Source organism: Quercus suber, unplaced genomic scaffold (genome assembly GCF_002906115.3).
Source record: "Quercus suber isolate HL8 unplaced genomic scaffold, Cork oak 2.0 scaffold_83, whole genome shotgun sequence".
NCBI lineage: Eukaryota > Viridiplantae > Streptophyta > Magnoliopsida > Fagales > Fagaceae > Quercus > Quercus suber.
The window spans coordinates 611,504-668,973 of NW_027069548.1; the positions used below are offsets into that span (position 1 = coordinate 611,504).

Sequence of the window (57,470 nt, forward strand, 5' to 3'; positions counted from 1 at the left end):
ATTAGGAGCAGACGTCATATGTTGAAACTCTTTTAAAAAATAAAAAAATAAAATTACAACTTTCACAGTAATGCTAAACATCCTAACGTACCCCACTTCTTGATGTCATCAAGTTTGATATGCATGTGGAGAATCTTAAATTGTTGATTGGATTATTTGCTAGCTGAACATTAATAGTGAATATTTTTGTTAATCTGCCAAGTATTGAGGACTAACATCAAGATAGTCATTTAATGAGGTTTTGTTTTAGTAAATTCTTTATGTGATTACTTGTAAAAGGATTGTAACAAATTGAGAATTGATTTCTCCCAAAAAAAAAAAATAATTTGATAATTGGAATGGACTTTCAATTGTAACTACAATAATCTTCTTTAGCGATAATTATCTTGTGGAGCAACTGTACAACTTTCATAACTCACAGTCACAACTTAAAAAGAAAATATTTATAAACTATAAGCATAGCCTAGATTTATAAGCAATTGATTGTTTATGTAAAGACCTGTAGTTTAGTTGGCATCTTCTCATATACAAAATGTTTGGAAGTCTAAGGAGAAAAATGTTCTCGCTATAATAGCATATTATACCCATCTTAAAAATAAAAAAATTATAAGGATAGTCTAATTTAAGTTCATGAATTCCTCAATTATATGGGATTATACTGTCAAAATTAGATTATATATATAATACATATCCAGAATACACTAAAAAGACATGAATCCAAATGAATATTTTGGTATCCAGAATACACTAAAATGACATGAATCCAAGTGACACCACCAACTTCATCCTACTTCATAACCATGCATGAAGGAGTTTTTTTTGGATATGGCATCTGTTTAAGCTGCAGAAAATGCAAGTTTGGATGAGAACAAATTATGAGTCTTGGAGTCCAAGTACTTGACAACATATCACCAGTAAAATTATTGCAGGCTGCTTCAAACTTTTGTTGTTCTGCAATTAGATTTATATATATTTATATATATATATATATAATCATCTGATTAGTTGCTTTAATGATTAAAGCTCCTTTTGTTTGGTGCGAATCTATCTGAGGTTGTTAAATAAAAACATTGTGCCTAACAATGGACTTTTCAAAGAAGATTTGGTGACATATTCGGGATAAATAAAGCTAACAAAGCAATAGTCAGAGGCATATATATATATATATATATCATTATGTGATTGATTCCCGGAGGGGGGGAATGTATTTAGGCATTTTCTACATTTCATAGGCAGTATAGGCATATGTTAAAAGGGATTTAGATATATTTCAACAAGGAAAAGTAGTAATACTACAAATAAAATTTAGTAAGTATGTACATGAGGATACGTAATTCTTGAAAAATTAGTACATGACATATGGTTGAGATAAGATAATTAACAAATTAATTAAAAATCAAATAATTTTTTAAATAAAAAAAATTTTCCCGACCCAATAAGGACATGCATACATGTGTGTCATCGACATGTCCAACACAATCATGACAGGCATACATGAGTGTTATTGACATGTCCGACACAATCCAGTCGAGGATTTGGAGTTTCAGTGCTTCTTAGATTTTGATATTAACTTACAAAACTATTCTTTCAATTTGATTTGTGTACGTAAAAGCAAAATTTCTCAAGATTGTTTTTCTCAAATGGTAATAGAAATTATCTGATTAAAATTTATATATTGCTTAATTATTTTAGTATAACAAATGTTTCTTGATTTTCAAAGATGGGGGCACAAAAGATGCTTCTAAATCATCCTATATATATCAGGTCTCTTAAAGCTAGGCATATTGTTAAATGCTTCTTGAGAGAAATCTAGAAATAATAGAAAAATGAGGGTGATTGCATCTAAGAGCAGGACCTAAGAAACTCAAATTAAATTTTAATAACTTTAAAAGAAAATAAAAAATGGATAAATTAAAACCATTGGAAGTTAATGGTATTGAGATATTCTTGTGCTATTGGAATTATATTCAAAACTGTACATTCATAAGGTTGAAATCTACTTTTCCTCCACAAAAAAAAAAAAAAAGGGTTGAAATCTACTAATTAATTCCCTTGACCATGTAGTTTTATATCATCTAGTTGCTCGAGCAAAGCTACAAGGTAGGTCGGTATAATATTCCCTTGGTCCATTACTAGCACATATATATGGCAAGATCTCTTAAAAAGCTTTCTGATTTATCTTTGATTTTTTTTGCTTTTGCTTATTTGTTTTTACTTTCTAGAGAATATTTACATGGTGGAAACTTAAAATCTTAGGGAAGCTTTAAGAAGCCAAACAAAAGTAGGGAGAGGAAAAATCAACTAAAATCTTTGGGGTGGTCTTTAAGAAGGCAAAGAAAATCAGCAATGTCTTTTCTTGTTGTACATGTTAGCATTGTCTTAGGGCTTGACATTTAATGTCTATTCTTTCTTTTTAACCTTTTTTTATTTTTTTGTTTTTTTTACGTGAGTCTCTCTCCTTCTTATTTTTTTAATTTTAAAGTAAAGTTAAGTTTGGGTTTTGAGATGGTAATTGCTAGGGTTTTTAAGGAGAGAAGAGAGAGTCATACAAGAGTCTTAACAATATAAACAATTCAAAACATGAACATTATCAAATTTATAACACCTAATTCCATTATCTTTTACTTGAATCCAAACAAATAATTAATCAACCAAAAATCAAAACTTTAATTAAGAAAACAAAAAATCACATGAACCAAATAAAAATTCTCAATAAAGAAACATATAAGGTAAAGAATTAAAATCAACCTACTAGATGCAAAATACAAAAACTCCAAACTTAAAGCTTCAAATTTTATAGAATCCCCAAATTCTACTTCAAAACCAAACAAAGCCCTTCAAATTCAAAAAATTCATATATAATATACCAAATAAAATATTACCACACCTTGGGCTGGAAGACATAGGTTGCAGTTTGATTTTTCTTCAAAAAATAAAGATGCTTCATCTGCATATACAATATAAAATAATTATTAGAAATTTCAACTCACAAAACCAAACCCACAAAAACACTATCAAAATATAGAGATTAACCCAATACTTAGAAGAAAATAATTTAAACATATAAAACAATAAGATAGAATGAAAATTTCAGCACATATGAAAGCAAATAAAAAAGACAAAACCTATGTTTTTTTTTTGTTGTTTTTTTTTTTTTACGTGAGTCTCTCTCTCTTCTTATTTTTTTTAATCTTGTAAGTGAAGTTAAGTTTAGGGTTTTGAGATAGTAATTGTTAGAGGTTTTAAGGAGAGAAGAGAGATCCTACCAGAGTCTCTTTTTTTTTTTTCTTAATCCTAAAGATTTTTTTTTTGGTGAGTCCTTTTTTTTTTTTTTTTTTTTTTTAAATTCTAACGTGTTATTTTGAGTTTTTTTTTTTTTTTTTTGAAACCTAAAGTGAGTCATTTTTTTTTTAAATTCTAATGTGAGGTATCTTAAAAAATTATAATTAATTTTTAATCTTCAATTTTATATTATATATAGATAATAATAATGATGTGATAAGTTTTGGAGAGGCCAACAAAATATATCTAATAGAGTTTTACTTAAATTAAACTATTGTAACACTAATAAATATAAGAAGATATAAAACCTAGAATAAAAAGAATTTAAAATAAAAAGAAAAATAAAATAATGGTGACGTGGAAAATTGTGGGAGCTTTAAAAGCTTCGGTTTTATATATATATATATATATATAGAGATTATTATATTATTTATAGATCTAATATGTTCAAATAAATTTATAAAGTATGAGTGTAAATAAATTTCAAATTTCACATGAATTAGTAAAGCAAAATGATTTATATCATTACTTGTATTTGTACATTAAAAATAATGTTCATATGAGAAAGAGAAAAACATTTATTTTCTAGTAAATATATATATTTTTTGTTTTCTTAGTTGTCATTCTATTATACGTTTCTTCCTTCTACTCAAAGTTATTAATATTTTTAAAAATTAAGCATGAAAACTGAAATTTAAAAAAAAAAAAAAATCTATATAGAAGTATGAATGGTACACTGTGAATTTAATTAAAAATCAAGACTAGAGGAAAATAAAAATATTTGGATTATTTGTTTTACTATATTTCAATCTAGTAACATATTTGGTAATAGGAGCACCTATAACTTTAACAAAAGAATTCAAAAAATTAAAAAGTTACAATAAACAATAAAATATTGGATGAAAAATAGTTTTTTTGGGGGTAAAATACGGGATGAAAAATAGTTATACCTTTTAAAGTTTAAACCCATGTGTAAGCCCAATAAGACCACAATGTCTGGAAGTGATATTCCAATGGAATCATAGCTCACGTCATAGCGTGCAATGGGCCGAATCCAACAACAATTTTTTTTTTTTTTTAAGAACACTCAACCTTACAAATTTAGATGGAAGATTTATTTATTTTTATTAATTTAAAGTTGCATATAATATACCATGTTAATTGAAGTCTGTTTTTGATAAATTATTATTTGTAATTTTTGCAAACAATCATAATGCATTTTAATATAATGTTAATTTGGTTATTGAAATGAAATTTAAGTGATAGTTTAGAGGTAATGATATTATTTTATGATGTTCGGTTATTATAATTCAAACTACCTCTCACTATTTACTTATTTAAAAAATAGTTATTAAACTTTTAATTTGGACATTCAATTTCCATAGACAATAGATGTCATGTGCCCATTACAACAATAAATTTTCATTATTTTTAAAAATTGGACGTTTGATCNTTTTTCTTTTTTTTTTTTGAGAAAGTTTTTATATATTATTTAGCTGTGCATGTTAGCATTATTTTCTGTCATGATTGGAGCATATTTCAAATGTTAACCCCTTAAGTCTATGCAAAAGATTCTCTCTATTTGTTTTTGAAATGGAGAAGATCCTTGAGTCAATGTACTAATAACAACATCAAAACCCTAACCAAGCTCTTCATGTAGACCCATGTTTTGCTAAAATGTATTTACAAAAACACATTTTGCTGCCATAGGGGTTTGGAGGGGGGGGGGGATTTTTTTTTATACATCGATAATTGGTGGTGATAGGAATTTAAACCTTGAAGGTATTTGTTAGAAATACCATAAAGTGCTAGCTAGTTGACTACAAAACTCTTGGTGTTTTTTTTTTTTTTTTTTTTTTGGGGTGGGGGTTGGGGGGGGGGGGGGGTGAGGAGAGAGGAACTTATGATTTTACTTAAATTAAACTATTGTAACACTAATAAATATAAGAAGATATAAAACCTAGAATAAAAAGAATTTAAAATAAAAAGAAAAATAAAATAATGGTGACGTGGAAAATTGTGGGAGCTTTAAAAGCTTCGGTTTTATATATATATATATATATATAGAGATTATTATATTATTTATAGATCTAATATGTTCAAATAAATTTATAAAGTATGAGTGTAAATAAATTTCAAATTTCACATGAATTAGTAAAGCAAAATGATTTATATCATTACTTGTATTTGTACATTAAAAATAATGTTCATATGAGAAAGAGAAAAACATTTATTTTCTAGTAAATATATATATTTTTTGTTTTCTTAGTTGTCATTCTATTATACGTTTCTTCCTTCTACTCAAAGTTATTAATATTTTTAAAAATTAAGCATGAAAACTGAAATTAAAAAAAAAAAAAATCTATATAGAAGTATGAATGGTACACTGTGAATTTAATTAAAAATCAAGACTAGAAGAAAATAAAAATATTTGGATTATTTGTTTTACTATATTTCAATCTAGTAACATATTTGGTAATAAGAGCACCTATAACTTAAACAAAAGAATTCAAAAAATTAAAAAGTTACAATAAACAATAAAATATTGGATGAAAAATAGTTTTTTTGGGGTAAAATACGGGATGAAAAATAGTTATACCTTTTAAAGTTTAAACCCATGTGTAAGCCCAATAAGACCACAATGTCTGGAACTGATATTCCACTGGAATCATAGCTCACGTCATAGCGTGCAATGGGCCGAATCCAACAACAATTTTTTTTTTTTTTTTTTTTAAGAACACTCAACCTTACAAATTTAGATTGAAGATTTATTTATTTTTATTAATTTAAAGTTGTATATAATATACCATGTTAATTGAAGTCTGTTTTTGATAAATTATTATTTGGAATTTTTGCAAACAATCATAATGCATTTTAATATAATGTTAATTTGGTTATTGAAATGAAATTTAAGTGATAGTTTAGAGGTAATGATATTATTTTATGGTGTTCGGTTATTATAATTCAAACTACCTCTCACTATTTACTTATTTAAAAAATAGTTATTAAACTTTTAATTTGGACATTCAATTTCCATAGACAATAGATGTCATGTGCCCATTACAACAATAAATTTTCATTATTTTTAAAAATTGGACGTTTAATCATTCACGATGTGACAATAGTCATATAATATTTGCTTTCACCCCTTTTCTTGGCGAGTACCTTGGCTTTCCTCTAAAGCAACTTGGCTTTTCCTCCCAGGACTATAACTTCATTTTAGATAGAGTGAAGCAAAAGCTCTTGGGATGGAAAGCTAATGTGTTATCATTGGCTGGTTGCTCGGTTCTCTTTCAAGCTTCTTCGACTGCAATTCCATCATATGTCATGTATTGCTCTTACCTCCTTGGCAGAATTTTTGGATGGCATAGATAGAGTTAACCAAAATTTTCTTTGGGGGTTAGGATTCAGTCAAGAAAATCCATTGATTTGGATGCGATAAGGTAATTAAATCTAAGGAGGAAAGGGTCCTTGGTTTGCAATCAACTGAGGGAAGGAATATTGCCTTTCTATCCAAGCTTAATTGGAGATTTCACATTGAAAGAGAGGCACTATGGGCCCAAGTCTTAAAGGTGAAATATTGCAACCGAAGAAGAAAAATGCTTCTTATGCAAACAAACTCCCCTGCTCACTTATATGGGTAGCAATGAAGAGGGGCATGGATACTTTCAAGAAGGGCAGTAGGTGGATGGTTGGCAAGGATAGCAATCTGAATATGTGGGTTAGTAATTGGACGAACAAGGGTCCACTTTGACAGCTTATACAAGGGCTCATTACACAGGAAACAAGTCGATCGGAAGTTAAGGATATCATGCTGGTCACAGGTTAGGATTGGGATAAATTTTCTTTTGAGCTTCCTTTAGAAATCAAGTTGATGATTCAAGTAACTCCTACTGCACTCACAAGTAGAGTTCTATTGTTTTAGTAAACTAGCTTGGGTTGGCTCTCCTTAAGGTAACTTTAATTTAAGAAGTGTCTATAGGATTGTTATGGGATTCGAAGATAGCCCCCTTTCTTGGCTAATTGGATTTGGAAGCGCGATACCCTCCCTAGAATTAAAACATTTCTTTGGATGTGTGCCCACAACAGTGTTGGGGTTAAGGTTTGCTTTGAGAAGAGAGGTGTAGTAGAAGAGAATTATGTCCCATCTGCCAGAGAGCTTCAGAGACAGTTTTGTGTGCCCTTCGTGATTGCCTTCANTAGCCCCCTTTCTTGGCTAATTGGATTTGGAAAGCCGATACCCTCCCTAGAATTAAAACATTTCTTTGGATGTGTGCCCACAACAGTGTTGGGGTTAAGGTTTGCTTTGAGAAGAGAGGTGTAGTAGAAGAGAATCTATGTCCCATCTGCCAGAGAGCTTCAGAGACAGTTTTGTGTGCCCTTCGTGATTGCCTTCATATTAAACTGATGTGAACTTAATTAGGGATCGATACTTCAAATTAAACCTTTTGGATAAGTAATCTGTAGTACTGGCTTACATCAAATGGAAGACTGAACTGCAGATTACTTGCTGCGAGCCCTCTATGGAAAATTGTCTTTCCATTTGTAGTGTGGAATATTTGGAAGAGCAAGAACAAATTTGTTTTTAACAGGAAAACTCGAAACCCAAATATGGATGTTGAGATACTAAACCAATCGATTGAATTCATCCATTGTGTTTCTTCCCCAAGGCTACCAACTCATAATGTGGTTAAAAGAATTTGCTAGGAGAGGTTGCCAAAAGGATGGATGAAACTCAATACGGATGGTTCGTCCATTAATGGTTGTGTGAGCGTGATTAGAGATGATCGTGGTCATTGGATATTAGGCTTTACTAGATGAATTGGGATCATAAATAGCTTTGTTGTAGAATTGTGGGGGCTCAGGGATGGGCTTACTATGTGCTGTAATCTAAATATCTTATCTCTTGTAGTTGAAATAGATGCAAAAGCTATTGTGGATGTTTTAGGTAACTCATCTTATGTGAATAATAATATTTCTCCTATTTTGTATGACTGCAAGCTGTTGGCTTCCCACATTCGGCAAATTCAGGTTAAGCACTACTACCGTCAGGCGAACCAATGTACTGATGGCCTTGCTAGGATGAGTATTAGTCAGGATCTTGAATTTTCTTCTTTTGATAGTCTGCCTATGGACATGATTAATGTTTTTGAGAATGACCTCAATGGGATGTACTTTAAAAGGATATGTCCTGGACCTCTTGAAGTTCCTTAGTTTGCTCTATTGAATTGTCTTTCACCCCAAAAAAAAAAAAAAAAAAAATCCATTAAAACAAGCCATAAATATCTCTTTTCTAAATCACTAGTGGTCTAAGAAACTCTAACTCGTTGTGTGCATGTGTACTTGTAAAGTGACCTTGATTCTATTTATAGAACCTAATTTAATTTACCAATTTTCTTTATCTCTTCTTGATTGGCCTTTAGCCTTTTTAGTGTTCCCAATTCTATTACGCTATTACCTCTATTGTCTTCTCCACTTGTATCATCCTCTTTTTGTTAATCCTCCTCACTTGTCTCGTTCTCTTTCCCTCAATATCCTTTTAATGAACCACCACAACAAATACTCTGCTACTAGATGGGATCCACAATTTCATTAAATTTTTTTTTTTTGGTGAATAATAATATATTTTATATTAATGAGAAATAAGAGAATGCCTCAAGCCATCTCCAATTCCAGGGACAAGCATCCAATACGGAAAATAAGAGATGAAGATAAATTCATCCTAATTACAAAAGGCTGCCCAACAGGCCACATTGAGAGCCAACGAATTTATAGTTTTAAGAAAAAAAATGAAATCCCAACAACATAAAGAGGAAAGAGCTACTTTCAAATCATAGAAGAATGGAACAAAGAACCAAGGATTAGAAACAATATAGGTTTATTAGGGCTTCAATGACACCTTTGGAATCTCAATAAAAAATAACACATTAGATCTTGTGTGAGATAGCCAGTTTAATGACTTGGAAGGCTGCTTGGGCTTCTCCTTAAGTTGGGTCTTCATTTTAGAAACATGGATTCACAATTTCGTTAGCTAGTACTTATTGAACACATAAATATCGGACACAGATAAAAGGACTTGTTTCAAAATAATATGTAACATTATGGTTTAAAATCCAAATTGTTCAATTTACCAATATTGTCTACCTCTTCCTGGTTGTCTTTTGGCCTCTCTAGCATCTCAAACTCTACCATCTTTGCAATCTTCCTCATTTGTGTGTTATTTTCCATGATGCTCATTGCTTAGCCCTTCCTCAATCTCCATCAAGAACAAGAATCACCAGAACAAATACTTTGTTAGTAGAAGGATACACAATTTTCTTACATGTCACTTAACAAACAGTACATAAGTATTAGCCCTCCCTTTCTTTATAAAAAAAAAATTGGCTTATATCAAAATGCTACATAAAGTTAGGGTTTCAAATCCATTTTTTTTTTGTTTTAATATTTAAATACAAGGGCACAATATTTAAGTACCAAAAACTTTATTGATGAAAATTACAATATAGTCCATTTAATAATTTGAAGCCTCACATTATCTAATAGTTTATAGGTAGGAATTTAAATTTTAAACCACGTGTCCCATTATATTCCTTTAACTTTATAATAAATTGCTAATAACTCTTATAATTCAATTGATTGATACTTTCTGATGTTTTTAACGAAAACATTTAGAGATCAAATCTCCTTCATCCCAACTATTGAATTATTAAAAAATAAATAATATAGTACATGTGTACATTTAGTTACACGACCTATTTAATGAGTAAAGTGATTTATTTAAATAATACGTGTGGATGATTTTATAAAGCATCATGTAATATGTTGGAGGATATTGTCATATTGCTTCAAACTGGTCTAAAGGAAAACTTGTCCATAATTTTTTCACAACTATTAATATAGCTTAATTCTAGTAATTTTTTTTTTAAATTAAAATTTTTTTTTGTGAAGTTGGGGTATTATGGTGTTTGAACCCTAAAATTTATCCGTTGTAGACATTAGGGTTAGGATGATCCAAACTATAAATAATTAAATATCTCTGTTGACACTAGATTCAAGCTCTTGCCCTTAATCATGTATTTTTTTTCTTTTAATAAAAAACATTCAAGTAAAGTTAATATTATTCTTATTATTACAAACAACTATTATTTATCAAAAAACTTTTTTTTTTTTTTTTTTGAGAAAAGTTGATATAAAAACTATGCCTTTAACTGAATAGAGTTTTTATTCAAACTAATTTGGAGAAAAACTCTTTAAACTTCCCATATATCTATCTTTTAGGTGTGAATTTTGAAATTTAACCATTAAATTTTATATTCCTTATGTTCTTAACATGCAAATTAAATTTTATTAAAATCAGATATTATTTACTATTCAATCAATTAACTTATTTTTTTTATACACAATTTTAGATTATAAAAATTTAAAATTTTAATATTTATTTAATGATCTTCTTGTAATTTTGTAAGTATTAATCATGTAATAAAAATATGCAATCTAACAGTTAGTTTGAAGATATATATATATATTTTTTTAATGAGAAACTTTGTATCCTTTAACTTTTTCCCCCCAAAAAAAAAAAAAAAAAAAAAAAAACTATAGCTTTAATGGAAAAATGAAACTTGGATATGAATCGGACCTTCATTGGAAACCGATATCCGAGTTCCGAAACTTTGACGCACACTCTCACTCTACAATTTAGAGAGAGAAAATGGAGCAGAGTTCTACCCACCGTGGGACCCGCCCGACCCGGCCCCAATCGGAGCCGCTTTACTCCACCGTCGTCATCCACGGCGGCGACTCCGACTCCGACTCCGATCACGACCGAACCTACCGCAAATCACAACCACACCCACAAAAGCAAGACCTTTACGCTACAATGGTGTACAAAGATAGCGAAGAAAACGAAGATGAAGACGAAGACGACGATTCGTCTCTGCCTCCACTCCTTAAGCGACTCCCTAAAGACTTCGGCGGCGGAGCTTCGATCGACTACGACAACGACTACGGTGAGTCTAGCAAGACTGAAGATTTCGGCACAATGATCGTGAAGACCGATCGTAGTCTTAACGACCGGTCCTCTTCGTCGTCGTATTACTACTCGTACACTTCCTCGAAGCCTCAGAGCTCGCCGATCTCTGATTACGAGTCCGCGAAGAGAGCGATGGGTCGTCACGACGATGTTGATGATGAGGATGGGGATGAGGATGAGGAAGAGGAAGATGAAGGCGATGGAGAGAGAAACTCGACTTTTGTGGTGAAGAAGAGCGAGAGAGGTAAGAGTGTAAAAGGTTTGGGGGATTCGACGATGGGACGCGCGGTGGCGAGTATGCAAGCGGCTGGAGAATTAGAGTTTGTGAAGCAGAGGAAGGCAAGCGCGGCGTCGGAGCAGGGCGGCGAGGAGGGGCGGAACCTCGCGATGAGAAACATTTCGACGAGTTCGATTCCGGAGAGTGTTGTTATGAGGGAAGATCCTTCTACTAAGTATGAATTGCTCAATGAGCTTGGTAAGAGTTCAATTTTGATCCTTCAATTGCGTAGTGGATATGATGTTTGTGGTATTCAATTGTGTTGTTTTGATGCATAATTGGTGAATCATTGGATTGGATTGTAGAATCATGTTCATTTTGGGGTGTTTTGGAGTTAAAAATCTGTTTTTCTTGCTCGAGATCACTACTGATTTCGTGTCGTTTTGGAGTTAAAAATCTGTTTTTGCTTGAGGTCACTACTGGTTTAGGCAGTGTGCGTTTCAATTCTTTTGTGAAATTTGTTGATTTTTTGAACTTTAGAATGTATTTCGCGGAGGAATTCTATACAAATGCTATTGCGCGATGAACGGTGAGTTGATTTAAGTCAAGAGAATGAAAAAAAAGGTGGAATAAGACTTCAAATGACATGCCATTTATGGAGGTGGAATAGAGTATGATCCGTGATTTTCTCCCTAGGGGTGGATCCAGAGGGCCCTCTGCCTTGGTGAGGTTCCACGTCATTTAAAAAAAAAAGGAGGCTGCATAGAGTATGAATTTGGATAGGATGAAATGGTGAAAAAGAAGTAAAGAATACATGTGGTTGACTCTAATTAGTGTGTTGAGGATCCATAGCCAACTCCATTTTTTTGGTTCTAAAGCTTGGTTGTTGTTGTTGTACTTTGTCATGCAATAAGATTGTTATTTGTGTATTACAAGAAAAAGTTGATATAGGTGAGTTTTGTGCGACTATGTTATTGTGCTGAACAAAGTTGGTTTTTGGTTATGGCAGGGAAGGGGTCATATGGGGTTGTTTACAAAGCTAGGGATATAAGAACTTTGGAGCTGGTTGCCGTCAAAGTCATATCATTAAGTGAAGGGGTGTGTTTTTTCTTGCTTGTTCTTGTTTCTAGTGTTGCATTTGGTTTAAGTTTGAACTTTTCAAAATGAATTACAATATTTTCCATGTTTAGGATGAGGGATATGATGAAATCTGTGGTGAGATTGAGACGTTGCAGCGGTGTAGTCATCCAAATGTTGTGCGCTACCTGGGGAGCTACCAAGGGGAAGAGTATCTTTGGGTAGTTAACAGAGAATTTGATTATGTACTTGTGAAATGAATTGCATCAGAAGTTTAAAGTTTGGGACTACTTATTTTAATATCTTGGCAGATAGTTATGGAATACTGTGGAGGTGGAAGTGTTGTTGACTTGATGAACGTTACTGAAGAGCCTTTGGAGGAGAATCAAATAGCATATATCTGTAGGGAAGCATTGAAGGTATGGTTGACGCTGGTTGGTTTGAAATTGTAAATTATTGACAATAAGCAATTTTAAATATTATGCCTATTTTATAAAAAAAATTCTAATTTTTGTGCAATAAAACTTAAGTCAGACTACTTTTTGCCATTTTTTATGTGACGTAATTCTTCCTTGCCTTCTATCTGCTTTATACTTAATATGTTGTTTATTTTTATATGTAGGGTCTTGCTTATTTGCACTCGATTTCCAAGGTCCATAGAGATATTAAGGGTGGAAATATTTTGTTAACGGAACAAGGTGATGTCAAATTGGGTGAGTAGACTTCATATAGTATTGCCAACTTCATGTCTATTTATATCTAAATAATGTCTTGTTATGGTGATTTATGAATCCAACCTCTTATTTCTGTTTAATGTTGTTGATACTTGTTTTGTTATATATGACCTATTATTTGGATGATGGAATTGGTTTAGGAAGCACTATTTGGATGTTTGGAATCTTACTCCATTATGTTTGATGTGGATAGTGTGGAAGGAATGGAATAGTAATACTTTTGCGGATATTGAGAGACCTCTCGACCAACTCCTTGTTGATTTGTACTTTGTTTGATTGGTCTTGCTAATGGGATTTTACACATTGTAATTCCATTTGAGTTTTGAGACTCACTTTAATTTCTTGTATTATTTTTTGTAATTTTTTGTGTTACTTTGTGCTCATCATTGTGAGCATGAAGTAATTTTATTTTTCAATAAAATATTATTACTTATATAAATTTTTTTTTTTTGAGTGGTACTCTGTTTAAAGTTACATTAAGTATAGCTTGAACTCAACTATGTATATTTTTGTATGTATGTATGAAGTAAAAATCCATTAATGAATTTTAAAGGGTGCCACCCATGCGCGGTTGTTTTTTGGGACTTCCTTGTTTGATTGGCTGCCATCGTTGGGTTCCTTTTCTTTTTTGTCACTTTGAGATTTTATTGATCATTGTGCTATACAAATATGATGATGGTGGTCTCTAGTATACTCCCTGTATACATTGTTTCTTTTCTTCAATAAGATATGCTATTTATCAAAAAAATAAAAAAAAAGTGTGTCACCTATTCATCTCCTGTCAAATGCCCTGCATGAGACAACGGAAGATCATACTCCAAAATTTCAGCATTACTATAACTGTTGAACTTGACTTGTTAACTGGCTAAGAGCTTCACAACACTTTCGACATAACCCAGTAAATCCCAAACATTAAAAATATCAGAGTGCAAAGCTCTCTAGCAAGAAAATGAGAAGTAGATGGTCAATAGTTTGCTTTTCTCTCTTACACATGCAACACCAGTCTATCACAAATAATTCTGCATCCAGAGGTTCTTGGTAGTTAGGATTTTCTCCAAAGCTATTGTCTAGAGGGAAAAGCTGATATTTGTTGGAACTTTAGGCTTCCACAGGATCTTCCAAGGAAAGGACTGATGAGATGTCAAGTGTAACATTTTATAGTAGGATTTGACTTTAAAAACATTTCGTGAAGATGGAGCCCAGCAAACTGTATCCACTCCATCTCGTCTTATCTTCCCAGAATAAATCAAATTCATAAAGGAGACAATCGATTCCTGTTCCCAGTCCTAGACTGGGAAAACAAACAACATCCCAATGGTAGCTATCCCTTACAAAAGACAAAATGTCTTCCACCTAGGCATCCTTATTGCTTGCAATATGAGCTTCAAGCTATTATTTGTACTTTGAAAATAATTACAAAAGCAATATGAACTTCTAGCTATTAGTTGAACTTTGAAAATGATTACAAAACTTGAGTCCGAACATTGAACTGAAGGTTGAACCCATGATTTATGTCACTTGCTCTGTGTCTGGGACCCTGGGTCGATGTTCAGTACTGTTCTAAACTTCTAATAACAATTGTTTCTGCTTTTAGCACCTAAGCATGCATTTGTCAATAACTTTGTATATGACAGACTGCAGCAGAGTAGTCATCATCCGATCAACTATCTGCAGTAAAACTTTTGAATTTTACTTAAGTCTTGCTATGGTATAATCTAGTGGATGCCTTTGAAAGTAATTCATCTCCTTTATGTTGTATGAAGCTGATTTTTCTTATTTGAATGGAATATTTTGGTAACACAAGTGACAAAAAACATATAGATAAGTAATAGACAATGAAGAGGGTTTGAGAAGGATTTCATGGGGAAATTTATTTATTTTTGGGTCTTCTACCCCCTCTTCTTTAACTAGATTGGATACCGAGTCTATGCAATGCCTATAAATTGGGCTGTCTTTTTCCATTTTGGTCATTGAATTTAGAAGTTAAGAAATATAGCTTTTCCTTTTAATAGCACAATAATTTACCATTTGGTGAAATTTTGAAACATGGGCAGGTGATTTTGGAGTTGCAGCCCAGCTTACAAGGACCATGTCAAAGCGCAACACGGTATCGTATTTGTTTGACTTAAATGCAGATACTGTAGTTTGCACACAATTTTTTTTAGTTTTTAGCCTCCAAATTCTCCTTTCTGTTGTGCTTCATTTAAATTTATGTTTTATGGGCCAGAAGTAACCACTAGTTCACTTGGGGTTCCTTGGTGATGCCTAGGTGATTTGGTTTCCCTTGATTAAAAGTCTCAGATAAATTTGTATTCATGGTTCTATGATAAACGTGAGTTATCAATTTTCAATACCTTGCTATTTCACCAAGGGAAAGCAGAGAGCTCAAGATAACATAATTTACATCGTGAAATATGAAGAGCAAATTATTGAAGTAAAGAGCAATGGAATGAATGTTTTAACTTATGCTCCAAATCAACTGTTGCTTCCATCTTATTAGAATGTTAAATATACTAAATAAATTTTAATAAATAGTGACAAAGTGGGTCGGGTGACATCTACTTAGAAATTAAAAAAAACTACTTTACTTTTGACATTAATATCAATCATTAATGAGTTATCAAATAACCTATATATATAAATATATATATATATATATATAATCAATGGTATGATGTCAAAGTTGCATTCACAAAAGTATATAAATTTGTCAAGATGCCATTACTGCGAACCAACTTTTTAGGGACATCAGACTGGTTCAATAAACAAATTTTATATGAAGAGTCTCCATATAAAGAAAGCTCCATCTATTTATCTTGACTCATTGCATTGTCACATTATCATCTATTTATGACCTAATCAGGTCAAATTTGAATTTCTTGATTTTTCAGATCTGAAAGAAATTTATTTGCAATTTTTCTTTTTTTCCCATTGCAAATTTACTTTTAACTTTTAAGACTTCCTTTGTTAAGCAAAACCCCACCCTTCTATGAACCTCAGCTATAAGGAGAGGTTCATCCTCCTTTCAAAGGCCCTTGTCTGCTATAAATTAAAGTCAAAAGATTGTCTTATATTTGGTGAGATGGTGGAATTTCAATAATTTTTCCTCCATAAAAGTGCCCAACCAAGGAATATTATGTCTGAAATCTTTAGGGATAACCTTGACAATACACTGCTTTTAAAGCCTCTGCAGTCTTAGGTGTGCCTGGGTGGAAAAGATTTTGTTTTATGTTAACAATTTCCTTCCTAACTGCAGCTGGCATTAAAGTAAACAATTCCCCCCCCCCCCCCCCCAAAGCATTGTTGGAGGGTTGTTGAAATAAATGTAATGGCATTCTTTGCAGATTATCATAGAAAAATCGCCAAATACTTTGTTTCTATTAATTCCCAAAAATAATAATACCGCCAATATTAGATATTTTTGGTCCAGCAGCATTGTGAGTAGTGTGTGTAAGTTACTGGCTAAGGTGTGGCTAACAGATAATGCCTTTGTTGGTGCTCAGCAGATTCTGGAAGACTCAGTTCTTATTGCTAATGAATGTTTGGATAATAGAGTGAAGAGTCGTTTCCCAAGGGTGAATGTAAGCTGGACAATTGGGACACGTTACTTTACCTTTTAGTAGAATGGGGTTTGGTGATAAGTGGAGGAGAATACATGCTTGTTTCTATGGTCCGTTTCTCAGTTCTGGTTGGCAGATCCCCTGCTGGTTTTTTTTTGTAGTTCTCAGGGGCTAAGGCTGGCGGACCCATTATGACCACCATTATTTATTCTGGTCATAGAGGTGTTGAGCCGGATGCTAAAGAAAGTTGTCCCCGCCGGGGGGGGGGGGGGGGAGTAGGGCCTGATCTAGTTGGGGAGTTAAGTATCTCTCATCTTTTATTTACGGAGATACCAACTTATTTTGTGATGAAAATAGAGACCAACTTCTTTATATCAGAATGGTGTTGACCTGTTTTGAAGCTGTTACAGGTCTGAAAGTCAGTTTGGGTAAGAGTGAAGTGGTTCCAATAGGTGATTTGGGTAACATGGGGGATCTAGCGGAAATATTATGTTGTAAAATTGGGAGATTGCCTACGACCTGCTTGGGAATTCCTATAGGGCTCCCATTAAGGCACTTTTTGACGTAGGAAAATTCTATAATAGAGAAGATGGAACAGAGATTAATTGGTTGAAAGATTATACTGTCAAAGGGAGGGAGGCTAACTTTGTTGAAGGGTACGCTTTTGAGTTTACCAACATATAATCTCTCCTTATGTACAGTTCCCATGTCTTAGGCAAATAGGCTAGAGAGGCTCCAACAACATATCTAGTGTGGGGCCTCAGAAGAGGAGTTCAAATACTCTTTGGTGGCTTGGGATAAGGTATGTTCACTTTTTGAGGTAGGCAGTTTGGGCTTACTGCTAGGGGCCAGTTATAGGTCCAAAGCTATTTGGGATCCAATTTTAGAGAAGATGGAAAGGAAGTTTGCTGGTTGGAAAAAGCTTTCCTCACTTATTTCCTCTCATTGTTCCCTATTCCGGTTAGTGTTGCTCAAATGATTGAGAAGATTCGAAGGGATTTCCTATGAGGGGGTTTAGGAGATGAGTGTAAGTTCCACCTAGTGAATTAGAAGAGACTATATGTGAACTGATTCAGTATGGTATTTTGGGGTTTGAAGTGTAGGGCGCTTTAATGGTGCATTGTTGGGGAAGTGGCTCTGACGCTTTGTTGTTGAAGGTGATGCTCAATGGAGATCCATTGTGGCTACCAAAAATGGAATTGGGTTAGGCGGGTGGATGTTGGGGGTGTTAAGGGAGCCTTATGGTGTATCTTTATGGAAGCATAATCGGAATGGGTGGGAGAGATTTGCTTCTTTTGTTCAATATGAGGTTGGCAGTGGTACCCATGTTTGATTTTGGCTTGATTTATGGTGTGGGGATCCTATTCTTAAGGAGGCTTTTCCTGTTCTTTATGGTATAGCATGGAATAAGGTGGCTGATTATTTGGGCTGGAGAAATGGTGTAATGCATTGGGATGCTTTTAATAGGTCTGTTCAGGATTGGGAAGTGGGGACTCTTTATTCTTTTATGGGTCTTCTTTATTCCTCGAAGATTGTGAGGGGTAAGGAAGATTGCGTGCGTTGGACCCTACTGAGACAGCTATCTTCTCTGTTAGTTTGTATTATCGGGTTCTTTCTCCTACTCATGTGCAAAGCTTTCCTTGGAGAAGTATTTGGAGTGTCAAGGCCCCTTTGAGAGTGGCCTTTTTCTTGTGGACAGCAACTAGGGAGCAAATTCTAACTTTGGATAATAGTCGCAAGTGTCAGATATGTATTGTTGAGTGGTGTTACATGTGTAAGATGAATGGGGAGTCCATGGATCATCTACTCCTTTGTTGTGCTTATGTGCACAATCCTTGGTCCCTAGTGTTTTGCATGTTTGGAGTTCAGTGGGTCATGCCATGGAGGGTGGTGGACTTGCTGGCTTGTTGGAAAGGGGACTTTGGTGGACACCGAACCATAGGTACGTGGGAGGCTATTCCTGCTTGTATTATGTGGATTATATGGCAAGAAAGAAACATGTGAACATTCAAGGGGACTGAATGTACATTGCTAGAGCTGAAACTGTTTTTCTTGAGACTAATTGTATGATTGCATGGCTGCCTTGAGTAGGCATTCTTTTTTGTTTCTGGACTTAATGTAATTTTTGTTAGCTTTACTCTTTGGTACACTACTTGTGTGCAGGGGAGTTTGTTTTGCTGTTTTGTTCTTTGAGTATGCAATAAAAGTTCTTATTTATGATAACAAAAAAAAGTCTCAAAACTCACTTTGATTTTCTGTTTGATTCTTTGTAATTTTTAAAGATACTGTCTGTTCAACATTGTGAACATGAAGTAATCTCTCTTTCAATAAATATATTACTTATAAAAAAAAAATATTGGCTTCCAGGATGGGGAATGGGTGATTCAAGCTAGTGACTTCTGATTCATGAAGCATGGTCTCAACTTGTTGTGTTATCCAGGGGGTGAACAATTTTGGTGAATAGTTTTTATTTTATTTGATTAGTAAGTTACACGTGCACCCAGTGGGTCTTGAACTTATTACCTCACCCTCCAAGCAATTATATTATGGGAGAAGGAAGTGCTAGTTGAGCTATAGCTCATTGGCAACAGTTTTGGTGAATTGATAAAGAAATTTTTTTAATAAGTAATCTGATTTCCAATTGCCTGTCTTTTGTTCAAGGTATCTAATTATTGATCTGGCTTTGTTCCATTTTAGGATTATTGATTTTCATCTATCTTAATGCTTATTCCACTGTTAATATTATTCTATTTTTCCTTTGCATTTTTCTGTCTGTACTTGATGATTGGAAATATTTTCACTATCTTTCTCAGTTCATTGGCACTCCACATTGGATGGCTCCAGAAGTTATTCAAGAAAGTCGCTATAATGAAAAGGTACCATATTCTTGGTCTTGGTGGATTGAATTTTCTTTTGGGCTTCTCTTCTTGGTTTTTTGCCCACCAGGATGCCGTCTACATCATTGTATTACTCATTCTTTAACAAAACATTAGAACACCTGAAAAAGAAGGTAAAAATTTATTAAAGTTCCTTGGACCTTCTGACGAAGCAATGAATAATTTTCCATTCTCTCTTCAGAGATGCATTACTTGCCGTATTTAGAGAAAACCCAGATAAATAGCCCCCATCCCCATCATTCGTGTTGGCCAGCAACCTACCTAAGGCTTCCATGGCAAGGACAAATAAAAATGGGGAAAGAGGATCCCTCTGCCTCAAACTGCAAATCCTGGCAATGAAACCACTAGGACTGCCATTCACCACCACTGAAAAGCGGACAGTGGAAAACCAAGAGGCAATCTATGACCTTCCTTTCTCTCCAGAGCTGCACCTTCCCAGCATATATAGAAGGAAGTCCTATTGACATGGGCATCAGCTTTTTCAATGCCTAACATGCACAACACCCCAGGAGTCTCATCCTTCAATCTGTCATCTAAACACTGTCTAGCTATAATGATGGAATTGTATTGATAATGTTGAAAGGAATTGTATTGATATTAGGATATGGTGAATATAATCATTTAACCATGTACTTCTAACACTCTCCCTCACGTGTGGGCCAAAACTACATTTTAATAGGTGAGGTCTAACACGTGGGAATTTAAATGAAAAGTAGAGTGGAGGAGACAGGGATTAAACTCAAGACCTCCCTCTCTGATACCATGTTAAATTACCGATTGTCCCGCTTAAACTTTTGGGATAGTCGGTAATTTAACAGATATCACATTTTATCATGTTGCTATTGTTGAAGGAATTGTATTGATAATGACTAGCTGAAAAAAGAATCTAAAAATTTGGGATGATAACTATATTAATTTGAAGTGAAGGTCCTTCACTTATTTGAAAAGAGAAAGCATGCAAGCAAAGTTGTTTGATTCATCATAGCAGCTGGAACACTACACTCTTATTCAGTTCAGGTGTTTGGTAACATTTTTGGTGTAACTGTTTGGAGACATTACTGTTTGTTTAATTATGATTGCTCTAATTTATTTTTTTGTAGCTCTTAACTACATGGTACAATTAAATATTCCTGTTTTCAGGTGGACGTATGGGCTCTTGGCGTGACTGCAATTGAAATGGCAGAGGTATATCTTCCAAGTGCATATTTTGTTCTACAATTAACTGGCAAAATATGAAAGCTCAGCCATCTTTTTAAAGTTTTAGTTATAAGCTGCTTGCAAGTGGATTTATTTTTTTAAAAGAATCAAGAAAGCTCAAAAAAAGATGTTGGGGATTAAATCCTCCTAAACTAAAAAAATTGACCAATGCCCCCCTGGAAATATTGGAAATAGGCAAATAGCCCCTTGCCGTTTCCAATTTCTATTAATTTCACAAATGTTAACGAAATATATATATATATATATATATTCCTATGTACTAGATATACCCTTAGTGAAAAAAATAATCACATCTTGTCTCTCTCCTCTGGGGTTTCTTCTTCAATCCTTCCCCATCTCTCTCTCTCTCTAAAAATTATGGTTTATAGATCTACACAGTTATACACGTATGGTTTACATATCTACTACCCATAAATACAAAGAAATTCCCCAGCAAACCCACCGTCTACATACCCAAATCCCCCATCAGCAGAACCAAAATCAACCAATGCAAATCCCTTTGTTGACCTCAGATCGCCAATATGAGAAGTGGTGTTTTAATACAACAGCAACAACGGAGCAAGCACATTGAAAAGACTTGACCTGTGAAATTTCAATTTGTGAGAGAGAGAGAGAGAGAGAGAGAGAGAGAGAGAGAGAGAGGTGAGACGGGTTCAATAGATGAATTATTGGCAAGGACCACTGGTAGCGGGTGGAGCAAAGGAGGCCTGGCTCGAACTCAGATTAGCATGGTCTGTGGTTAGAAGCTTCACACACACATACATAGAGAGAGAGAGAGAGAGAGAGAGAGAGAGAGAGAGAGTTCAGGGGACATTGGTCGATCTCATAGTCATTAATCCCTTTTGCTCTATTTTTCACTTATATAAAAAAAATTCCTCTTTTTTTCAGGGACTTCCTCCTAGATCAGCAGTACATCCAATGAGGGTTAGTGCCGCAATTTTGATTTATAATTTATACTGTAATTTATATTTTCATTTGTCACACATTAATCCATGTTGTGCATCGGTCTCCTTGGAACGTGGTTTTTACATGATGATGTCTTGTGCTATGCTTATATGCATTCAAAGCCTTCAATAGTGTAGGACATCTTGGAAAATGAATGCAACTGGGTGATAGTCCCCAAAACTTATATGTAGGAATATTGCTTGTCTTTTTCTTAGGTTAAAAAAGCCTTCCAATATTTTGATGTGTACTATGTTTGCATGGGTATGATCTAAGGCTGCCTAGTTATTCTACAAGTTCTGCCTCTTGTCCACAAACTGCTTTGAAATTAGCTTCTGCAATCTGTTATAAAGTGTCTATATATTTTCTCTTTCCATTATCAAAAAAGAAATATTTCATCTTTCAACACTAATAGGACTAATAGTTGCACTTTTTAGAAACCATCTAATGAACCTTTTTGTTTTTTTTTTTTTGATAGGTAATTGGAAGTTTTATTGAATAAAAGTAGATCTTGGTCATGATGGTGAACAAACTGTACTTGAAACAATTACAATCAATCTAATGAACTCAATGAAACACCAATAAGACTCTTGAGAGCTTCTTGAAAACCCTAGGCCTAGCTTAACTGGAGCGAGACTCTGAAATATACTTTTTTGATAATTACTAAGTAGTTTCTTTGCCAAAGAGCAAAAAGGGTGTATCCCCTAGTACACAAAAAGTATACAAAGGAAGAGCCAAAAATAAAAGAGGGAAACTAAATCAAGGTCAGATACTTTGACATATACTGAAAGGAAAATTGTGGACTTGGCAGATGCTTACAGTTCTGCTACTGCACAAAAGAAGTTTTATAACTCTCATACCAAAGATTAAAAACTGATTTAATATTTATAAAAAAAATGGATCTTTGAAATAAGGTTAGACTTGTCTCCATTGGATGTTTGTTGGCTCTACATACTTCCTGTCAGAATTTGAGTCTTTCTTAAAGATATGCTTTGGTTGGGGAAACATTTTTCAAATGTTTGGAATATGGTACTAGCGTGTCTAATGTGGTTAATTTGGCGGGAACGTACGCACTTACTTTTGAAGATATTGAGAGACCCTTAGATTTGTTGAAGTCTATGCTAGTTGGGACTTTATTTGAGTGGTCTCGTATTTGGGGTTTTACTCAATGTATTTCTATTTAAGATTTCCTACAATCTGTTAGCATTTCTTATTGATTTGTTTGTAATTGTTTCAAGTATAGTGTGTTCATCATTGTGAACACGGCGTACTTTTTTATTCAATAAAACTTCTATTATCTATAAAAAAAAAGTGTTTGATCTTTGTCCTATTTTGAATATAGTTATTTTTACTCAAAGAAAGGAAAAAAACTGGAATCTACAGAAAGAAGCAACTGGATCCTTTTACATATGGCTGAATGAGTTTTTATATCATCTTTATTATGTACTTGAATATTAAGTTTTAGATAATTTTTTGAAGAGTATCTAAAGTGAGGAGACCTCATGGTTGTAGCATGTGGAAGTAGCATATGGGAAGGCATTTGAGGCTGGTTGGTTTAGATTTTCTGATTTTGTGTCTATTAGGGTGGGGAATGGCAGGAGAATCAAGTTTTGGCATGATGTGGTGTGGTGATTAGTCTTTGTAGGTCTTGTTTCAAGACTTATACTTGCAGTGGAGAAGGATGCATCTTTGCATTCATTGATTACGTTTGGAGAGGGCGGTAGAGGCGGCTGTTGGAATCTTAGATTGCTTATGGATGTGATTGGGAGCTAGAAGTGATGAAAGAATTGATGGATTTTCTTTACTCCAAACAATTTTTTTTTTGGTTAAGTAATAAGAATCGTATTAATTATGAAGAAACAGTGAATAAAGCAGATACAAGGTGTTCATGATAGTGAACACAAGAAACAACAACAAAAAACAACAAAGATAGAAAAAGCAACTTAAGGTACAATTCTAAGGGAAGTAAGAAACTCAATAATAGAAGAACAATTTGTAGAACCCCAGCACCTAGACCAATCAAAAAGAGTACTTTGGCATAGAGCTTGTAATTGAACAAGCGATTTCTCTTTAGCCTCAAAAGAGCACCGATTTGTTTCTATCCAAACAACCCACATCAAATAGCTAGGAAGCATATTACATATGTCCGAAGAAAATTTCCCCAGCCAATAACTCCAACAAAACACCAAACTCTCCATAGATCCAGGCATGACCCATTGAATCCCGAAAACTTGTAACATTTGCACCCACAAAGAGTGAGCTACAGGATAGTGTAGGAGACGATGATCCACAGATTCCTCATTATAGCAGCACATACAGCATTGATTCGCCAAGAGGAGACCCCGGAGCATCAAATTATCCCTAGCCAATAACTCCAACAAAACACCAAACTCTCCACAGATCCTAGCATGACCCATTGAATCCCAAAAACTTGTAACATTTGCACCCACAAAGAGTGAGCTATAGGACGGTGTAGGAGAAGATGATCCACAGATTCCTCATTATAGCAGCACATACAGCACTAATTTGCCAAAGGGAGACCCCAAAGCATCCAAACTGAAACAGTTGATGACTTGTTGCACTGCACCACTGCTAAGGAGATGTGGTCTTTTTGCATTTATGGTTTTTGGAGTACTGTGGATAATGCTAGGCCAAGTCACTGATTTGTTGATGGTTTGTAGAGGGGTGTTTGGATGTCATTGTAATAGGGTTGCGTGGAAAGCTACACCAGATTGCATTATGAGGACCATTGGGAGAGAAAGGAATCGCTGGATTTTAGAGAATGAAGAGCAATCTATGCAAGATATGAAGAATATTTCTTTTAAGATCTTTGTTTGAATATTGTACTTCAATTGGGGGGTGTCTTGTGGTTCTATTGTTGATATTTTGGACCATATGAGTGTCTGCTTGTAATTCTTTGAGGCGCTTGCATTTGAGTGTTCTTTCTTTCTAATAAATTATTCTTTTGTCAAAAAAAAAAAAAATGTATGATGTCCGAGGAAAAATGAAGGATCATGGTATTATTGTTTGTTACTTTATAGTGCAGCGATAGAATTGATTCATAAATTGGTATACCATTTTTGATGGGATCTAGTGCATTAGTATTGTTATGATCACACCCAAAATTGGTATACAATTTAGATCACTGAAAACAAATTCTATGTGTTTTTCACCTTACGTAGCTCCTTTAATCACTTAATGTCAGTATTATGGTCTTTACAGTTTAGAATAATGTTGTTTTCTACCTTGCTTGCTGATGCATGCTGCATAATAAGTGAACCTGTGACATCTATTTGGTGTTATGCAGTGATGAGGGAATACATGAATTATTTATTTTCTGATGATAGGTTTTATTCATGATATCCAGTGTTATGCAGTGATGAGGAAATATATGACTTATTTATTTTCTGTTGATAGGTTTTATTCATGATATCCAGGGAGCCAGCTCCAATGCTTGAGGATAAAGAAAAATGGTTTGTTTTTTAAGTCCATTACATCTACATATTCTATTAACAGTTATTGTCAGTGCTAACATGTAAGTTAGATTGTGATGAATAAAATTTTGAATTGGAAAATTTCCATTTGTTGGGTGTTGATTCCTAAGTTTTCTCTACTTGTTGCTGATTTCAGACAATCCCCTAAGTGCTGAGTTCATCCTTTTGTTCAATTTCCCCTTATCGTCCATTTGATACAGTCTGGCATCACTTATGTCTATAATTTCCTTTAAATTTGGTAGGCACTTGTATGATAATTTTATGATCCTTTTATGATCACCTTTTGGTCTCTCTTTCCCGCCAAATTGCTTTATATGCTCATTTGTATTTACACGTTATATAAGCTGTTTTTGTATTAAATCTGTTGGTATGTAGGATAAATTGGGGAATTTGTAGGGTCTTACCGTCTTAATAAAATGAGGAAGGTCTTGATTTTGGGTTGTAAAGGGAAAAAAGAAATATATGGTGTTTAGCGCAGTATGAACAATACCTGTGAATAGTTGCGCAAGAAAGAGAAGAACAAAAGAGGAGAAAGGGAGAAAAAAACACAGAAGGTCAAAATACCTTAATGCTCAAAACACCATATTTTTATTAACCCACCCTATTTATTCTTCGAATACATTGAGCATAAATATTCTTTTTAGCACTACTACTAGTAGTATTAGGACTCCTAGTTTGACTAATAACCTAAAACCTAAGAAAGTACTAACTAATAAATGACTAACTTAGACTCGAAGAAAATAAATCCTAAGATACTTAGAAAATTTTGGACTCAACTATACTTACTAAAAATAAAATACCCTTAATTCACATTGCAAAGGTTACAGAAAATACCCTTCAATTTATTTGGTGTTCAGTGGGTTATGCCACTAAGAATTTCGGATCTGTTATCTTCTTGGCAAGGCTGGTTTGGGTGTCACCATAACAGAAGAATTTAGGAAGCAGTTCCTCATTGCTTATTGTGGTGTTTATGGCAGGAATGTAATGCTAGAAGTTTTGAGGACTGTGAAAGGACCATCCCTGAACTGAAATTGTTTATTTATTTATTTATTATTATTATTTTTATGTCATTATTTCACTGGCTGCCATCTTTGAGTTCCTTTTCCTTCTCTTCTATTTTAGATTTTATTGATTATTGTAATTTATTTTTTGACTTTTATGGTCTAGTATACTGAATACAAAATTTACCAAAACTTGTTAAATAAAAACCTAAATTGAAAATTGTTTTCAACCTTAGGACACATACATCTAGACCTCTAAAGCCACACGATTTTTACTTCAATTGGATTTCACATGTGGGCCTCATAAAGTAAATCTTGAATAGACGAATTTATAAAATAGTAAAAAATTCCTCATAAAGTAAATCTTGAATAGATGAATTTGTAAAATAGTAAAAAATTAATCTTCCGGCTACATCGGTAATGTACCTAATCCCTTACCCCAAAATGAGTCTCCTGCTCTCCTTTGTAGGATGTCCCATAATAGTGTCAACTTACAATGGCGCATTTTTGGTAAGACTTTGAACTTATTCTACTTCATTAGACATTGTGCCATTTCAAACTGAGATGCAAAATAAAATTTTCATGATTCTTACAGCAATAAGGGTTCTATGACTGCTTTTTGCCAAGTTTGCCGAGTGAAAATTACTAGTTTGTATTCAGAAGTAGTGGGACAAACTTACACATTGTTTATAATTGATCTCAAGTCTTAAGAGAATACATTCTTAACCTATACTCTTTCTATTTTAAATGTTGGCTGAGTTGAGTGGTTAGGTATCTACAGGTTGAGTTGTGTTTGTTCCAGTAATGTTATAAAGATCAGGAAGCAGTGGTTGAGAGAGAGGCAATGGTCTTCCTCTCCTGCAGCAAAATAGAGAAGAGTTCATGTAGGCCATCTCTAGGCTATATTTTTTAGAAATATCTGAAGTGCTCATAGTTCATAAGAATCTTAACTTCCCAAAGCAATTGTCTGGACTGTCATTGGAATTATTATTTGTTTTTGTGATTTCTCTCATATGTCCAATTTGGACCTTACCTCTCTACATGCAGTGCTAATTCTTTCCTCATATAATGGTACAGCTGTCCTAAAGAAAAGAAACTAGAGCATCTTTTCTTGGTAAAGTTAACGTGCAATTTTTATTTTATTAAATTACCGATTGTCCCAAAAGTTTAAGCTATTAGGAAATTGTGATTTTAATCACTTAACCATAATTCTAATACTCCTCCTCACTTATGGGCTCCTCACTTATGGGCCTAAACTTCTCCTTAATAAGTGAGGGCCCAATAAGTGAGAATTTAACATTTTAAATGGAAGGTCGAGTTAAGTCAGGGATCAAACTCAAGTTCTTCTCTGATCCCATGTTAAATTAGCGATTGTCTCAAAAGTATAAGCTATTAGGAAATGGTGAATTTAATCACTTAACCATCATTCTAACACATTTAATTAAAAAGTACAAAAAAAATTGATGAGAGAGAGAGAGAGAGAGAGAGAGAGAGAGATCTAATTTTGCAATTGAACAATGAAAGCAGTGGATTGGGTTGTGAAGCGTGGAGCCTTTGGTCTGCAATCTCACTACTAGCCCAAACCCAACCTGAATCATGATCAGTAGCTTTCCTAAGCAATTATTTGTAAAGGTAACAGTTAAATCTACGAAGTTGTAATCCTATAATAATTCTTGATGATTTAAGTTTTGGAATTTATATTGCTGTCACTGGCTGAAGCAATATAAGCTCACAATGGTTTTATGTTCTACTTCAAGCTCTAGCAAGCAGAACTTTCTGAATTCATGGTGGTTCTTTTAACTTTCATTGCATACATGCCCAAATATTTCTGCTGTTTGTTATGACATTTCTTACTTAAACCATGATAAACATGTTATCTCCTTTGGCAGGTCTCTTGTGTTCCATGATTTTGTTGCAAAGTGCCTAACGAAAGAACCTCGTCTACGCCCTACTGCATCTGAGATGTTGAAAGTACGTTAAGTAACATGTCTATTTGTGTGATTAAAAAATCAAATTTTAGAGAAATTTTGGTCCTACAAAGTTTTATTTTACGCGTACTCCTTTCTTTAAGGCCTTGCATGTTTAAAATAATAGAAGAGCTCAAAGTATTTCCTCATATTATTGTCTATGCTGAGAAAGTGATCCAGATATTATTTAAAATTGTTTCTGTTTTGTTATGCACATTTATCTTGCTTGGTTTTGATATATAACTTATGGTTTGGTTATTAATGATATAATACCTCAGTTGTGTAGAAGAATTTTACAAATTTACACTGAAACTGGTTCAGTGTAGGCTATATGGTGTAATCTATTTATGACCATGAGAAACACTGATCTAGCATTACTAGCATTATGTATAGGCTAGAAACTGGTTCATTATTATGTCTTTGAATAAAATTTTCTTTACTTATCAAAAAAAAAAAAAAAAAATGCATTATGTATAGGCTAATGTTCCATAGAGCTAAGGAATCTTATACGTTTCTTTTGCCGTTAAGCATTGATGATTAAGAAATTGTATGCATATTTTGTTAAGTTCGCATGTGTTCATTCTGACTTGACCTATGTTTTCTCTATTTATAGCACAAATTCATCGAGAAATGCAAAAGTGGACCCTCTGCAATGTTCTCAAAGATTAAAACAGCGAAGGAATTTAGGGCTTCCATGGCTCTTCAAGCACAAAATCTTGCTCCAACTTTGCCTGGAGATGATGTATGTTGACATTTCTCGATTTTAGTCTCTCCCCCAATTCAACCACCCCTCTCTTTCTCCTGTTCCACCCCTTCCTCCTGAGGTGTCTCCTTTTACAAGAAATTTTTTTAATCTTAGTTTACCGTTTTGAATTTGAAACAGCCACTGGAAGCTTCAAATGAGAATGATGATTATGGAGGTACTGTTCCAGCAAGGCCTTACAATATTGGGCTTCAAGTTGCAAATGAAGTACTTGCTCCTAGCTCTTTGACGAAACAGCACATATTGGATGGTACAGAACAAGATGGAGAAGGTATGCATGTCTTACATTTTATGTCATTGAGCACATTCTAGCTTGACGTTAGGCTATGATTCAAGCAGTGAAGCTAAGTTCTGTCACAATATCTTCAGAAATTATTAAGTGGCTGATTTCCGCTTGTAATTCTTAAGGTTTCCTTGTGTTTTTTATACATGAAGTAGTCTCTTTTTATTTTTTTATTTTATAGGTAATCAGAGAACTATTATTAATGAGTAAAAAATGAAAAGTACAAGTTGTTCATGATGATGAACGACAAGAAAAGATAAAACAAACAGCAATAAAAGAGGTAAACAGGAAACTAATCTAAGGGAAAACATAAGCTCAGAGAGAGAAGAATAATCAGTAAAACCCCAACAACGAGACCACTCAAAAAGACTACGCTAGCATAAAACCTTTAACTCATCCAGCGTCTTCTCATTGTCTTATATAAAAAAAGGTCCGGTTAATGTATGCCCTTAGGGCACATATTAATTATCCATTTTAGAAAACTTTTTATGTGAAATTGAAAAAGCTGTCAAAAAAGTTTATATATATATATATATTTTTTTTTTTTTCCATAAAAATGATTTTTTATTCAGTTGACTATTCATGTTAATCAACATCATCATCAACTTAAATCTAACCATTTGTGAGTAAATTAAAAATGTGAACCTAATTTATAATTTAAACTCATGATATGAACTCACACACACATTTGAGAATATTTCAACTTATTTTTTGATAAATTAAGGTTGTAACAAACGCATGAAATTCCCACTTTTATGGGGTCTAGGAGAGGTCATGGTAGACAACTGTATGCCCAATTTTTTTGAAGAAGCTAATTCCTTGACTCGAGGTTTTGAAGAAGCTAATTCCTTGACTCGAACTTGCGACCTGTTGGTGGAAGGCAATTGCCATCGCAAAAAAGGCCTTACCTCTTCAACTTATTTTTTGATACCAGTAGAAAATCAAGAGATTCCCTGTGTTTGGATCATATGCTTTAACTTGCCTATGTAAGGCATTGATTACGAGTAATTGCTAGCATGTGGTAGGATGGTAATGTCACCAGTGATGTTGTCTTGTCTTCCTTTTATGAGGAAAAAATTCCTAAAAAGATCAAAGATATAGCAACAACAACCAAGCCTTATTTCCAAAACTTTGGGGTTGGCTATGGATCATCAACAGACTAATCAGGGTCAGCTGCATGAATTTTTTTTGCCATTCTATCCTATCCAAAATCATACCTTCTCTTAACTCCTTAATTGACTTGTTTGGCATCTCATTATAACTGTTAGACTTATGGTTAAGTGATTAAATTTATCATTTCCTAACAGTTTAAGCTTTTGGGACAATTGGTAATTTAACATGGTATCAGAGCAGGAGATTTTGAGTTTGATCCTTGTTTTTACTCTACCTCCTATTTAAAATGTTAAATTCCCACTTGTTGGGCCCCCTACTTATTAAGGAGAAGTTTAGGCCTACAAGTGAGGGGGAGTGTTAAATTTCTGGTTAAGTAATTAAATTCATTATTTTCTAACAGCTTAAGCTTTTGGGACAATCGGTAATTTAACAATAACTATCTATCTTGTATGAATTTTTTTTTGGTAATTTGATAATTGAGGAGGGGGGGTTTGAACCCTGGATGTCTCATTTGGAAACATCAGGAGATGTCAACTAGTTGAGCTACAAGATTCTTGGCCTATCTTATATGATTTATTCCCATAAAATCTGGTCAAAGCGGCCATGGTCATGTCATCTTATCTCAGTTGTTTGTTAGTTGATCATTATAGCTGTAATTTACATTTTAGAGATCACTCTAAGATCTTTTAACTGTTTGTACAGAGATAACTTAATACAAGTTATGGAAGGCAAATAAGTCATTTGTTTTTAAGAGAGGAAATCTTTTTAGGGTTTCTCAATTTTCCATGCATATTTAAGAGTCAGCAGGTTATAAAATATTGCTGGACAATACTGTTCTTACCTGAGCACTATGTCTTCTAACGTATGTGAATTCCATGTATGACAGGTAATTTTGGCACTGTAATAGTTCATGGGGAAGATGAGGTAGATACAAAGGCCACTCAGACGCTAATTTCCAGTGCTAAAGAACACTCACCTGCTCTTGAACATGTTGAAAACCTTTCTGCTAGTGGCACGGGAGGCAAATCAGCTTCACCCCAGTACTCCCCTCATTATTTATATCTGATGTTAATTTAGGCACCTATATCTTGCTTTGTCATCCCTGCCTTTTTTTAAGTTGATTTTCAGTCAATTACATATATGGTTATTTTTTAGTATATATGATTGCAGGCAGTGATTTTGCAAATTTTGTCAAAGTTGATTTCAATTTGCTAAAGACAGAAATGTATATTTTACAGTATATATGGCTGTAGACCAGGATTTTTGCAGATTTCCTAAAATGTGGTTAGTTTATAGTTTATTTGGTTATGCAAATGCTCTTGATATGTATCTCTACTTAATCTGTCATACTTAGATTTAATTCTTTGCTTGTGTAGTACTTAAAACTGTGATTTTCGTTTTCAATTTAAAAAGTTTTTTTTTTTTGAAACTTAAAGGGTGCACCAATTTTATTATGATAATGTCTCAGGGTGGAGAATATAAGAGGTGTTGATGCAAACAACACATTGGTTGGAGAATCAAATTCTGTTACACAGACCATACGGGCATCTTCTGACTCCGTTTCTGGCTCTACTGAACAGAACCTCAAGACAACAGGTATTACTCATGTGGAAGTTGGGGGTGGCAGTGGTATAAACAGTAGCACGTTGAAGAATGATACTGTTAGCCGCAAAGCTTTTGCATTGCAGGATAAGGTAATTTCATATGGAATTCTATATTCACCAAATGATAAATGAATTGTACTTGTATACTGCATACTGCTTCAGAAGTAAGCAATTAAAAGGTCAGTCAGGGTGGGGAACCTTTATTAGAGTTTTAGACATTCAGTTATGAACATTAGATTTGGATTATTTGCATATAGAAATGTAGAGCATGGGTAGCTTAGGATCTATTGACTTGAGATTCAGGATGGCTTGCTTGTCTTTTATTTTTTGTATTATCTGTTTGTCAAATAACTTACTTTTCATGAGGTTGGATTCTGATCTTTTGTTTGACTTGTTGCCCATTTTGATATTTTTCACTCTTCTTAGGAGCCTCTGAAATTGCTTATTGCTGTGGCTGATTATGGGGCCCTGCTAACCTAGGTTTCGATGTCAATGTCATTTGCAGCTTTGGTCCATATATGCAGCAGGTAATACAGTACCAATTCCATTCTTGAGGGCAACTGATATATCCCCCATTGCTCTCTTGTCAGACAATGTGCTTGGTAACAGTGGAACTGTAGATGTTGAGGCATTGCAGGAGCTCTTTACTGGTGATGGACAGTTGAAAAAGGGTCGAAGAGGACAAAATGAGGTCACACCTCATCTCTGTGTGCACCTGCGCATGCGCTCATATGCCATTTGATAATATGGGATTCTAATCTGTTTGTTGTGTTGCAGATGCCCCTTCCTCCAAGCGTGTACCAGAGACTCACTTCAAGTTCTACCCAATTGAATTTGGCACAGGCTTTAGCATACCACAAAATGTTGGGCTTCTTTACTTGTCTAATTATGGGTTTTGTTGTCTGTAAACATGATTGACCTTACTTAAATGTCTACTTTCTTGTTGAGGTATGTTGCTTGATTTTTTTTTTTTTCTTTCGTTATTCATTTTTTGCAGGTGTTATGAAGATATGCCACTCCAGGAGTTGCAAGCAACACAGGAGCAACAGACCATTCAAAATCTTTGTGATACACTTAGAACTATTCTTCGGTTGTAGATAGGCAAATGCTGCTGCTAATGTAATTTTTCTTAATCTATCTTAGTCTGTTTAGGTTATGGAAAGGCGAAGGGTGGCACTAGTTGTAGTCTTAACATTTATTGCCGCAGCTTATACATATATCATATATGTAAATTTTAAAGTAGGGCTTTTCCCAAGAGGGGAATTGTAAATTCTCAAATGCCTTTCTCATCTCTAATTATTTGAATTTTTAAAGAAAAAATTGTCATGAAGTCCCAAAGAACAAGGTCTATTGTCACTAATGTCTTCCTCACTTGTTTCTTCCATTTTCCCTTGATCCTCTTTCACTTGTATCTTACCATTTTCCTCAGTTTCAATTAGGATCCACCACATCAGAGACTTTGCTACTAGATGGGATACACAATTACATTATTTGGCACTTAATGGACACAAACATCCATGGACAAAAGAATTTGTTTCAAACACCATATGCCGTTAGTTCAAAATAAATAATAAATAAAATAAATGGAAAATTACACTTTGTCCACATGTAGTTTGCCCGAAAAACATTTTATCCACTTGTGATTTAAAAAATGGCATTTTATTCATCTGTGGTCTAATCAGTTAATAGGACGTTGCTCACTTGTGGCCTTGCCGTTACTTTAACACCATTTAACTTAAAAACACAATATAAATTGAATCAAAACTCCAACCTTAGAGAAACAAACATGCCCTAGAACGAACACCTTTTCTCTTCAATTTTGGTCCACTCCATCAAGATCAACACGTAAAATTCCCATCATCAAGTTCAATTGTCATTCCGATCAAAACCCAAGCGAAGGATCTTGAAGATTTTATCTTGAGTTAAACCAGGGGTACGATCTTGAATCTTAGGGTTCTTGATTTTTTGTTTTTTTTTTTGTTTTTTGAAATTGCAAAAATTTTTGGTAGATTACGAACTGATGATTTCACTTGTTTCTTTCTTATCAATTCATAGAGAAAGAAGAAAAAGTATGGTTGGTTGGTTTGGTTAAACTCTGTGTTTTATTGAGTGAATGGTTTGGTTAAATTTTTGAAGGATTCATATTTGTGTATTTGAGTTTGGTTTCCTATTAAATCCTATAAATTGAAATGGTCTCTAGGTGGATTTTTTAAATCCTTGAATGATTTATGGTAATCATAATCACAGTTAAGTTAATGTATGGTACAGGAAAAATAGAAATTATATTAATAAAGCTGCAATACCTAGGATGATGATGGTCTAGAATCCCATCTCTTTAGGTGCATAAAAGTTTGGTTGGCTAGATGAAGAGTACTAATAGGCCCTGGAGGTTGCTTGTGGAGTTGAAGCTTTGTTAGTTGGCTGTGAGGATAAAGGCTGAAATCTAGAGGTTTCAGTAAAAAGTTGATACGTAGGTTGGGATGTAGGTTGAGTTGTGGTTTGGGGCCTTGCTTTATCAACATTCTTCTTGGTTCTACTTGCAAAATTACCTCCCTGTGCATATATCACAGCTGTACAAGTTACAAACATATTTATAACAACATGTGAAGCAAAAAACGAAGTGACTAGGGTTGAAGTCTAAATATACTTACAACTTTATCCTTTTGAAGCATCTGTCTCCTCTGCCATGCATCTCACCAGTAATGACAACTTTGCAACCTCTTAAATTATGTCATTCTCTATGACACTTCCAACATTTGATAGTCTTGTTTATTCTAGAAACCCTATATGGGTTCCTTGGCTCATCATGGGCTTTTTTCCTTACGTTGGGAGGTCTACTAGGTGGCTTGTAAACATGAAGGACAATAGGAGCAAGTTATCCAGTTTGAACCCATTCTAATTGGCCAGGCATTAGTTGAATAATCTCCTGATAAGTTCGAAGATATGTTTCCTTTAGGTAGCAAGGGTGCACATAATCTTCCACCTTCTCTAGGTTTTTAAAAATAGCAGCAATGCCACGTTTGCATGGGAGTCCTGTTAAATCTCATATCTTATAGTTGCATGTCCTATTTGTCAAATTAACCACATGCGTTTCACGGTCATTATCAACTTCATACATAAACCTACCAGGTGGAGTGGCACAAAAAGGTATATTTTCTAGTTTTAACTTCTCTAACTTGTCCTGAATATTTGGACATACCCTCCCAACAAACTTCTTTATACTTCACCTCTTTTTATAGATTTTGGTCATTAGCCTAACTCTAATCCACTTTAATATTGCTAAGACGGGCTTGTCCCTAGCCTTCAAAATCATGGAATTGAATGATTTACTCAGATTATTGGCTAAACAGTCACTTAATGCCTTGCTGGTAAAAATGAGACTTGGACCATTGTGTAGGGTTGATGTCAACAAGATACTCCCAAGCCTTAAGGTCTAGATCTTTTAATTCTTGAATTCTCCTCTCAAACTCCTTAATAGTTGTGGCTTCAACACATCTCCATAATGCATCCTTCAACACCAACCCCTTGTGGTTAGCTTTGAAGTTACTGTAAATATGCTTCACACAGTAAGTGTGCTTCATAGTTGGAAACAACAGTAAGGGCAACTGGAAAAATATTATCATTTCCATTCCTAGCTGTGGCAGCTAGAGTTTGCCCACCAAATCTTCCTTTTAGGTGGAACCCATCCAATCCTATGATTGGTTTACATCCTCCCAAGAAACCAACTTTCTGTGTATTATACCTCGTATACATCCTCCTAAATTTTGGTTGGGAATTTTCATTCTCCATCTCAGTTTGCAAAATAACCTTACTTCGCACATCATTCAACCTTATCATCTTTGCATAGTCTCTTAGCTTCCCATATTGTAGTTGCTCATCCCCAGTAATCAAATCAATGGCTTTCCTCTTAGACCTATACACTTGACTCACACTTATGTCAACCTTAATTTTAGATCTCACATGGTGTTGCACACCATTTATAGTTCAATTAGGGTTCTTGCTGAAATCCTACACGTACTTCTTGGCAACATAGGCTAATGTCACTTAGCTGTTTTGGAAGGTCCTAAGGCAGGTGCACTAAAGTATCCATGTCTTTATTTGGAAGGTCAATTCCCCCCTAAATTTAGATGCATAACACCTCTATCTACACTTATTCTTGCAATAGACAGATATCTTCTCATTCTCATTAATTTGAACTAGATATCCACAAGTTTCTGTATAGCATATTCCCTCAATGCCTCCCTAAACATCTTAGTGTTAGGAAACTCCATTCCCTTATACATCTCTGCTGTATTATTGCTCTGTGGGGCTATAATGTCCCCAACTCCATTCCCCTCAGTCCATGTAATTGCCCCAAATCTGGCCCTTCTAGCCCTTCCTCCAACCAATCAAAGTCCACACCTTCATTTTGCTCAGCTACTGGCACTTCATCTCCTTCACCATCCACCTTCACTTTTTCATCTACTTCACTCACATTAGCATTATCATCATACTCTACATTACCACCTTCTACCACTTCTCCCTCCATACCATTTACATTCTGACCAGGTACTTCAATAGCAAATGGCTCCTCACCACCTTCCATATATAATACCAACCTATTTGTAGCCCATGCTATGTGAATTTCACACATATACAACACCTCATCATCCCCAAATACCAATCTTAAGTCTTTACCTCCAAAAATTAGGTAATGATATGTACTTGTACTGGGAATCATACTTCTCACACATTCCTTGTATTTTGAAAAAACTTAGACAATCAAGGTCAACTTCTTCATATGCTATGTTGCCACCTACATATTCTAAGTTTGGGTTCCACACAAAGTTGCCACCATAATTAATCTTAACAATGAAATTCAAATCAACCATCTGCATAAAAATAATTGCTTAAATAAAAGTGTTATCAGACAAAAGAATAAAACACAAACATAGCAAAAACAGACAAAAGTGTTTGTTTTGTTTTTGGGAGACAACCCCATGAGAATGGACTACAAAGTCCACATTTACATATTTTTTCCTCAATACAAAAAGATTCTTAGGGTTCACACAAAACACAACATAGAAAAGGACCAAACCACTAGCAACTTTTAGATCATTAAACAATGTATGAATTTTAGCAGTTGAAAATTTCTAACAGTTCCTGATAGAATATGCACATTTTAAAAAAAAAAGTCTTTATTTTGTATTTGGGAGACAACCACATGGGAATGGACACAGATATGTTTTAGACTTGTTATTATTATGCCACATTGAGCATGATCTAGTAATGGTGGGTGGGGTTGTTGTCTCTTATCTTGGAAAAACAAGTGAATTTATACAAACCAGTAAATTCAAAGTAGACTAAAGGTGCACTTTTTTATATACATTGGAGAATATAAAAATTTTGGTGGTGGTCAAACATATAAGACTTAGATTTAGGTAGAAACAGCCCTAGTGCTTGACTCTCTAACCTTACCCATAGTATGACAAACTATAACAGGGCATGACTTGCAATTTCCAGTTCAACCTTTACACACACACAGATGCTGACCCAAGAAAATGTGTAGCACAGATAACATTTACTGAGTCAAATATAAGATCCAAGTAAATTGCTTTGATAATAGAAGAAGATCCAATTTCTCAAAAACATTTTTTTTTTCATTTAGGCACTACACATTGAGATAACAATATTGTTCTTGTCCAAACACAAACTCTTCTTAGCTCAAGTTGCCCAAAGTCATCCCCAAACCGAAAGTTCCTCAAGTTTCAGTTCGTAATCTACCAGAAATTTCTAATTTCAAAAAAAATTAAGAACCCTAAGATTCAAGAACAAACCTGTGGTTTAACTCAAGAGAGAAAATCTTCAAAATCCTTCACATGGGTTTTGATTGGAAAAGCAATTTAACTTGATGATGGGAATTTCACGTGTTGATCTTGATGGAGTGGACCAAGATCACAGAGAGAGGGTGTTTGTTCTAGGGCAGGTTTGTTTCTCTAAGGTTGGTGTTTTGATTCAATTTTGATTGTGTTTTTAAGTTAAATGGTGTTAGAGTAACGGTAAGGCCACAATTGAGCAATGTCATGTCAACAGATCAGACCGCATGTGGACAAAGTGCTATTTTTTAAACCACTGGTGAGTATAGTGTTTTTTGGGTAAACCAAGTGCGGGTAAAATATAATCCCCTGGATTTTTTTTTTTTCAAAATAACATCTATTTTCAATCAATTTTGTTAGTTAGCATCATTTTCAAATTATTTAGGAAATTAACATTTCGAGTCTCTTAGACTCGAGTTTACTGTAGCAATCGAGCATAGAGGAATTGATTTCCAACGGAAGTCGAGTCTGTGGGAATCGATTTCTAGTGGAACTCGAGTATTAGATACTCGAGTTCTTGGTCTGCACAAAGAAAAAAGAGAAAAACAGAGGAAAACGACCTTCGCCTGAGGAATCACACGTTCGTGGGTTTTAGTCTGAGCTTGGATTTGTGGGTTTCGTCGTCTAGGTTCATGGATTAGCCGTCGAGTTCATGGGTTTTGGGTTTTGTTGCTTGGGTTCACCGCCTGGGTTTGCTATTTCGTGGGTTCGCCGCTGGGATTGCTAACTGGGTTTTCAGTGTTTTGATCTCTTTTTTTTCAATGTTTTGCCAAGTGTGGTTGTCGTGGATTTTTTTTTCAGAGGAAGAAGAAGAGATTGAGGTGTTTCGTTGACTGTAGTTGTCGTGGATTTTTTTTTTTTTTTTTTTTTTTTTTTTTTTTTTTTTCAGAGGGAGAAGAGGAAGGAGACTGAGGTTTTCTTGAGTGTCTTTTGTGGAAATCGAGTGTTTAATACTCAAGTTCCATGTGAATTTTAATAGAAATCAAGTCTGTGGTACTCGATTTGGTATAGTGAACTCGAGTCCTTCAGCCTCGAAATGTTAGTTTGCTAAATAGTTTAGAAATGATGCTAACTAATAAAATTATTTGAAAATGGGCGTTATTTTGAGAAAAAAAATCCTCCACCCCCCCCCCCTTTTTTTTTTTTTTTTTTCTAATATAAGTGATGAATTTATTTATATATGTTTCATCTTTAGGACATTCAAGATGTATAGAGAATGAACTGTTTGTAAGGAGTACTATAAATAAACTATGTGATAAGTGAATGTAAATGAATTATGTTTCATTGGAAAAAAAAAACTTACCAAATTTAAACATCCAAATAATAAATATAAATAGCTTAATTTAGTTCTTACTAGTTCCTCAAAACAAAAACAAAAAGAAGAAGAAGAAGCTTAATTTAGAAATTCTATATATTGTATCAATTATATTTTATTATAAAATAATCACATTTTTGTAAGAAGAATTTGCCGATTTGGGACTAACATCATAAGTCTCATTACTGCTTTTATTTTTCATTTTTCACTTAAACAAATCATCAAATTTTTTCCGCATAATGCAACTATCATATACAACATTGAAGACAATTTTAATTTTTGGTTGACCTCATATTATTGTTCCACATAAGCTATTGAAATTTTATACAATCTTACCTCACTATTCTAATATTTTAAATCAAAATTAAATTAAATTCTATATTTAAACCTTCCATTAAAATCTTAACACATCATATTCTCTTTAATTTAAAAAAAAGAATATTCTCTTTATTTAAATGAGAGAATATATAATTTTTTTTAATAGGAGAATATATAGTTTCATATATAAATACATTTATAATAACTATCATAATTATCCAATTTTATATTTTAAAAAAATAAAAGTGAAGCAAAAAAAAAAAAAATCATATTAAACTTTTTTCCAAAAAAAAAAAAAAATGATTTGCATGGGAAAAACTACGTGTAGCATTCTCACGAGTCATGTACACCAACTTTAACGGAGAAAAAAAATGAAATCCGTTAGACTTCTGATTTAAAAAAAAAGAAAAAAAGAAAAAGAAAAAAAGAATCCGTTAGAAAGATAAAAACAAAATGGAACAGAGATCCACCTCTGGTGGGACCCGCCCGACCCGGACCCAATCGGAGCCGCTCTACTCCTCCGTTTTAATCCACGGCGGCGCCGACTCCAACACCGTCTCCGTCTCCGACCACGAGCAAAACGCACCGTACAAGCGTCGCAAACCTCAATCACGACAACAACAACATGACCTTTACGCTACAATGGTGTATAACGACGACGACGAGGAGAACGAAGACGACGATTCGTCTCTACCTCCGCTGCTTAAACGACTCCCTAAGGACTTCGGCGGCAGAACTTCGATCGACTACGACAACGAGTACTACTACGACGACAGCGGCGATGAGGCGAACAAGGCCGAAGATTTCGGGACAATGATCGTGAAGACTAACAACCGGACCTCTAATCTATCGTATAACTACTCGTACAAGCGTCGGAGTTCGTCGAAAGGTCGCGGCGATGAGGACGAAGATGAGGATGAGGAAGGTGGAGAGGGATTCTCGACCTTCGTGGTGAATAAGAGCGAGAGAAGGAAAGGCGGCGAAAGTTTGGGCGGTTCGTCGATGGGACTCGCGGTGGCGAGCATGCAAGCGGCTGGGGAATTCGGGCATGGGAAGCAGAGGAAGGGGAGCGGCGCGACACCGGCGCAGGGCGGAGAGGAAGGGAGGAGCCTATTGAGGAAGTCGTCGAGTTCGATTGCGGAGAGTTTTGTTAACAGGGAAGATGTTTCTACTAAGTATGAATTGCTCAATGAGCTTGGTAAGAGTTCAATTTTGATTCTTTTAATTGCGTATTCGATGTGGAATTTTGGTTGGTTATGATGTTTGTGGTATTCAACTGTGTTAATTTTGATGCATAGTTAGTGAATCGTTGAATTGGATTGTGGAATCATGTTCATTTTGTGCTGTTTTGTAGTTAAAAAATGGGTTTTTGCTTGAGGTCACTACTGGTTTAGGCAGTGTGCATTTCAATTCTTTTGTGGATTTTGTTGATTATTTGAACTTCATAATGTAATGCTTTTGACGAATTTTATGCATAATGCAACTGTGAGTGAAGAGTGAGTGGATATAAGCTAAGGGAATGAAAGAAAGTGGAGAAAGACTTACTTGCCACTTTGGCATGAGTATAAACTGCTTAGCCTGTTGGGGGTAAAAAGTCCCTGGATTACCTGATAACTGGTTCTAACAAGTGGGGTCAGTTGCCCGTAAGAGTTTGATTAAGTGAGGATTGTTGTACTGTATACTTTGCGACATATAACTAATTTGAGTGAAATTTTCCTTTGTCAAAAAAAAAAAAAAAGTGGAGAAAGACTTAAAATAACATTAGTAGAAGTAGCAAAAAAGAACATGTTGATTAAGGATGTAACAGAGAGTGATTTCACATATGATAGTTTGATGAAAAAAGGCAATTTTTTTTTTTGCCATTTGCCTGATTTTACTAACAATTTCATTATGTTGCAGAAAAACCAAACAATTGCGTTAAGTGGCATCCTAGAGTCTCGAGTTCCACGTGGATAAAAATTCCACATTAGCTCTTACCACAACATAGAAATCGAGTCTCTAAGACTTGAGTTCTATCAGTAAACTTAAGTTTTAAACACTCGGGATGCTACTTAACTAATATGTTTGGTTTTTCTGCTACATAACGAAATTGTTAGTAAAATCAAGCCAAATAGGAAAAAAATCCATGAAAAAAGGACACATATGGTTGACCATAATTAGAATGGTGAAAAAGAATGCAAAGGACTAAAGCTTGGTTGTTGTTGAAAACACTGTGATTATGCATTGTCTTCCTTTTCATTGTCTAATAAGATTATTAATTGCTCATTACAAAAAAAAGTTGATATAGGTGAGTTTTGTGTGATTATGTCATTGTGTTGAATGATTTTGGTATTTGGGTATGGCAGGGAAGGGGTCATATGGGGCTGTTTACAAAGCTAGGGATTTAAAAACTTCAGAGCTGGTTGCCATCAAAGTGATATCGTTAAGTGAAGGGGTGTGTTTCTTTCTTGCTCTTTCTTGTGTCTAGTGTTGCATTTAGTGTGAGTTTGGACTTTTTGAAGTGAATCATGACGTTTGCGGTCTTCAGGAGGAGGGATACGAAGAAATCTGTGGTGAGATTGAGATGTTGCAGCAGTGTAGTCATCCCAATGTTGTGCGCTACTTGGGGAGTTACCAAGGAGAAGATTGTCTTTGGGTAGGAAACAATGAGTTTGATTTATTTACTTGTGAAATGAATTGCATAGTTTGAGACTACTAATTTTAGTATCTTGGCAGATAGTTATGGAATATTGTGGTGGTGGAAGTGTTGCTGACTTGATGAACGTTACTGAAGAGCCTTTGGAGGAGTTTCAAATAGCATTTATCTGTAGGGAAACGTTGAAGGTATGGTTGACATTGGTTGGTTTGAATTTGAAAATTGTGGAGAATAATCAATTTTAAATATTATGCCTATTTTATAAAATCTTGCTAATTTTTGTGCTAGAAAACTTAAGTCAGACACTCTTTTTGCCATTGTTTATGTGAAGTAAATGCTTCCTTGCCTACCATCTGATTTATAATTAATCTGTTGGTAAGCAAAAAAATTTATTCTGTTGGTCGAACTTTTTGTTTTATTTATTTATTTATCTATTTATTATATTATTTTTATATGTAGGGTCTTGCTTATTTGCACTCAATTTTCAAGGTCCATAGAGATATTAAGGGTGGAAATATTTTGTTAACGGAACAAGGCGATGTCAAATTGGGTGAGTAAACTTCATATAGTGTTGCCAACTTCATGTCTATTTACATCTAAAACACGTCTTGTTATAGGGATTCATGAATCCTACGTTTTATTCCTATTTATTGTTGTTGATACTTGTTTTGTTATATAAGATTACCATATACCTATATCTGAAAAAGAAAGAGGCCAATGAGCTTTAGCTCAACTAGCACCTCCTCCCTTAAATTTTAGTTGAAGTGTGAGATGTTGGGTTCAAGTCCTACTGGGTGCGTAACTTACCAATATTAAAAAGTTACATATGAAAATCTTATTGCCATAGCCATGTTACTGTAGTAAAATTTGAGAATCACCTCTATTGAGTAATGGCAGCCCTTGCCTTTGATGCTTTTATAAACATGATGTCTTTCCTGATGTGAGATAATTAAAAAGAAACAACTGTTGTACTCATTAAAGTGTGGTTTAAACTTTCCTCAAAGGGTATTTGGCCTAGAGCTAAGAAGGGAAAATGAATGATGGATGATTTTCCAAGTCTTAAATATGTGCTGGTGTTTTAAATCATAGGTAATCTTGACTGAGAGCAAATTTTTTTGATGGTAATTAGTGGTGCTTAATAATTTATATTTGAAAATGCTTGAAACTTAACGTTTGATCTCTCTTTAACTTAAAGGAGATGAAAAAAGAAAACACTGGAGAGGTTTTTCCAATGTTTAGGTGAAAACATTTAGTCCAAAGCTAGTTTTAGGTTTGCAAATGGCAGTTAGAGAAAAATGACTGCCTAGAAAGGTTCATGGAATAGGTTTCTCAGATCGCCAGATCCCTTCAATATTGAAGTTTTCACAATGAGTAATGTGGTCACTTGACTATATGATATGATACAAGGTACATTTTGATTGGCAAGATATACATGCACTTATTGGATCTTGAACATAAGAACTCACCCACCATCCCATTACTGTGGGAAGCGGAAATGCCACTTGAGGTAGACCTCATTGGCAGGATATTATAAAACTTTAGGCATAGGGTGAAAATATTACAATGTAAATTTTTGGTTGGTTTCGGGATTTCAACCATGGTTTTTAGAATTTGATGGAACAAATTGTTGTATTGGAAAAACCGTAAATTAGTCATTATTTTGCTCTCATATCTTTAATGGACATGACAAGATAAAAATCAGTCAAACTGCAGACCATGCTGTTTGAATGGGTGTTTTCTCATATAACTGGATGAAGACTGGGTTGGTTCAACTGGCTTCAGGCATGAGCGGCCGTTTAGAGAAGTTCAAATAGAAATGTTGAACCCAGTTTACCCGAGTACAGGGATAGGTACATAACCATCAGATTAGTCTTTTCTTTTTATTTCCATACAATTTTGCTTACCTTACCATTCACAAACAATAACTTGCAAAGCTGATACATAAGTTAGATTGATAAATATTGCGAGAGTATAACATTTACATGTTTATCACCATATAAAACGCACACACACATTTGATTTCTTTACTATTCATACTTTCAAAATAATTACAAAACTTGAGTCTGACCATTAAACTGAAGGTTGAACTGGCAATTTATTTCACCTGCTTTGTGCCTGGGTTGATGTTTGATACTGTTCTGATAACTATTTCTTTCAGCCTTTATTTCTCTGGTCTGCTTTGTGTTCTTTTGGCATAAAGCAGTTATTTTTTTTTTTAATTTTTAATTTTTTTACTTTTAATGTACATCTTTCTTACTTATCAAAAAAAAAAAAAAAAAAAAAAAAATAAAGCAGTTATTTTTTTTTTTAATTTTTAATTTTTTTACTTTTAATGTACATCTTTCTTACTTAAAAAAAAAAAAAAAAAAAAAAAAAAACTTTCAGTCTTTAGCGCCTGAGTATGCATTTGTCAATTACTTTGTATTTTGATAGATTAGTAGAGGATTCATCATTGAATCAACTCTGCACAACAAAGCTTTCAAATTTTACATAAGTCTTGCTATGGTAAAATCTAGCTGATGCCCTTGAAATTATTTCATATCCTGCATGCTGTATGAAGCTGATTTTTCTGATTTGAATGGAAGATTTCTGGTGATGCAAGCGATGAAAAACACAGATTCTTAACAGACGATGAAAAGGGTTTGAGAAGGATTTCTTGGGGAAATTTATTTTTTGGTCTTTTCCCCCTCTTTTTTAATTAGATTGGACACTGAGTCTTATGCAAATGTCTATAAATTGAGCTTTCTTTCTTTCATTCTGGTCTTTGTTTAGAGGTTAAAATATATAGCTTTTCCTTTTAACAGAAGACTGATTCACCATTTGGTGAAATTTTGAAATATGAGCAGGTGATTTTGGGGTTGCAGCTCAGCTTACAAGGACCATGTCAAAACGCAACACGGTACCATGTTTGTTTGACTTTAGCTGTAGATACTGTAGTCAGCACCCTTTCTTTTGCCTCCATTTTCTCCCTTCTGTTATATGCTACCTTTGAATTTATGTTTTAAATGCCTGAAGTAGCCTCTAGTTCACTCAGAGTTCCTTGGTGATGCCTTGGTGATTTGGTATCCTTTGATTAGAAGACTCAGATAAATGCATAGGAAAGGTTCTATGATAAATGTGAGTTCTCAATTTTCAATACCTTGCTACTTCCCTGGAGATTGTAGAGAGCAGAGAGTACAAGAGATCATATTTTTACATGGTGAAATCTTTCAATTGCAAGTGCAGTTCACCAGAGAATGGGAAGATTGAAGTATAACAAACAGAAAATTATTGAGCTAAAATGAATTTTTTAACTTGTGCTTCAAATCACCTGTTGCTTCCATCTTATTTGAATGTTAGTTATGCTATATAAATTCTAATTAATAGTGACAAAGTGAGTGTGATGACATCTACAATAGCTGATGATTTTTGTATCAGCTTGTGCACTGCTGAGAAATAAAAAAAGCTACTTTACTATTGACATTAATAGATCAATCATTGATGTGTTAGCAAATAAATTATATATATTATCCACTTGTGGTTAGGGCCGGTTTCCCTTTTTCACATGTGGTTTAAAAAGTATCACTTTGCCCACTTGAGGTTAACTCCGTTAGTAGCCGTAATCCACCTTTGTACCTACTATTAAAAGCACCATTTAAGCCTTCTCTCTATTTCTTCATGGAATTGTAAGGAATACATATATGAGAAGTCACATTTCTTAATTATGTTGGGTCTCATATGATAAGGAATTTCAATGAAACTTATATCTGAGAAAATCTCATACTATTGTTTTCCCTTCATTTGACCCAAAACTCCACAAACACAAACACATCTCACACAAACCAACTCAAAACCACTATCAACCACCAATCAAACCTACAAATCCAATACCTAAACCACCGTGAGCCACCAATGTCTGCCCAAGCCATGTATACCAACATCTCCATAACAAAAAAAAACCTGCCAAAGCTTACTCAAAGCTCACCAAAGCCACCATAATTTCCTGCTAATCATGGCTGTCCCCTCAATTCCTCCACAAAAAAACCAACATGCCTCCTTCCTTATAATCCACTCAACATGGCCTAAACTTGAAAGAGATAAGATGAGGAAGGAAAGGAAGAAGAGAGAGGGAGAGGAGAAAAGTGAGCAACAATGAGAGAAAAAGAAAGTGGGAACGTTTGGAGAAGAAGAGAAAAGGGGAAAAGAAAAGAAAAGAAAGAAAAAAAAATAAAGGTCAAATGGTGTGGAGATTTTGATTTCGTGTATCTTAAAAATTAAAAAAGTTATTGTCCTTCGAAATCAATTGGCTGCTGTAAATTAAAGTCGAAAGATTCTTTTTTGTGGCGAATGTCAGAAGATGGTGTAATTTCAATAATTTTCCTCTGTGAAGAGTACCTAACCAAGAAAGATATCTGAAATCTTTAGGGGTAACCTTGACAATATACTGCTTTTGAAGCCTCTCCAGTCTTAGGGGAGTCCGGGTGGAAAAAAAAATTGTTTTATGTTACCAATTACCTTCCTAACTGCAGCTGGCATTAAGTTAACAGTTTTTGATAAGTAAGTTTGGCCCCTAGGGGTGGGGAATGGGGGATTCAAACTGGTAACCTTTGCTTCATGAAGCGTGGTACTCAGCCAATTATGTTACCCATTAGGGTAAAATTAACAGTTTTGGTGAATTGATAAAGAAAATTTATTAGTAAGTGATCTGATTTTTAAGCAGCTGCCTTTTGTTAAAGGTATCTAGTCATTGATCCTGCTATGTTCCATTGAGGGATTATTAGTTTGCATCTATTTAGTGCTTATTCTGTTGTTAATATTGTTGCTATATCTTTCTTATGTATTATTCTTTGTCTGTGCTTGATAATTGGAAATTATTTTCACTATCTTTTATCTTGTTCTCAGTTCATTGGCACTCCACATTGGATGGCTCCAGAAGTTATTCAGGAAAGTCGCTATGATGGAAAGGTATCATATTCTTGGTCTTGATGGATTTAATTTTCTTTTGAGCCTATCTTCTTATTTCTTTGCCCACTAACACACCTTCATCACCGGATTACTCATTCTTCTTTAATAAAACACTGAAATACCTGCCAAAATTTATTAAAGTTCCTTGGACTTTTTGATGAAGCAATAAATAATTCTCTTGTGGGAGAATGGGCCATGGAAAATCATACTAGAAACAAAAGCAGAATTTGTATTGGTATAAACCATATAAATATAATATTGCTTATTATTGTCAAAAGCTGGAATGCAGATGCTTTTTAGGACAGAGATATTATTTTATTTTCAATTAAGCAACATTTAGGTATTGGTCTAAGTAATATCTACAGGTTGCTTTCTATGCATTTTAGTTTTGATATGTTGCTGGTTCCTTAGTACACTACCTGTGTGCTATGGTTCCCTGTATGTTCTCCTTTTTCAACAAAGTATCATTATTTATCAAAAACATGTAGTTATTGGTCTAAGTAATTTTCCAGGGCATATTACAATGCCTGGACCTCAGGGTTCAATGTTTTGTTAAGGGTGGGTTAATTCCAAAATGTTACTAAAAATATATATTTATTGTAAAAGGCATTAAAAACACACAAAAATTCATTAAACGTATGCACATGCAGAAAAAAGTGGAAAGATTGCTACATCCTAAATTGCAAGAGAATTTGTGAAAACACAAATTAAAACAATGTTATGTACTAAGAAAAAAAAAATGTCCAGAGAGAAGTGGAAGTATCAAATGTATATAGGAGCATTAAACATATGGAATGGGTTTGAATATATGGTTATGTTGGAAAGTCATTGATTGTCAAAAGATGCCATTACATTAAAAGATGATATCACAATTTATTTTTTGATAAATAGGATAAGAAGGAATAGGGGGATGGTGCACTAGAGCTTGTAGTAGGGCTCATGGTTGTGGGTTATGGCGGAGGATTAGTGAAGGGTGGGAAACTTTCGCTAAATATTTCTCTTTTGTGGTGGGGGATAGTTCTCGTATTCTCTTTTGGCATGATAAGTGGACTGGAGATGTTTCTCTCAAAATTCTTTATCCTCAGTTATTTTTGTGTTCAGCCAAGAAGGAGGCTTGTATTTCTAAGGTGTTAAGCCCTCCAGTGGGTGATAATGACAGAGTGTGGAGTCTAGATTTCAGAGGGAATTCAATGATTGGGAGTTGGCGGCTTCCTACTCCTTTCTTCACTTCATCCAAACCTGAATTCCTAGGGGTGGAGGGTGGGACAGACTTTGTTGGGATCTTAATGGTAGTGGGAAGTTTGATACTTGGTCCTTTTATCATGAGATTCGAAATGTAGCTCCTTCCACTTTCTCTTGGAAGGGAATTTGGAAAGTTAAGGTTCCTAAAAGGGTGGCGTTTTTTATGTGGATCACCTGTTACTTTTTTGTCCGATAACTCATTCTTTGTGGATGATATGCTTCGGTTGTTTGGGATTGAATGGGTCATGCCAGGTTCAGTTATGGACTTATTATTTTGCTGGTATCATTGGCTTGGGAAGTATAGCTCTGATATTTGGGATTTGGTTCTAGGTTGTTTAATGTGGACTATTTGGACTGAACGGAATCTGCGGTCTTTTGAGGATGAGGGGAAAACTGTGGTTCAGTTATTAGAGTATTGCCAGTGGACCCTCTATGATTGGTCTCGTTGTTGGGGTTATTTGGATTGTTCTACCATTTTGGACTTCCTTTCATCTATTGGAATAGATTAGGGGCTGCTCCTGTCTTTTTGTTCCTTTTTTTTTTTCCTTTGTTTACTACCGTGAACTTTTTGTGTTTCTCTTGCTTCTCTTTTATTAATAATATTCTCTTCTTATTTATAAAAAAAAAAAAAGATAAACAGGATAAGAAATTCTATTTAAAAAGCTCAAAAAAAGGGCACTACCCTTGTACATAGGATGTATACAAAGTAGAACCCAGAAAAAATCATCTAAAATCCAATTTATCAAGGAAAGCCCCAAAAATCTGATGTATCTAAAGAACTGACATCATGTTCCCACATATATAAGGATCGTAGACAGAAACTTCAGTTGAGTAACTGATACTTCCTGTTCTTTGAATGTCCATGTGTTCCTCTCTCTTCAAATACACCACATTAGACACAAGATATGATCTTCCAAATCTCTAAACTTTTTTTTTACCAAATGGACCTTTCCTGCTGGCCAAAACTTCAAGAACAGTCCTTGGTATTATGCAACACACCCTGAACAAGCACAAAATAAGAGACCACAATTCACTCTCAACTTCACAATGAAGAAAAAGATGATCTACTAACTCCCCATCAGATTGCATATACAACATCAATCCATAATAATAATACCTCTTTTCCTCATATTATCAGTTGTTAGTATTTTACTCTTTCCCGTTTACCAATCAAAGAATGCCACATGAGGTGTGCAGTGAACATGCCAAATTGATTTCCAGGGAATTCCACATCCCTCTTCTGAAAATCGTATAATAAGCTTTAACCTTAAATCCATGATTTTTTAGAAAATGCCCAGCTTAACTTATCTTTATGGCCCTGTAGAGCTTCCCCGAATTAGGGTCTTCAAAGAAAAGATTCACATATTCTAACACCTAATAATGAATTGGTTGTAAGAAAAGAGGGAACCCAATGCACACCGATAATTGAAACATCCATGTAATCCGTCGTATTAGCATCTTTATTTCTAGCCATCATGAAGAGCTCCAGTTATCTGTTCTCTAAATGTATCATCCCCAGTTCCCCACACCCGCAGTCATGCCAAAAACAGACCCTTGTGCAGTACCCTATCTCGAATCAAATATATCTTAAAAGTAGTCCACCCATGCTGAATATGCTTCCAAAGGCTCACACCATGAGAACCCCTCTTAACATCCGAGCACCACCCGCACCAACCCTGACAACTTCCATGTTCCAAATCTATCACTTTTTGGCTTTTTGCTATAGAGAATCTGTCTCCACCATGTACCGCCATAACCATTTCACAAGAAGGGTTTGGTTAAAGGTCCACAATTTCCTAATCCACGAGCATCCTTGTTGGAAAGGTTTGCAAATGGAATTCCAATTGACCAAGTGGAACTTAAACTCTTCCCCCATACCTCCCCATAATTTTTTTATAAAAATTTTCTCCATTACATTTGCCACTCCAGCAGGTAAAGGAAAAGGCAAAATGAAATAAGTGCGAAGGCTTGAAAACATTCTCTTAATCAGAGTGAACCTCCCCCCTTGGATAAGTAAAAGATTTTTCCATCCTGGAAGCCTTTTTTTCATTCTCTTTAAAATGCCATCACAAATAGCTTGTTTCTTCAAGTGAGCCCTGATTGGAAGTCCCAAATATTTCATTGGCAGATATGACACTTTGCAACCAAGAATGTCAGTTGGCACATATGTGTGGAATCTGGCCCACTAGAACAAGCTCTGACCTGCGCAAATTTACCTTCAAGCCTAAGACAACTTCAAAACATAATAAGATGAACTGGAAGAACCTACGCTGGTTAGGATCTGCATCACAGAAGATTAGTGTATCATCTTCAAATAGAAGATTTTTCTTTTTCGTTTTCTTGTAAATCTTGGTGTGCTCTATGCTTTTCATGCATAGAGCAGCCTTCCTGAATATATTTCATTCTTACTTATCAAAAAAAAAAAAACAAAGATGGGAAATCTTCAGAGCAGCATTACTCGCTGTATATGACAAATAGCCCCCATCAATTGCCTTGGCCAGCAACCTATTTAAAGCTTCCATGACAAGGACAAGTAAAAGTGGGCAATGAGGATCCTTCTGCCTTAAACCACTAGTGCTGGAAAGAAACCACTAGGACTGCCATTCACCAGCACAGAAAAGCGGAGTGGGAAAAAGGAAGAAGCAATCCAGGACCTTCCTTTTTCACCACAGCTGCACCTTCCGAGCATATATAGAAGGAAGCACAATTGACATGATTCGTAAGCTTTTTCAATGTCTAATTTGCATAACACCCAAGGAGACCCATCCTCCAATCTGTTATCTAAACACTCGCTGACTATATGGATGGAATTGTCTTGGCAATGTTGAAAGGACACATTTTTATCATGTGCTAATGTTGAATAAATTGTAGTTATAATGATTAGCTGAAAAAAGAATCTAAAAGTTGGGATGATAACTATAATAATTTGAAGTTTAGGTCTGCGCGTCATAGGAATGGATATATTTGGATGGCTACTCAAGTAAAACTCTGGGTGTTTAGGAGTAGCCATCCAAATATATCCATTCCTATGACACGCAGAGCTTAACTTCAAATTATTATAGTTATCATAATTTGGATGGTGGATATGTTTATTACTTATAAATGTTGGATATGTTACTTATATATTTGGAGGGTGGAGTGTTTATCACTTATAAATGTTGTAATTGAACCTTTTGTAACTCTTAAATCCATGGTACAATTATACATTCCTCTTTTCAGGTGGATGTATGGGCTCTTGGTGTGTCTGCAATTGAAATGGCAGAGGTGAGAGGACATTTCTAATTTTCTAGATCTGAAATTGTACTTTCTTAGAACTCTATTCAAATGGGTGTTGGCATTAGGAAGTTTCTCATTCTCTAAGAGTTTATTATTCAATGTACTTTTAGAAAAGTTTAGTATGATGTACATTTAGTATACTTCTTAAGTACTTGATGCATTTCTAGTTGTTCCTATAAAAATTATTACTTATATTTAAAAAAAAAAAAAGTGTTCCAAGTGCATATTTTTTTCTACAATTACCTGGAAAAATATGAAAGCTCTGCAATCTTTTAAAGTTTTAGCCATAAGCTGCTTGCAATTGGATTTTTTTTTGGGAGAAAAGGGGGTTGGTGTAACAAAGTTTTTTAATAAGTAATAAAGAATTAAGAAAGCTCTAAAGATAGAGCTAAATGATGTAGAGTTCCCACCTAGTTGGGAGTTATAATAAGCTTAGAAAGAAACTTATGATGTTGGGTTGATTGATGGGTTTACCATCCTATTTTGAGTATATACTAAACAAAGAACTATGGGATTAGATCTTGTGAGAAAAAAAGAAATTTTGTGTTGAATGGTTCCTATTGTTGGTCTGTTTCTTCTTGAGATTCACTTCAACATGTTTCTTGAGATCTCATGATCTTATTCTCTTTTCCTTTATTTTTCAGGGACTTCCTCCTAGATCAGCAGTTCATCCAATGAGGGTTAGTGTCACAATTTTAACTTCTATTATAATTTATACTGTCATTTATATATTCATATGTCAAACTTTAATCCATGTTTGCATATTGGTCTCCTTGGAATGTGGTTGTTATTTGATGAGGTATTGTGCTATCATTATGATGCATTCAGTGCTTTCATTAGTGTAGGACATCATAAAAAAATGAATGCAACTGGGAGGTGGTCTGATGCGGGGTATTTCAAGTAGCTGCATACACTTGTAGTTTATCACAAAAACCAGTAGCTACATTTAACTAAGTCAGCAGCTAAATTCAGCAGCATTCTACTGGTTCAATGACAGCAGCCATCTTACTCCTCTTGTAACTAATTAGTTAGTTAGTTAGTTAGTTAGATGATTGCTTTAGCATTGGCCAATAGGATTTAGACACTTGTCGATCATCTAGAAGGCTGCCAATGCCAAAGAACTCGAATAAGTACCAGAATTTAAACACTTTGTAAATCAGTTTATGACTGAAAATTAGCCTTGAGGTCTTTTCTTTAAGATCTTTGTGTTCTTTGCAAAGGTGCCTAACGACCTATCAATTTGTTTTAAGAAACTCACATCTCATTTAGTGCTAACCGCCATTTTATATTCTTTGTTACTTCCTTAATTGACATGTCCTCTCCTTTTATTTTTGGTCTACCTCTTCCTTTTTTCGTTCCATTAAGTTGAATCAACTTGCTCCTTCTCATTGATGCCTTAGTCTCTCTCCTCCAAACATGACTTAATCATCTCAAGTAACTCTTCCTCATCTTTCATCAAAAGGAGACACCCCAATCTTTAAATGAACTTCATTTTTTCGAACCTTGTTTTTTTGTTCATTTTTACTTATCCATCTTAACATTCTTATTTTAGTTGCATTTAGTTAATAGGTATTTTATGACCACACAACACTCTTGATGCCCTTTTATACTTCATCTACCCACTCTTATTCTATGATTTACATAGGAAAAGAGTTATACTTTTTAGATACTGTCTAATTAACTCAATGCACTGGCGGCTCTACATAGAGTTCAGGGTGGTCATAGGACCACCTTGGCCTAGAAAAAATAATAATTATTATGTATAAATTTTAAAAATTTATGTTTTTTTTTATTCTTAAAAAAACTTTGTGACAACCCTAAATTTTTTTTAGGCCCAACATAACTAAACTTTGGACAAATTTGGCAACAAACTTTGTTGTAAGCTAAGGCTACAATTTCATTCAATATATTTCTTTTATTAGTTGTAAATTTTAACAAATTCACCATTTAATTACATTTTCTTTTTATATCCTTCATAATTGCAAAATTTCAAGAAGATCAAAGATCAATAGCTATGTCATCAATCAAATGTTTAAATTTTGCATTTTTGTAGTCTAAAATTATGCATAAAAAATAAGTTTATGGATCGAATAGTAAATAACATCCAATTGACATGAAACTTGACATGTGTTTTAAGAACATAGAGAACATGCAATTCAATGGTTAGATTTGCAAAATATGTAGTAATGTTAATTTGTTTAGTGAGAGTTGTAGCCTTGCGCTACAACTTAGTTTGTAGCCAAACTTTGTCTTTAAACTTTAGTCCCCTTAACAATATATTAGGTCCTTACTTAACAAAAAGTCCAAGAAAAATTTTATTTAACTAAATTTTTTTTTTTTGATAAGTAAGAATAGAATATTATTAATAAAAGAAAAGCAAGAGAAACACAAAGAGTTCACAGTAGTGAACAAAGGAAAAAAAGAAACAACAAGACAAAAAAACAGCCCCTAATCTATTCTAATAGAGGAAATAAAATCCGTAAGGGTAGAACAATCTGAGAAACCCCAACATCGAGACCAATCAAAGAGGGTCCTTTGGCACAACTCTAATAACTGAACCACAGTTTTCCCCTCATTACCAAAAGCCCGGCGATTCCGCTCAGACCAAATAGTCCACATTAAACAGCCTGGGACCAAATCCCAGATATCAGAACTATGCTTCCCAAGCTAATGAAACCAACAGAATAATAAGTCCTCAACTGAACCTGGCATGACCCAATCGATCCCAAACAACTGAAGCATATGCATCCACAAAGAATGAGCTATCGAACAAAAAAGTAACAGGTGATCCACAGATTCCGCATTACAACAGCACAAATAACAACGATTCACCAAAGGACGACCACGAAGCATAAAATTATCCAAAGTTAGAATCTGACCATGAGCTGCGGTCCACATAAAAAAAGCCACCCTATTAGGAACCTTAACTTTCCAAATACCCTTCCAAGGGAAGGTGGAGGGATCTGCATTACGAATCTTATGATAGAAAGATCGAGTATCAAACTTCCCACTGCCATTAAGATCCCAACAAAGCCTATCACAACCTCCACCCCTAGGGATTCGGGTTTGAATGAAGTGGAGGAGGGAGTAGGAAGCCGCTAACTCCCAATCATTGAATGCCCTCTGAAATCTTAAACTCCACACTCTGTCATTATCACCCGCTGAAGGGCTTAACACATTAGAAATACAAGCCTCTTTATTAGCTGAACACAAAAATAACTGAGGATAAAGACTTTTAAGAGTGACATCTCCAGTCCACTTGTCATGCCAAAAAAGAGTACGAGATCCATCCCCCACCACAAAAGAGAAATACTTAGCGAAAGTTTCCCACCCTTCACTAATGCTCCGCCATAACCCACAACCATGGGCCCTACTACAAGCTCTAGTGCACCAACCCCCTTTTCCCTCCCCATATTTCATGGCTATGACCCTTCGCCACAGATGAGAGGTTTCATGGCCATACCTCCAAAGCCATTTCCCTAAGAGGGCCTGATTAAACGGCGCCAACTTTCGAACTCCTAAACCACCCAACTCACGCGGTAAGCAAACCTTTTCCCAAGCCACCAAAGGATATTTGAAACACTCAACTGATGAACCCTACAAGAAGTTCCTTTGAACGCGTTCCAATCTAGTCGCCACAGCTTTGGGGATAGTAAAAAGGGAAAGGTAATATGTCGAAAGGCTTGAAAGGGTACTCTTCGGCAAGGTGAGTCTACCACCCTTCGACAAATAAAGCCGCTTCCAACCTTAAAGCTTCTTTTCCATCCTCTCAAGGATCGGATTCCAAATGGAGGGTGTTTTATACACAGTTCCCAAAGGCATACCCAAGTAAGTCATAGGCAAATTGCCCACTTTGCACTGAAGGATATTAGCCAAAGACTGAATGTTACGCACCTCCCCAACAGGGACAATTTCACTTTTTCCCACATTCACCTTCAAACCAGTAAAAGCTTGAAAACAAGTCAAAGCCAGCCTAATAGACAGAATCTGCTCTCTAGAGGCATCACAGAAAAGAATGGTATCATCAGCAAATAAAAGATGAGAAACATGAATACCAGTAGAATTAATAGGACCCACATGAAAGCCCTGAATGAAGCCACCTTCCTCAGTTTTCTTCATGATACGACTTAAGACCTCCATGATCAAAAGAAAAAGGAGGGGAGACAAAGGATCGCCTTATCTGAGACCTCTAGAGTTACCAAAGAAACCAGCAGGAGATCTATTAACCAGAACTGAGAAGCGAACGGTAGAGACACAAGTCTTTAACCATCTCCTCCATCTATCCCCAAATCCCATCCTCTCCAACAGATAAAACAAAGTGTCCCAATTCACATGGTCATAAGCTTTCTCAATATCCAACTTACACATCACCCCCAGGGTACGACACTTCAGTCTACTGTCTAAACATTCGTTGGCAATAAGCACTGAATCCAAAATCTGTCTACCACCAACAAAAGAATTTTGAGACTCTGAAATAAGATTATCCAGCACCCGCCTCAATCTGTTAGCTAAAACCTTGGACAAAAGCTTATACACACTGCCTACTAAACTAATAGGCCTAAAATCTTTAATATTCAATGCGTTATTTTTTTTGGGAATCAAAGATAGAAAAGAAGCATTTAGAGACCGTTCAAACTCTGAGCTCCTATGAAAATGATCAAAGAAAGCCATGACATCTATCTCCACAACACTCCAGCATTTTTAAAAAAAAGCCATAGTAAAACCATCAGGACCTGAGGCTTTATCACCCTCCATCTCTTGAAGAACCTTTACCACTTCCTCCTTAGAGAATTCCCTCTCTAATTCAAGCCGCTCATCCTCTTCAATTCTAGAAAACTCTAATCCATCCATAAAAGGGCGCCAAGAATCTGACTCAGTGTACAAACTTTGATAAAAATGGACAACCTTAGACCTCACCTCTTCCTCATCCTCATAGAGGACAACATCCACCTCTATACCCCGAAGATAATTAGTTCTTTTATGGAAATTTGCAACCCGATGAAAAAAGCGAGTATTATTGTCCCCCTCCTTCACAAATAAAAACCTGGACTTTTGTCTCCAAAAAATCTCCTCCAAAGAGGCAAGATGTGCAATCTCTCCTTTAATCTGAGTACGACGAGTTTGATCCTTATGAGAAAGACCTGACAGGTCCTCCCTAGCATCCAAACCCAACAATTCCGATAAAAGACATTTCTTCCTAAAGGCCAAATCCCCAAATTCCTCCTTATTCCACTTTTTCAAGTCCTCTTTAAGAGCTTTTAATTTACGACCCAAAATAAAGCTAGGAGAACCCGAAAAGCAATACCCATTCCACCATTGCTGAACCCTCTCTACAAAACCATCTTCTTTCAACCACATATTCTCGAACTTAAAAGCACTCCGGCCTTTATTAACACTACCCGCCACCACCAACAGAGGACAATGATCAGAAACTACACGAGGGAGAACCCTTTGAGACACGTTTCCAAAGTGATCCACCCAATCCACCGATGCCAAGGTTCTATCAATTCTTGACATACAATCTGACCCCGAATCTCTAAACCAAGTAAAGGAAGCCCCTTCAAGGGGTAAGTCCACAAGGTAATTAGCCTCAATGAAGTCTGAAAAAGCAAACATAGCCGGACTAAAAGCCTCACAACCAAGTCTCTCACTCGGATATCGAATGATATTGAAATCCCCAAAAACACACCATGCCGTATTCCAC

At 34.8% G+C, this 57,470-nt stretch overlaps 2 protein-coding genes across 2 annotated transcripts in view; both read left to right on the top strand.

The window, feature by feature from the left end:
* Window positions 1–10,913: 10,913 nt before the first annotated feature.
* Window positions 10,914–33,511, top strand: LOC111986546 (serine/threonine-protein kinase 1). Its single transcript, XM_024018208.2, has 18 exons — window positions 10,914–11,786; window positions 12,538–12,626; window positions 12,719–12,826; window positions 12,917–13,024; window positions 13,228–13,318; window positions 15,394–15,446; window positions 19,713–19,775; window positions 20,937–20,981; window positions 21,903–21,938; window positions 25,374–25,429; window positions 28,341–28,422; window positions 29,032–29,160; window positions 29,302–29,452; window positions 31,464–31,617; window positions 32,046–32,271; window positions 32,687–32,872; window positions 32,959–33,044; window positions 33,179–33,511. Exons 1-18 carry the CDS (start codon window positions 10,991–10,993, stop codon window positions 33,276–33,278), a joined length of 2,559 nt encoding a protein of 852 aa, XP_023873976.2. The 5' UTR covers window positions 10,914–10,990; the 3' UTR covers window positions 33,279–33,511.
* Window positions 33,512–40,028: 6,517 nt separating this feature from the next.
* LOC112006896 (serine/threonine-protein kinase 1) overlaps window positions 40,029–57,470 on the top strand; it is a 25,697-nt gene continuing 8,255 nt past the window's right edge. The window contains exons 1-9 of the mRNA XM_065773933.1: window positions 40,029–40,867; window positions 42,015–42,103; window positions 42,197–42,304; window positions 42,385–42,492; window positions 42,764–42,854; window positions 45,151–45,203; window positions 47,186–47,248; window positions 51,710–51,754; window positions 52,411–52,446. Of these exons, the coding sequence (XP_065630005.1) occupies window positions 40,123–40,867; window positions 42,015–42,103; window positions 42,197–42,304; window positions 42,385–42,492; window positions 42,764–42,854; window positions 45,151–45,203; window positions 47,186–47,248; window positions 51,710–51,754; window positions 52,411–52,446 (1,338 nt within the window). The 5' untranslated portion in view covers window positions 40,029–40,122. The remainder of the gene's footprint in view (window positions 40,868–42,014; window positions 42,104–42,196; window positions 42,305–42,384; window positions 42,493–42,763; window positions 42,855–45,150; window positions 45,204–47,185; window positions 47,249–51,709; window positions 51,755–52,410; window positions 52,447–57,470) is intronic.

Coding starts and splice junctions, on each gene's coding strand:
- LOC111986546 (XM_024018208.2), top strand. CDS start 10,991: ATGGAGCAGAGTTCTACCCACCGTGGGACCCGCCCGACCCGGCCCCAA. Junction 21,939..25,373: donor CAGCAGTACATCCAATGAGG/GTTAGTGCCGCA, acceptor TTCTGTTGATAG/GTTTTATTCATGATATCCAG. Junction 25,430..28,340: donor CTTGAGGATAAAGAAAAATG/GTTTGTTTTTTA, acceptor CTCCTTTGGCAG/GTCTCTTGTGTTCCATGATT.